At 49.5% G+C, this 69,330-nt stretch overlaps 4 protein-coding genes across 16 annotated transcripts in view; all 4 read right to left on the reverse strand.

Annotated features, from left to right (window-relative positions):
- Positions 1 to 12,943: 12,943 nt before the first annotated feature.
- MEX3D (mex-3 RNA binding family member D) lies at positions 12,944 to 18,714 on the reverse strand. The gene is made up of 2 exons (XM_083720105.1): positions 17,919 to 18,714; positions 12,944 to 14,273 (listed from the first exon to the last, which is right to left on the reverse strand). Exons 1-2 carry the CDS (start codon positions 18,610 to 18,612, stop codon positions 13,030 to 13,032), a joined length of 1,938 nt encoding a protein of 645 aa, XP_083576231.1. The 5' UTR covers positions 18,613 to 18,714; the 3' UTR covers positions 12,944 to 13,029.
- A 3,751-nt stretch (positions 18,715 to 22,465) lies between these two features.
- Positions 22,466 to 43,064, reverse strand: MBD3 (methyl-CpG binding domain protein 3). 3 transcript variants are annotated; one of them, XM_083720664.1, is made up of 8 exons: positions 42,917 to 43,064; positions 34,884 to 35,043; positions 32,830 to 32,967; positions 29,186 to 29,276; positions 27,136 to 27,313; positions 25,644 to 25,844; positions 23,699 to 24,838; positions 22,466 to 23,488 (listed from the first exon to the last, which is right to left on the reverse strand). In XM_083720664.1, exons 1-6 carry the CDS (start codon positions 42,991 to 42,993, stop codon positions 25,649 to 25,651), a joined length of 840 nt encoding a protein of 279 aa, XP_083576790.1. In that variant the 5' UTR covers positions 42,994 to 43,064; the 3' UTR covers positions 22,466 to 23,488; positions 23,699 to 24,838; positions 25,644 to 25,648. The 3 variants fall into 3 exon arrangements, with proteins under 3 accessions (XP_083576790.1, XP_083576791.1, XP_083576792.1); XM_083720665.1 differs by lacking the exon at positions 42,917 to 43,064 and adding an exon at positions 40,659 to 41,592; XM_083720666.1 differs by lacking the exon at positions 42,917 to 43,064 and adding an exon at positions 40,755 to 41,040.
- A 4,116-nt stretch (positions 43,065 to 47,180) lies between these two features.
- Positions 47,181 to 50,839, reverse strand: UQCR11 (ubiquinol-cytochrome c reductase, complex III subunit XI). The gene is made up of 3 exons (XM_083720852.1): positions 50,672 to 50,839; positions 49,299 to 49,448; positions 47,181 to 47,355 (listed from the first exon to the last, which is right to left on the reverse strand). Exons 1-2 carry the CDS (start codon positions 50,719 to 50,721, stop codon positions 49,328 to 49,330), a joined length of 171 nt encoding a protein of 56 aa, XP_083576978.1. The 5' UTR covers positions 50,722 to 50,839; the 3' UTR covers positions 47,181 to 47,355; positions 49,299 to 49,327.
- Positions 50,840 to 55,248: 4,409 nt separating this feature from the next.
- TCF3 (transcription factor 3) overlaps positions 55,249 to 69,330 on the reverse strand; it is an 89,725-nt gene continuing 75,643 nt past the window's right edge. For 8 of the 11 annotated variants that reach the window (XM_083720407.1, XM_083720402.1, XM_083720406.1 and 5 more), the window contains exons 19-20: positions 60,003 to 60,147; positions 55,249 to 59,192 (exon numbers count right to left, since the gene is read on the reverse strand). In XM_083720407.1, the coding sequence (XP_083576533.1) occupies positions 60,005 to 60,147 (143 nt within the window). In that variant the 3' untranslated portion in view covers positions 55,249 to 59,192; positions 60,003 to 60,004. Of the gene's footprint in view, positions 59,193 to 60,002; positions 60,148 to 60,852; positions 61,080 to 69,330 lie in introns of all 11 variants that reach the window. The other 3 variants (XM_083720398.1, XM_083720403.1, XM_083720399.1) reach the window with 2 other exon arrangements.

The following is a 69,330-nucleotide window of genomic DNA, read 5'->3' on the forward strand; positions in this document are numbered from 1 at the left end:
CAGTAAGAGCTGTTTGACAGTGGAATTTGCTGCCAAGGAGTGTGGTGGAGTCTCCTTCTTTGGAGGTCTTTAAGCAGAGGCTTGACAACCATATGTCAGGAGTGCTCTGATGGTGTTTCCTGCTTGGCAGGGGGTTGGACTCGGTGGCCCTTGGGGTCTCTTCCAACTCTAGGATTCTAGGATTCTAGGATTCCACCATTACATGCATGGACTGTACTCCAATGTGATGGCACGATCCCTTTCGAAAACGCACCTTGCCGTTCCCCCACCCACCCTTTCTCTGCCGCAACGGGGAGCCTTGTTAAAAATGTGTGGGGTGAAATAATTCATGCAAAAAGAAAAAGAAGGGGGGGAAAACCCCAGAATGCTTTTCATGCAATTTACACATTCCTTTCCTCTGATGACGCCATGAATATTTCAGCAAGTACCAGCCATTAAAGTTGCATGGTTACTCGCGGAAGAGCCTGTTTAATAGGACATCATCCAGAACTGGGACTCGAGGGCAGGCCACGCGTGAAAATCCTCAAAAGCTGAATGAGAGGTCCCTCTTTCCCCAAACTGAGAAGCTCTGAACTTATACACCAGCACGGTAAAGATAATTAAAAAACAAAATGGGCTGGAGCAGTGTCAGGATTAAAATGTATCTTGTGTTGTTAAACGAGACTTACTAAGCAGAGGCACTCGGGCCGACCTAGTTATTTGGCAATGTAGTCAGTTCATGTTTATTGGGGATTTCTGTTCCAAGATTATAATGACCAAAAAACCTTCAGCAGCCAGGAAAAACCTGCAGAGTCGGACGAATCACAGGCACCATGACAGACCCTCCAAGTGTCCCTGTTTTCCGGGGACAGTCCCAGATCAACAGAAGCCGTTTCCTTAAGAAGTCCTTATTTCCATCGGAGAAATGTTGGAGGGGATGGAATAGGACATCCCTATTTTCATGGGAGAAACGTTGGAGGGGATGGAATAGGACGTTAGTATTTTCAGGGGAGAAAAGTTGGAGGGGATGGAATAGGACGTCCCTATTTTCAGGGGAGAAACGTTGGAGGGGATAGAATAGGACGTCCCTATTTTCATGGGAGAAACGTTGGAGGGGATGGAATAGGACGTCTCTATTTTCAGGGGAGAAACATTGGAGGGGATGGAATAGGATGTCCCTATTTTCAGGGGAGAAACATTGGAGGGGATGGAAGAGGACGTCCCTATTTTCAGGGGAGAAACATTGGAGGGGATGGAAGAGGACGTCCCTATTTTCAGGGGAGAAACATTGGAGGGGATGGAATAGGATGTCCCTATTTTCAGGGGAGAAACATTGGAGGGGATGGAAGAGGACGTCCCTATTTTCAGGGGAGAAACGTTGGAGGGGATGGAATAGGACGTCCCTATTTTCAGGGGAGAAATGTTGGAGGGGATGGAATAGGACGTCCCTATTTTCAGGGGAGAAACGTTGGAGGGGATGGAATAGGACGTCCCTATTTTCAGGGGAGAAACGTTGGAGGGGATGGAATAGGACGTCCCTATTTTCAGGGGAGAAACGTTGGAGGGGATGGAATAGGACGTCCCTATTTTCAGGGGAGAAAAGTTGGAGGGGATGGAATAGGACGTCCCTATTTTCAGGGGAGAAACGTTGGAGGGGATGGAATAGGACGTCCCTCTTTTCAGGGGAGAAACGTTGGAGGGGATGGAATAGGACGCCCCTATTTTCAGGGGAGAAAAGTTGGAGGGGATGGAATAGGACGTCCCTATTTTCAGGGGAGAAACGTTGGAGGGGATGGAATAGGACGCCCCTATTTTCAGGGGAGAAAAGTTGGAGGGGATGGAATAGGACGTCCCTATTTTCAGGGGAGAAACGTTGGAGGGGATGGAATAGGACGTCCCTATTTTCAGGGGAGAAACGTTGGAGGGGATGGAATAGGACGTCCCTATTTTCAGGGGAGAAACGTTGGAGGGGATGGAATAGGACGTCCCTATTTTCAGGGGAGAAATGTTGGAGGGGATGGAATAGGACGTCCCTATTTTCAGGGGAGAAACGTTGGAGGGGATGGAATAGGACGTCCCTATTTTCATGGGAGAAACATTGGAGGGCATGGAATAGGACGTCTTTATTTTCAGGGGAGAAACGTTGGAGGGGATGGAATAGGACGTCCCTATTTTCAGGGGAGAAATGTTGGAGGGGATGGAATAGGACGTCCCTATTTTCAGGGGAGAAACGTTGGAGGGGATGGAATAGGACGTCCCTATTTTCAGGGGAGAAACGTTGGAGGGGATGGAATAGGACGTCCCTATTTTCATGGGAGAAACGTTGGAGGGGATGGAATGGGACGTCCCTATTTTCATGGGAGAAATCGTGGAGGTGATGGAATGGGACGTCCCTATTTTCAGGGGAGAAACGTTGGAGGGGATGGAATGGGACGTCCCTATTTTCAGGGGAGAAACATTGGAGGGGATGGAATAGGACGTCCCTATTTTCAGGGGAGAAATGTTGGAGGGGATGGAATAGGACGTCCCTATTTTCAGGGGAGAAACGTTGGAGGGGATGGAATAGGACGTCCCTATTTTCATGGGAGAAACGTTGGAGGGGATGGAATAGGACGTCCCTATTTTCAGGGGAGAAACGTTGGAGGTGATGGAATGGGACGTCCCTATTTTCAGGGGAGAAACGTTGGAGGGGATGGAATGGGACGTCCCTATTTTCAGGGGAGAAACGTTGGAGGGGATGGAATGGGATGTCCCTATTTTCATGGGAGAAATCGTGGAGGGGATGGAATAAGATGTCCCTATTTTCAGGGGAGAAACGTTGGAGGGGATGGAATAGGACGTCCCTCTTTTCACTGGAGAAATGTTGGAGGGGATGGAATAGGACGTCCCTCTTTTCAGGGGAGAAACGTTGGAGGGGATGGAATAGGACGTCCCTCTTTTCAGGGGAGAAACGTTGGAGGGGGTGGAATAGGACGTTCCTATTTTCAGGGGAGAAATGTTGGAGGGGATGGAATAGGACGTCCCTATTTTCAGGGGAGAAACGTTGGAGGGGATGGAATAGGACGTCCCTCTTTTCAGGGGAGAAACGTTGGAGGGGATGGAATAGGACGTCCCTATTTTCAGGGGAGAAACGTTGGAGGGGCTGGATCAAGTGCAAGGCAGATCTTTATGCTTTTGTTGCAACAGAGTTCCTAATCATCATCATAAATCAATAATAAATAATATTTTATTTATATCCCGCCCTCCCCAGCCGAAGCCGGGCTCGGAGCGGCTAATCATCACCATCATCATAGAGTGAAGCATAAGAGCGACAGTGGTAGCTTCCATGGCAAAATGGCGGGTGTTCCTTCGCCACAATTCGGGGTATGCCACGAGGACGTCCACCCGGGCCCTCGCCTTCACCCCGGGGAAGGTGGTGGGGATAGCATGGCGGGGGGGACTTGTCGGCTGACACCACACTCCTTGTCAAGATGCATTAGCCCCCCACGGCCTGGCAGAGCGACGGCGCCTCCCTTGCTCCTCCGCCAAGCCACGCCGGGCGCAAGCGAAGCGCCCCTCTTCCCGCAGCCATGGCATGTCGGAAGAGATCAGCTCACTGAGGGGGAAAGATGGCGGTGGGAGTCGGCGCTGATAGATCGGGCCTGACAGCCCCTCTCCAAAGTAGATTTTTAAAAGGGTGTGGGTCCGCTGCTTACCACATTTAGGGGGTTGGGGTTTTTTTTGTTGGGGGGCACACGCCACGTGGGGCGACCCCCCCAGACGGAGAAAAACCCCGGAAAGGCTGGAAAAATTGTGGCGGCAAAGCCACAGATGCGGAAAAACGCCGCGGGGAATTCGGGATCGAAGCGGGGGAAATGTCGCGGAGGCTGTCCTTCTGTGCCTCCCCCACCAAAAAAAAAACCTTGACGGTTCGTCGGAGGCTATTTTGGAAGGGGATTTGCCTCCTTTTGGGCCTTGGACGGCTGAGGAGAACGCATGACACAATGCCCACCAATGCCCTTTTTGAGATATCCAGCTGGGTAGTGATTCTGAGGTTCCTTCGCTCCCTGGGGACCACTTGTGAATGGCTGAGAGTCCCCGGCGGACTGCTGAAATATTTTTATGCAACTGTGACATGCTAGACGCTGTGGGGTTTTTAACTGCGTTTATGCAGAGACCACATGGACCACAACTGATGCAGAGCTCAGTTTGGGTACCACCACCTTGGCAGCCAAGCCTGATGAGGAGCGGTTGAAGGAGCTGGGTCCGTTGAGCCTGGAGACTGAGAAGAAACAGGAGAGCCCTCTTCAGTATGTGCCCATATTTCAAATGTCTCCTAAAAGTTGTGTACTTCTTTTTCTCCTTTACATCTGGTGGGAGGGCGTTCCACAGGGCAGGCACCACCACCGAGAAGGCCCTCTGCCTGGTTCCCTGTAACCTCGTTTCTCGGAGGGAGGGAACCGCCAGAAGGCCCTCAGAGCTGGACCCCGGTGTCCAGGCTAGACAATGGGGGTGGAGACGCTCCTTCAGGTCTACAGGGCCGTTTAGGGCTTTCAAGGTCAGCACCAACACTTTGAATTGTGCTCGGAAATGTCCTGGGAGCCAATGTAGGTCTTTCAGAACCTGTGTTATGTGGTGTCCACGGCCGCCCCCTGTCCCCAGTCTAGCTGCCGCATTCTGGATTAGTTGTAGTTTCCGGGTGACCTTCCAAGGTAGCCTCACGGAGAGCGCATGGCAGTAGTCCAAGCGGGAGATAACCAGAGCATGCACCACTCTGGCAAGACAGTCTGTGGGCAGGGAGGGTCTCATCCTGCGTCCCAGATGGAGCTGCCCTGGACACAGAATGGACCTGTGCCTCCATGGACAGCGGTGAGTCCAAAATGACCCCCAGGCTGCACACCTGGTCCTTCGGGGGCACAGTTAGGGTGTCAGAAGCCCCTAACTTACCAGCATCCGCTTCCAGATGGGAACCAAAGTGTCTCCAAAACCAGACGTCCACTGACATGAATCCTGGCACCTCCAGCAATGGGGTAACCACGACTAGAATCAGGTCCGCCCTTCCGCTGCTTGTCCTGAGTGCACAGGACGGATGGAGGTAGATTGCTCTTGGCCATGGAGGTTCTCCTATCTCCTGTTGTGGGGTGGCGAGTGGCCCAGAGCTTTCCTCTTCACCCCCTCCTCCTCGACACACATTTCAAACAAAAACCAATTCACTTCCCGGCTCACACACATACACAAAAACAACAACAACAACAACAAAGACCGACGGTGTCCTACAAACCCACAACATCCTTTTGTTTGTTCTGCCTGGCTGGACAATAAGCGACGCTCCTTTCTCTTCTCAAAAAGCACACACAAAACACACTCTTCGCACAATACCTTGAGGACGGCCCCCACCCCATAAGGCAATGGAGTTTTTGATTTTATTTTCTTCCTCGCGGACCCCCTGCCTGTGTCTGAGGCCTGGAAAAGAGGCCTGCCACCCATTCACAGTGTTTATTATTCGCCACCAAATGGCGCAACAAATATAGATAGATAGATTTTAGTTGTTACCGGGTGGAGAAAATAATAATAAAGCATTAAGCATCCTTTTCCTCGCTCCATTTTCGGTGGCGAATCTCTGGTCCCTATTCATCTATTGCCACGGCAACCGGGATCCATCAATGGCCATCAGTGACTCAGGACAATTAGAGAGATGAAGGAAGTGGGAAAGGATGGGAGCACGAGGCAGAGATTTGGACTAGAGGGCTCCTTTACACGGCGCCATGTTCCCACCCTCAAATTATCCTCATTATTGGCGTCACCGCCGACCCTGAGAGGCCTGGTCGCTGCCCCGATTCGCGTTGCGTAAATGTGGCTGTTTGCAGGAGAGCAGCGGCCTCATTCGGGTGACCTGGAAAGATTCAGTTAGGTGGGGAGCTGCCTATCTCTCTGCAAAAACTGGAATCAGGTCACTGGGGCTTGTGGAAATGTCACAGAGATGGGAAACAGCGCCAGCCATGCTCAGAGCATGGGGATTAGCTAGTCAGAGAATCAGAAGATCTTTGAGAGAGTCTTTGAACCTCTTTTGTTGACCACCAGCATTACGCTTTCCATTTTTAAGTTGGGAATGGAGTACAGTGGTACCTCGGGTTACATACACTTCAGGTTACAGACTCCGCTAACCCAGAAATAGTGCTTCAGGTTAAGAACTTTGCTTCAGAATGAGAACAGAAATCGTGCTCCGGTGGCGCAGCGGCAGCAGGAGGCCCCATTAGCTAAAGTGGTGCTTCAGGTTAAGAACAGTTTCAGGTTAAGAACGGACCTCCGGAACGAATTAAGTACTTAACCCGAGGTACCACTGTAGTTGCTTTGGAAGACGATCGTCAGGCATCCGCACAACATGACCAGTCCAACGCTGTTGATGTTGAAGAATCATCACTTCGACACTGGAGATCTTTGCATCTTCCAGTACACTGGCCTTAGTTCGCCTGTCTTCCCAAGTGATGTGTAAAAAAATTCAGAGATCCCATTGATGGAATCTTTCGAGGAGTTGGAGATGATGTTTAGAAGCACCCACGTTTCACAAGCATAATTATTATATCTGTGGCCCACCTTCCCTTCAAGCAGGGACGCGGGTGGTGCTGTGGGTTAAACCACAGAGCCTAGGACTAGCCGATCAGAAAGTTGGCGGTTCGAATCCCCGCGGCGGGGTGAGCTCCCGTTGCTCGGTCCCTGCTCCTGCCAACCTAGCAGTTCGAAAGCACCTCAAAGTGCAAGTAGATAAATAGGTACCGCTCCGGCGGGAAGGTAAACGGCGTTTCCATGCGCTGCACTGGTTTGCCAGAAGCGGCTTAGTCCTGCTGGACACGACCCGGAAGCTGTACGCCGGCTCCCTCGGCCAGTAAAGCGAGATGAGCGCCGCAACCCCAGAGTCGGTCACGACTGGACCTAATGGTCAGGGGTCCCTTTACCTTTACCTTTCCTTCAAGGATGTGTGTTTCCTTCTCCTCACCATCTCACCCTCCCAAACAACCAGGTGGGTGGTGTGGAAGTATTATTGTTATTATCAATGCTATTTTCCTGGGGGGGGGTGAGGGGGCAGAACTCTGCATGAACACCTCTTTTCTTTGCTAGAAAAATGGCATCTACGTGAAAGTTCTGGAGAGGTTCTGGAACTGAGTCCAGGTGAGTTTCCCCTGGTTGCTGTTGTTACGATTGTGCCCAGCAACAGACCAGTAGGCAATGGTGCTACTGCAAAAAGAGAGTCCTTATAACCAGTAGTGATGTATGGAAGTGAGAGCTGGACCATCAAGAAGGCTGATTGCTGAAGAATGGATGCTTTTGAATTCTGGTGCTGGAGGAGACTCTTGAGAGTCCCATGGACTGCAAGAAGATCAAATGTATCCATTCTTAAGGAAATCAGCCCTGAGTGCTCACTGGAAGGACAGATCCTGAAGCTGAGGCTCCAAGACTTTGGCCACCTCAGGAGAAGAGAAGACTCCCTGGAAAAGACCCTGATGTTGGGAAAGATGGAGGGCACAAGGAGAAGGGGACGACGGAGGATGAGATGGTGGGACAGTGTTCTCAAAGCGACCAGCATGAGTTTGACCAAACTGCGGGAGGCAGTGGAAGACAGGAGGGCCTGGTGTGCTCTGGTCCAGGGGGTCACGAAGAGGCGGACACGACTAAACGACTAAACAACAACAACAATAACCAGTCGACAGCCTGGCTGCAGAAATATAGATCATACAAGGCGTGGTCGGAAAGTTCAGCGAACGGTCACAGAAACCGGACAGCGAGACATATTCGAACATGCAATTGGCATTGGAAACCGACAAAACGCTTGCCATTGTGTATAGAGATGAAGGTGTAACTTCATTGCATAGTGTTCGGCTAGAAGACCACACAGGGGTCCCAATTCTACGACTCTATAATTTATTTGAGCGCCGGGTTCCCTCACAACTCTACGGCTCTGTAATTTATTATGCCAGGGGAAGTGATTTTGGAAACATCTGTGCAAAAATTGGATACCAACCTCAGGATATGCGGAGAACTTCCTTGAGGGAGAAAGGAAAGGAAAGGAAAAGGAAAAGGAGTGTGGAGGACTGAATTTGAAACCGGTAAAATTAGAAGCTGGTCGAAGCCAAAAATCACGTCTTCCACTATCCCTGTTCTCATTCTTATTTCATTTTGTACAATCTGTGCACCACTCGCTTGTAAAAAAAAGCAACAACACCTTGAGGCAGTTTAAAAGAATAAAAATAATTAGATGGCAGGTTAAAACGATCCCTGGAGAAGGTATTTGGGTACGTCTTACCTGGAATAGGGGACAGCAAATGCAGAGTCCTTCTGTATGACTTTGTTGGCAAAATTTAGGAGCCAAGGTCGAGTTATCAAGTTCAGGTTCAAGTTCAGGTCTGGCTGATAAATTCAGATTTATTCGAAAGCCACGTTTTTTATTCTCCACTGCCGCCATCTGCTGGTCGCTTCGAGAACACTGTCCCACCATCTCGTCCTCTGTCGTCCCCTTCTCCTTGTGCCCTCCATCTTTCCCAACATCAGGGTCTTTTCCAGGGAGTCTTCTCTTCTCATGAGGTGGCCAAAGTCTTGGAGCTTCAGCTTCAGGATCTGTCCTTCCAGTGAGCACTCAGGGCTGATTTCCTTCCGAATGGAGAGGTTTGATCTTCTTGCAGTCCATGGGACTCTCAAGAGTCTCCTCCAACACCATAATTCAAAGCATCCATTCTTCGGCCATCAGCCTTCTTGATGGTCCAGCTCTCACTTCCATACATCACTACTGGGAAAACCATAGCTTGAACTATACGGACCTTTGTTGGCAAGGTGATGTCTCTGCTTTTTAAGATGCTGTCTAGGTTTGTCATTGCTTTTCTCCCAAGAAGCAGGCGTCTTTTAATTTCATGACTGCTGTCACCATCTGCAGTGATCATGGAACCCAACGATCCCATTGATCCATGAAGGAGATATAATGTTTTAGGTAACGATATAACCAGGACAGGAAATGAAGCGAAATGCAAAGATGCAAAGTTTACCGTAATTTTGCAAACCCGTCGGACAGGAGGGAGGGAAGTCAATAGGTTCAGTCAAGCCAGAGAGACAAAATAAGAGGGTACGAAGTGATTATAAACTGATTAAAATCATTTCTAAGACTCTCAGGCTACCCAGCGTAACCTTTGGAACTCCCTGCTGGTATTGGGAATCTCTTAGATTTTCGGCATCTATTTAAGATAGGGGAACAAACCCACCTCCTTTGGCCGCTGTCGGTGCTTTGTTTATCGGCGATGGATATCGAGGAATCGCAGAGTCGGGTGGGACCCCCTGAGATCATCCAGCTGAACCCCCTGCGAGGCAGGAATCTCAGACAAAACACCCGTTATCGACAGCCACCCATCGACAACCTCCAAGAAACGAGAGTACGAAATATCCCGACGGTTTTAAAGTAGAATTGTCGTTTTTTCCCTTGTTTTTATCTTTTCGTCAAACTGCTCCGAGGTCTTTTGTGTGTCTGTTTTGCATCCAAGCGGAAATGAAAAACGAATTTGTTCCACTTCTTCAGATTTGGTGCATGAACACGAAAGCTTATACCAATAACAAACTTAGTTGGTCTCTAAGGTGCTACTGGGCATTTTTATTTTTTAATATGTTTTGACTGCGTCAGACCAACACGACTACCTACCTGAATCTAGAATTTGTTTCACGTTATTTCATTCTAAGGTTCATCGCCTCCCTTCACTCCAAGGAGTTCAGTTATCTGATTCTATCCCAAGTGAATTTTTATTGTTTTCCTTACATATTCTTTTCCAACAAATTGTCATAGCACCATACATTCCCTTAGACTCTGCCGAGTCGCGACCCCCCTCCCTCCCCACAACTGGTATATTTATCCTCTTTCCATCAGGCACATCATTCTCATATTAGTACTATTATACATTGGAGGTATTATGTCAATCCTGCTAGTGTCTTGACCTCTTTACAATTCTTCTTTAAATATTCAATAAATTTACTCCAGTTATTTTGGTATCTTTCATCTCCCTGGTCCCGGATCCTCCCTGACAGTTTGGCAAGTTCTGCATATTCTGTCAACTTCGCCTGCCACTCCTGAATAGTTGGTATATCTTGTACTTTCCATCTTTAGGCCAGAAGGGTCCTCGCGGCAGCTGTAGCATACATGAACAAATTTTGATCTTCTATTTTAATTTCTGTTCCTTTTAAGCCTAATAGACACCAGTTACCTGATTCTAAGGTTCATTCAAGGAGTTCAAGGTTGTGTGAATGTTTCTCTTTCCGACGACCCTGTGAGCTCTGCCTAGTCGCCTGGGTCACTGCCAGCGATTTATGAGTTATGTGCTTTGATTCATGGGGACAGAAAGTTTCTTAAAACTGGGATGCCGAGACTCACTGCCCATTGGAAAGTCAGTGAGGGGGCGATTAGAATTTAAGGCTCGAAACAAGTTTTAAAAGTACAATGGGACCTTGGTTCTCAAATGCCACAAACCCAGAAGTGAGTGTTCCGGTTTTCAAACGTTTTTTGGAAGCCGGACGTCCGACGCGGCTGTCAGTTATCGTTTCCGGGGCGCCTGCGCCAATCAGAAGCCGCTCCTCGGTTTCCGAACATTTCAGAAGTCAAACGGACTTCCGGAATGGAATAAGTTTGGCGCTTTTGTTTTCGCTCTTTATTTTGCATTTTTGTTTTTGTGGCTTTTTCGGTTCATTTGTTTTTGTGACTGTGGGGAACCCAGTTCAGCTACTGATGGATTGACTGTGCGCATGTGGAAAGGGATAAAAGACTATCATGAGTGCAGTAAGAAAAAGATATATTTTAATTTTTATCATCTACAATACTGTCCTATTTATTTTATAGTACAGCGCATTGATTATTGCTTTCATTTTATGGATCGATGGTCTGTCTCGTTAGCAAAATTCACATTAAATGGCTGTTTTAGGGGTTGTTCTTAAAAGTCTGGAACGGGTTAATCCGTTTGAATTACTTTTTATTGGAAAGCATGCCTTGCTTATGGAACGGACTTCGAGAATGGATTAAGTTTGAGAACCAAGGTACCACTGTATCATATATGAATATCTCATAAGCGTAAATGTCTCTAACGGACGTTAGCTTGTGAGGTTGCCAAATGCACACATTGGCCGCAGCGCCTCTGCTTATTCGGGTTGCCAACTTACCAAGGGACCCAGGTGCATTTTTAAATTTTCTGGCAATGTGGCTTGACAAGAGTTCCCAGGGCCAGACATTTGGCCCCCTCAATGCTAGGATGTTCCCCCCAGAATCTGTTGCAAGGCACGATACATGCTTAAACTTTGAAAGTTGACCCACAATAACGCCCAGACCCGACCCCGCCGGCTGCACGACGCAAGTGCCTCATCGGTAGCAAAAAAAGTCTTTATTCTTCTTATTGTTTTATTCTTATTATTAAGAAGGCTCTGAAAGTTCAAAAAAATAAATCTCTGTATACAATTCTCATAATCGGCAAGTGAGATCACCAAATATATATATGAGAAGAACTTTAGCCGCGGTCGGGTTAAAGCTCCGGCCCCTGTCCCAGCTCCCCCCCTCCTCCCCCCTTCTTTAAAAAATAAAATATATTTTAGTTCTTAAAATTTATTCAATAAAGTAAATTATTCTCCCCTAGAAATTCCCTACATATACACAGAAGTAAAAAATAAAAGTTTTCTTTTTTAAAAAAACAAAACAAAACCCAGGCCGAGAAAAAGAAAAACGAGAGATAATGGGGTGTAACCAAGCCCCTACTCTTGAGTAGGCCCATTGAAATTAATGGACTCATTCGTTTAAATGGGTCTAACCCCGGATACAGGCAATTTTTCCTTTCTGTGTGTGCGTATTCATGACTTAAATTAGCATAAGGGGCAATTCGCCCCCATAGATTCACCCATCTTTTCCGATCGTGGTGAAACCCCCAAATCACCTCCCCACTTCTCTTCTCGTGGATTTTTTTGGAGGGAGGACAGCGGGTTTTTCTTTGTCTTACCAACAAAAATTATATATGTATGTCCACCTAAATATGTCTGAGCTCTAATGTTAGCTATAACTGGAGAAGACTCATTGCAAAAAAAACAAGAGTTTGATGCAATTTAAACCCACTGAAGGGGTTTACTCTGCGTACGGCTAAGGAAGATAGACACATCGGGCTGGATCGGGCATTTACACAGAGTAGACCCATTGCGATCCATGGGCATGGCCAACGTCAGCCCGGGGACATGAATAACGGCTGCATTTGTGGCACCACAAAGTCCTGGGAAGCGTAGTTTGTTCAGGGCCCGGCCCCCTTTGGAAAAAACTACAATTCCCAGAGTTCACTGGGAAGAGGGGCTGGTTGCCAAACTACTTTGGGAACTGTAGCGCCGAGAGGGTCTCCTAGCAACTCTCACCGCTGTAAAACTATATTTCCCGGAATCCTCAGGACTGTTAAAAGGGGCGCCGTTCTGCTTTAAATGCATGGTTGTGGATTTGGCCCGTTGACAGAGGTTCTGCAGAACTGAGCCGAATGCAATCCACAAACCCAGAACCGCAGACCACCCCCCCAAAAAATAAATATGTATATGCAAAAATATTAATAGACTGTGTTCTCGATTAAAGAATATCATCCGTGGCCCCTTTCATAGTGCATGCGGACCTCGGTTTTCGCTCGGTGCGTTAGTGTTCGTAAAAAAAGAGAGAACGAAAATACTGCTATTTGGAGGAAATGTTTGCGCCCGGATTGAGTTAAAGCTATCCTGTAAACAATATTGTTTTAAAATATATTTCCGTCGGCCCAACTCTTGAGATCGGCGCGGCGCTTCCATCCCCGCCCTCCCGCTCCCCCAAATCCATTTCATTCCCCTCCCGCCCGCCTCCAAATCTCGTTTATTACGCAGCGAAGGCGTAACTTACGGTTGCATTTGGGGCGCCCCTCTCCCTCCCTGTGTTTGTGTGTGCTTTTTTTATATATATAAAAAACGTTGATAGAAACAGTTTGGAAGTTCGCAAAAAGCCGGCCGTGTTTTCGTAAAAGGGGGTGGGGAAAGGGGGCCGCAGGACCCCCCGGGAACCCGCCGCGCCTATGAGAAAATGTGGATGGCTTGCGTGGCGGGTGTGTGGCAGGCCGGGCACTCGGGGTCGGAGCGGCCGCAGATCCGCATGGCGCACTCCATGCAGAAGAGGTTGTGGCCGCAGGGCACCAAGGCGGCAATCACCTCGCTCTCAAAACAGATCATGCACTCGCGGGAAGCTTTGCGCGGGCCCTCGGAGCCGGTGGAGTCGGTGGGGGAGCCTGACGCGGCCGAGAGGCTCCCGGGCAGCGACGACGACGACGACGAGTAGCCCGTGCTGTTAGAGAAGGATGAGAGGGAGCCCTGCGGCGGCAGCCAGGGGGCGGCGCTGACCGGATCGCTCGGGATCCGGCGAGCCAGCGGGTGCTCCAGGGCTGCCGCGGCCTCTGGGAAGGTGGGCGAGTGCCGTGGCGTGCTTTTGCGCCGCTGTGAAGCGCCACTGTGAGAGGAGGAGGAAGACCGGCTGAAGGCCTGGAGCGGGTCGGCAGGGGGCTCGAACGGAGACCAGATGTGGGCCGGCGCCGCCAGCTCCAAGGGGAGGAAGTCGAAGGCAAAATCGCCGTCATCTGAGCCCAGAGCGTCGCTGAAGGGGAAGCTGCCGGAGCCGCCGCCGAACGGGCTGCTGGGGGCTCCGTCGGGAACGGGGCCGCCGAAATAGGTCTCCGCCGGGGAAGCGTTGCTGCGGAGGCCGGGTAGGGCACGGCGGGCCGGATTGGGAGCTTTGGACCACAGGCTGGAGGGTCCGCCGGACAGGAGGTCCAAGCAGACGTCGGTGCCGTTGGAGTGGAAGTCGTTGTCGGCGTTGACGTCGACGAAGGAGCCGGTGCGCATGGTGATGTGGGCCTCGATTTCCTCCCGCGCCCGGTCGACGTTCTCGGGCATGCCGGTCACCTCGAAGACGGGCTCCTTGTCTCGGCTGGGGGTCACGATGTACGTGTGGGTCTGCTGCTGGATGCGTTTGATGGTGGAGCCTTTGGGGCCCACAACCAGGCCCACCACTCGGTACGGGACACGGACCTGGATGGTCGTCTGTCCCGGGAGGTTCGGAGGGCCGAGGATCGAGCCCCCCGTGCCGCTGGCTTTGTTCCGCGTGGCTCGGATCATGGAGAAATGTTCGGCGGCCGAAAGGATCTCGCGCTTGGCCATTTCTACATCCTCTTTCCTCCCCGTCACGATGAAGACCGGCTCCTCGCCTCGAACCGGGGTCTTGATGTAGGTGTTGGTTTTTGCCCGCAAGGCTTTGATCTTGCACCCTGGAGCCGGGCGGAAGAGAAACGGTCGAAATGTTAGCTCTCGGTCGAAATATACGTTCAAAAGTACCGTATTTTTCACTCTACAAGACACTATAGGACGCACCAGACCACAAGACGCACCTCATTTTTGGAAGAGGAAAACAAGAAAAAAAAATATTCTGAATCTCGGAAGCCAGAACAGCAAGAGGGATCGCTGCGCAGCGAAAGCAGCAATCCCTCTTGCTGTTCTGGCTTCTGGGATAGCTGCACAGCCTGCATTCGCTCCATAAGACGCACACACATTTCCCCTTACTTTTTAGGAGGGAAAAAGTGAGTCTTATAGAGCAAAAAATACGGTACTTTCCCAAGAAAACCAGCATCCTTAAAGATGTTAGATTGTTTTTCTGTGCCACAACTGCAGCTAGAATTTGGTTAGCTAAGAATTGGAAAACACAAGAAGTCCCAACAGTGGAGGAATGGCAGATGAAGATGATGGACTTTTCGGAGCTAGCTGACCTGACCGGAAGAGTCCGCGACCAGGAGGAGGAGGAGGACCAGAAGGAATGGATGAAATTCAAAGACTATTTAGTTAAATATGCTAAGATAACTTAACTGGGAACACTTGCAAATATCAGATAGGCTTAGGATTTAAACAGGTGATGTTAGAGAATAAAATGTTTAAAGTCAAAATGAAAAGAAAGAATGATGCTAACCGATTAAGTTAAATTTTATGAGAAATTTAGTTTTGGAAAACTGTTACACTCAAATTCAGCCAGGGGGATTAGAGGAAGTCACCTAACAATGTTATGAAGATTGGATTAAGTATAGATAAGATTTATGCTTGTTTGTTTGTTTTAAAATTTTTGGAAAATCAATAAAAAAAATTGAAAGAAAGAAAGAAAGAAAGAAAACCAGCGTCCTTTTTGATTGGGGATAATTCAGACCGAATTACCCAGGTGTCAAAAATGGTTATCTATGTATGTCACTACTGCGGCTAGGGCCGGATTTAGGTTTGATGAGGCCCTCAGCTACTGAAGGGAATGGGGCGCTTTCTATGTCCAGCTGTCCTTTGTCAACGACAAATTGCCGCTGTTTTGTGTGTGTTGAAAATATGCTATATGGTCATTTATGGAGCTAATAGGTATCTCAAGCCATTTGCACATGACAAAATATGTATTTTATCAAAGTAATGGTTTTTGCTGAAATACAATTAAGAAGAAGTATATTAATAGTGAAATGCAATTAAGAAGAAGCATATTAATAGTGAAATGCAATTAAGAAGAAGCATATTAACAGTGAAATAATTATTACGCTCTAACTTAAAATGATTTTTTTTATGCACGACAAACTTAATGATGCAAACACATTGGCATTTGGCAATAACAAAAGTTCCTTTAGAAACACAGTTTACAAAGACTCATCATCTAGTCTCTGGAAACTTGCTATAACATGAAATAATAATAATACTGACATCGCAGGAGCCTACGCAACACAAAACACTGTTGCTGTATGGAGGTTTTATTTCATTTGCTTTTTATCTTAGATTTTGGAAATGTACATCCAGGTGTTTTTTTCCCCTTCAATTTTTGGGGGACCCCCAAGAGAGTGGGGCTCTAAGCTAGAGCTTGTTTAGCTTCTACGTAAATCTGGTACTGAACCCAATGCATCTCCCCACCCTCCTCTTCCGTGTAAAAAAAAATTGAAGCTGGACATAGACTAAATTTAAGATGGGCGTGGCCTAGGGGGTGGGGAAAGGGGTAGGTGTGCTCCCGGAGCGGTCCAATCAGAAGCAGGGAGCGTGATGTCACTGCTTTCGAGACAGCGTGGACCTCTCACAAAGGGAACAAAGCGAAGATTAAACAAAGGGGAGGGGGCGTGTTGAGAGATGCACCCCCCCCAAAAAAAACATGTTAGGGGGAAAATAAGAAAATATAAAAACAGCCAAGCAAAACCCCAAAGCGAGAAGTTGGGAATTCAGGAAGATTGCACAGGAGCTGAAGGAACAAGGCAAGGAAAGGTTGCAGCATAAGGGAAGCCCAGCCTTAGATATATAGAGATTTGGGGAAATGCTGGGGGTGTGTGTGTGGAATTGCACGTCACAACCGGTTCCACGCTTAAAGCAGGAAGGGTGTTCCATTTTGGGTTATTTTTTTGCAAACCCTAAACATATGCTTTAAAACTAGGTTTGCTTTCATCCGTATTTTATTTTTGCAAAAAGCAAAGGGGCGGTGGTTTAATATTCAGCCTACTCCCCTTTCTAGGCCATTTAAAAAAAAAAATCTATCTTCCTTTTGCAAGCAGGGAATCAAACACACATCAGGGTTTGTTTTTTAAAAAAGAGAGGGGTTTTGTTTTGAAAAGGTGAAGTTTGGAAGTCAAAACACAAGACAAAGACGTAAAATGGCAACACCAAGGTCCATCAAGAATTTTGGGAGGGTTTCTTTGGGAGGTGGGGAAATGACCGATGGCAAAGTTAGTCCTACTCAGAGTAAGCCCACTGAAATCCAGGCCCGTTCGTTCTAGGCCCATCGACCCTGAGCAGAGCTCAATCGGATGCCACCCTTTTTTATTTTAATTTTAATTTCAGTGGAAGGTTCAAAAGGTTCAACAGTTTTACCTGGGTCGTATTGGGAGCCAAACCTTGCACACAGGCTGGCATGGGTCTCCCAGAGAGGAGGGAATCCAGCCCCCCCCTTCCAATATCAAAAATCTCTTGCCCAAATCTCTCTTTCTGTGTCTCTCCTTTTTATAAAAGCGAGGGCAGGTCTGAACAGATATAAAAAGAGACACTGATTTATTTCGCTTTGGGATGGGGAAAAAGTCAAGCGCTCCCCAAACTCCCTTCCCTTCCCTTCTCGCTGTTCCTAGGATACAGAAGAACAAAAGGATTTGGGGTTTGTGTGGGGTTTCCCCCCCCCCAGTCACCCCAAAGCAGAAATGGGATAGGCCTAGAGTTTAAAGCAGTTCCTGGCTTGGGGGAATCTTTAGAGGCCTTAAAATCTGAGAGAAAAAGCTCTACAGGGCTGCGTTTATAAACTCAGGTGATAAGTAATTTGGTGGGGGTATTTTTTTGGGGGGGGGGAGGAAGTCACAGAGAGGTAAACTCCCTCCCTCAATTTCTATCCTACGTTGAAAAACGGTAACCATATATTTATGTTAGACCATTTTTTGTAGGAGGAGTGTCCTCTAGCTTAGCTCCCAATATCCCCCCCCCCCCCGGAAGCATGCCTGTCCTCTAATTCCACCCTCCCTCCACGAAAATCCCATTTCCAAGAGAGAGAGAAATGGCTCTGGCCTTGGGATTTTTCTTCCTAAGGCGCTGCCTAGAAGATGCCCATTTTATTTCTTGGTTAAAAGAAAGTTAAGGGGAGAGAGAGGGGGGGCAGGCCGCACTGAAAACACAGGCCACCCCCATGCAAAAAATAATAATAATGACCACTCCCCCCCCCAAAGGAAACTCACAAGTGAGTTGTACCAAGTGGGTGTCTTGGCAATGCAAGTGGGGTATAAATAGTAAAATTATTATTTGTGCATTTCGGAAAGGGTCTCCATGTCATGGCTCCTCACCTGCTGGGCTCCTGTTCCAAGGTGGGCAAAGCAAACCAGCGCCCCCCCCCCAACACCCACCCCAGGGGTTCCCCATTAATTGCAGCTTTTATGGTTTACCTTGCCTGCCCACAATTTCGGCCACATGTTCTGAGCTGGGCACGGAGACGCACTCGGTCATGTTGACGCTCCTCTTGCGGCTTCCGATGCTGCCCAGGTGCTGCCCGGCCAGCAGGGGGGGCTGCGGGGCGTGGGGGGGCCCCAAGTGGGCCGGGAAGGCCCCAAAGATCTCGGGGGCCGGCGGGGCGCTGCCGACTTCGGGGCCCAGGAGGTGCAGAGCCGCCGCTCCTCCTGCTCCTCCGGCATAGGCAAAGCGGTCCAGCCCCTCTGCCTCTTCCAGAATCGGTCCATGCTCTCCATCCTTCTCAGGATGCTGATGTTGCTGCTGCGCCGCCGCATCCTCCTCCTCCTCTTCTCCTCCTCTACCCTCCTCCTCAGCCTTTCCTCTAGCCGCTTCCTCCTCCTCCTTAGCCAAGCCCAAGATGGAGAGCTGGTCCAGGGCGAAGCGGAGAGCGGCCGAGGGGTCCTCCTCTTCTTCCTCTTCTTCTCCATCATCTGCATCCTCATCCCTCTGGTGGTCCTCCGTCGCAGGAGGAGAAGGATGCTCTGAGAGGTCTCCCTTGGGCAGGAGGATGCTGTTGGGGTCGAAGCAAGCGGGGGGCAGGATCTGGGGGTTCAGCAGCAGGCTGCCCAAGCCGGGAGGGGGGCAGCAGGTGCCGGGCCCCCCCTCCAGCTGGTAGAGGGCGCTGGGCATGGCAGGCCCCCGACCCCCTCCTCCCTCTCCCTCCTCCTCCTCCTCTTCCTCCTGCTGGCCCCCCAGCCTGGGACCCCCGGCTTTTGGGGGGCTGCGCACCGCCCCCAGCCGCCGCCCGCCTTTGCGCGCGCCCCAGCCCCTTCGCCCAGCCCCCCTCTTTTGTTTGCAAGCCCATCCAAGGAAGGAGGAGGAGAGAGAGAGAGAGAGAGAGGGAGGGAAGGAAGGAAGGAAGGAGGAGGAGAAGGAGGAGGGGAGCCCAGCCAGCTGCCCCGCACCCACCAGGCGCCCGAGCCTCGCCCCGCGACGCCCGCGCGTCACCCGGTGCCCAACAATGAGAGCCGGCGCCGGGAGGAGCGGCCGGGAGCGCGCATGCGCCCAAGGGGGGGGGGGAGAAGCAGGGGGAGGGCAAATCACAGCCACGCCCTCCTCGCCTCCCCCCTCCGCCGCCCTGGACTCTTGGGGGGCAACTGGCAGGGGTTGGGGGGCGATTGCTGCTGCTGCTGCGGGTCGTCTGTCTGTCTGTCTTTTTCTTTCTTTCTTTTTCTCCCCCTCCCTCCCTCTGTCCCTGCTTCATTCCTTCCCTCCCTTTCCTTCCCTCCCTCTCTTTACTTCCAACCTTCCTCCCTATCCTTCCTTCCTTCCCTTTTTCCTTTAGCCCCTTCCGTCCCTTTCCTTCCTTCCTTCTCTCCCTCCCTTTCCTTTCATCCTTCCTTCCTTCCCTTTCCTTTCATCCTTCCTTCCCTTTTTCCTTTAGCCCCTTCCGTCCCTTCCTTCTCTCCCTTTCCTTTCATCCTTCCTTCCTATCTCTATCTTTCCTTCCCTTCTTTCTCCCTTTCCTTTCATCCTTCCTTCCTTCCCTTTAGCCTTTAGCCCCTTCCACCCCTTTTTCATCCTTCCTTCTCTCCCTCCCTTTCCTTCCATCCTTCTCTTTCTCCTTCAGCCCCTTCCTCCCCACTTCCCTTCCATCCCTCCCTTTTTCCTTCCTCCCCTTTCCTTCCTTCTCTCCCTCCCTCCCTCTTTGCTTTCATCCCTCCTCCCTTCCCTTTCTCCTTCAGCCCCTTCCCACTTTCCTTCCTTCCCTTTTCTCCCTCCCTCCTCTTTTTTAAAGGATGCTGATGCCATCTAAAAGGAAGCTGGGCATTTTAGAGTGGTGTCTGTCCGTTTCCCTCCAATTACTTACAGAAGGATTCCAGATCTAGCAGGGTATACACACACACACACACACACACTTTTTGTGTGTGCTTTGGGCTACATAAGGAAGCTGCCTCATGCAGAAGCCCACAGGGTCCACGTGCAGAAATATTTCCCACCTTGGCTATTAGCGATTCTCTTTCCGTGGCAAAAGGACAGTCCCACCCCTATTTAGATGCCAAGACTGGACCTCTCCCTGGGACCAAGCTTTGTACCTACTACTTTCGTGTGTTCTGTGCACTGTGCCGTTATTTTAACTGATCACAGTTTAGGAATTCTTTATTGTAACTGACAAGTGCAAGCTGTTCTAATTATTATTTGTGGATATTTAATTTTGCCGCTCACCATTCTATTCTAATGGATTGTCAAATGCTGCTTTATTTGATAGTTGTTTATTTTAAAGTTACTGTGATGACTTTTGGTATTGGATCAGATTGTTACATTGTTCTGCCTGGACACGGAGGTCCAGCTCCGAGGGCCTCCTGGCGGTTCCCTCCCTGCGAGAAGTGAGGTTGCAGGGAACCAGGCAGAGGGCCTTCTCGGTGGTGGCACCCTCCCTTCAGATGCCAAGGAGATAAACAACTACCGTATTTTTCCTTCTATAACACGCAGATTTTTTCTCCTAAAAAGGAAGGGGAAATGTCTGTGCGTGTTATGGAGCGAATATGTGGTCCCTGGAGCCAAATGGTGCAAGGGGAGGCAAAAAAAAAGCAGGCAAAAATCGCGTGTCTCCTAGAAGGAAAAGCTGAAAAGAGGAAGTGGCTGCTTTCCTGCATTCTGCCTCAGGGTCTTACTGCCCACCCATCTGTTTCCTTGCTGTGTTTGCTCAAACGGAACAAAGAGCAGGGAAAGCCCCTCCCCTCCAGGCAAGCAGAAGGGAAAGCTCCGTGCAGGAGGGAGAGAGCGCGCGTGCGAGCTGGCTGGCTTGGGTGGGTAGGTGAGGGAAAACTTTTGCCTTCCTTTCCTCCCTCCCGTTATACCCGTCCTGCATTCTTAGCCAGCTGCTTCTCTGCACACCCCTCTCGTGCTCCTTGTCCGTTCTGTGTTTTTCCTTCCCTCCCCACTTAAAATGTGGTTAAAAAGCATGGATCCACATGGATCCTCAGGATCTTTGCATTGGGTCACCCCAAATTCACCATCAGATCACATAGCATGTCCATGGCTACAGCCTGCCCCCAAAAATCACGCACCCACTGTTGCCTGAGGCTGCAATGGTGCAAAAACGTGGTTAAAAAGCATGGATCCACATGGATCCTCAGGATCTTTGCATTAGGTCAGCCCAAATTCACCATCAGATCACATAGCATGTCCATGGCTACAGCCTGCCCCCCCAAAATCACGCACCTACTGTTGCCTGGGGCTGCAATGGTGCAAAAACGTGGTTAAAAGGCATGGATCTACATGGATCCTCAGGATCTTTGCATTAGGTCAGCCCAAATTCACCATCAGAGCACATAGCATGTCCATGGCTACAGCCTGCCCCCCAAAAATCACGCACCCACTGTTGCCTGAGGCTGCAATGGTGCAAAAACGTGGTTACAAAGCATGGATCTACAGGGATTCTCAGGATTTTTGCATTGGGTCACCCCAAATTCATCATCAGAGCACATAGCATGTCCATGGCTACAGCCTGCCCCCCAAAAATCACGCACCCACTGTTGCCTGGGGCTGCAATGGTGCAAAAACGTGGTTACAAAGCATGGATCCACAGGGATTCTCAGGATTTTTGCATTGGGTCACCCCAAATTCACCATCAGATCACATGTCTGTGGCCACAGCATGAAGCACAAAAATGATACATTCACTGTTTCATTCAGAATGTTTTTTCCCTTGTTTTCCTCCTCTAAAAACGATGTGCGTGTTATGGTCAGGTGCGTGTTATAGAGCGAAAAATACGGTACCTGACTTTTAGAAGACATCTGAAGGCAGCCCTATTTAGGGAAGCTTTAAATATTTGACGCATTATTGTATTTTAGTATTTTGCTGGAAGCCACCCAGAGTGGCTGGGGAAACCCAGCCAGATGGGCGGGGTATAAATAATAATAATAATAATTACTACAACACGCACGATCTTTGCCGTCTATTTTGTTTGCAGCTTGCAAACCGCCTGAAGGCGGAATACAAATTAAAAGTGAAATGAAATTGATAAACCCCTCGTGGAGGGTGCCAAACTTTTGGGAGTTTCCCTGCTACTTCACCGGATCGGACCCACCCACCGAAGGAAAAGCAAAGAGTGAGCTTTGTAAGTGATCTGGGCGAAATGCAGATCTGGTAGAATTAACCTGATCCTTGAAAAAAGCACATAGATCTGAAACAGGAAGTGGTAAAGTGTGGCTCTCTCCCCAACTTCCTCCTTCGACACTATTATTATTATTGTTGTTGTTATTTCCAAATGGGGAAAAGTGCTGAACTCTGCGACCACCTCATTGAGCAAAAGCCCAGCGGGCTCAGAGATTTCCTGAGTGCCAGGAGGAGATCACAAGAGCAATCGCAGCAAATTTTTAAAAAGGCAAAATGCTTGGTTCTTTTCTCAGCAATGTTCCTCCACCTCCTGATCCTTTTCCAACTCCACAGCCTCTGGGTTGCCCGACAACTTGCATTCAAGCTCGACGTTTTCTCCCCAAGCGTTGAAACACACCGGAAGAACATACGCAAAACATCGTTTTCTTTTTTCCTTTTTAATTACAAAACTAATAGTCCCCCCCCCAAAAAAAATTACAAATATGATCACGGCTGAAAGGTTAGTGCTAAGGAGGCGAGGCGGGGAGAAGGGGCTCCCAGATCGCTGCGAAATATCTAAAAGCTGCAAAACCGTGCTATACCCCACCCTGCAAAAGCAGTCGATACAAAAGTCGCTTCGAGGAATAAAAGAAACTCGCTTTGGACGGGGACCGCCGGGTTGTGACGAGGCGCTGCAAAAATAAGTTGTCTGTGCGGCAGGAACGAGGTTTCTGCCATGGCAACATTGCAGGGAAAGAGAGAAGCTTGCTGGCGCTGTTTTTACTGCCGGCGAAAGCTTAAGAGGAAAAGGGTTTGCGTGGAGCTACCTGAAAAGGTGAAAAGGCAGGTGGAGGAAAAAAAGGAGGGAGGAAAGACAGACAGGCATCTGTGTGTGTGTAAAAAACTGGCAAATCCCTGCATTGCAAGAATTCGCTTCTCCTAACATTCCCTACCCAAAAGGGAGTCTCAAAAACTGCTTCGGAACGGAGTGAAAATCCGTGCTTCTGGGATTAAGACACACACACACAAATCCAAAATGGACAAAATTCAGTAGCAGGGATGGCCAGTGAACCGGGTGAAGGGGGTTCCCTCTCCAATGGGGAAAAGCGGCGTCTCAGAAGATGCAGCCGAGCCCCATTTCCCCCCCCCCCACCCCAAAGAAACAATCCCATTTGTTGGTTTGGAAGCACCAATGTGGAGCTAGCAGGTGGGGTGGCACTGGAGATGGGATTCGGGGGGCAGGTGCCGCTGCGCTGACCCAAAACCGAAAACTGCATGGGTCCCGGGCGGCGAAAAAAGCCAGGATTTTCCGTCACAGGTTCCCGTCATTGTGTGTGGCTCCGGAAAGAAATGGTTTAAATAGGTTCAGAACAAGCCCGGGTAAAAGTAAAAGCCACAGGTTTCTGAATGGCAACGGTGCAATTAAAACCTGCAGATTTTTGCGTGGCATCAGTGCAATTAAAACCTAGATTTCTGCATGGCAGTGGTGCAATTTAAATCAACAGATTTTTGCACGGCAACGGTGGAATTAAAACCCAGATTTCTGCGCGGCAGCGGTGCAATTAAAACCTGCAGATTTCTGTGCGGCAACGGTGCAATTAAAACCTGCAGATTTCTGTGCGGCAACGGTGGAATTAAAACCCAGATTTCTGCACTGCAGTGGTGCAATTAAAACCCAGATTTCTGCATGGCAACGGTGCAATTAAAACTCGCAGGTCTTTGCACGGCGACGTGCCGGCTCCTCAGGCAAGGGTTGCGCTAATTCCAAGCAAGTCTGATTTGGGGACAGCTTTGTGTTGTCTAATAAGCCAGACTCTGCAATCGTTGCAAAACCAGATCAGTTCAGCTCGCCTCTTCTGAGGACACACGCCGCTTTCGATCTATCACTTTCAATTGCGTGAGACGAGCAAAAGGCACATCTGCCACCCAAAAGCAAATGATTTGAATCTACTAAAACGGATTTGGAAAGGTCAGTATACACCCTTCTCCTCCTTGCAGTGCACGGTCGTGAAAAACGCACAAATGATACAGCACCTTTAAGCTCACGAAAGTTTTCTCCGAAAGGGTTCCCTCCCTCCCACGACATTGCCACTGGATAAATGGACTTTTGTGTGCGTAACCCCGAACCTCTGCACTTTCGAGAGATCCACACAAACGGCTGGCAGCTTTTGAGGTCCCCGAGACGGTCACCGTTCCCCTCATATGGGAAGGAAACACCCCCCGTTAACACCTCTGGGAAGACCGGACAGTCTGGAAAAGTTAAATGAAAACACACAAACGCACACACAAATCCCATGGTGAGATTTCACAGAAGGACGGATTATCTACAACTGGAGCAACCAAACCAAGTACGGGACAGGTGGTCCCCATTTAAAAACGGCGCCTCTACCTTAAGCCTAAAGAGGACGTTAAGTTTGGGTACGTGTGTGCTACCTAATAATAATAAAAAACCGACAACCAGGGAAGCAAATTGCTCAAATTGCTTCGCTGCGCCCTGGAAATGAAAGACGGAGCAGTTAACGTTTGCAGTTTCTCTGCGTTCCTTCCCTGTCAACACTTGAGGAAATGATAATTGGAGGGTGGTGGGTTGAGAGAGGAGAGAGAGAAAGAGGACGGGTTTGAGTAAAGTCCATCTTCAAGCTACCCAGGATCTACTGAGCCACTGGATTCTCGAGTGTCCGGCAAATAAAGGCTGAAGACGACCGGAGGCTGAAGGCATCTCCAGGCGGCTGCGGAGACGACATGCGACGCTGTCCGACGGCAAGCTCGCCTCTTCGCGGGGCGAGGAAAGGCTAGGATTCTGAAGAGGGACTCCCTGAAAGAAGAGAGGAAGAGAGAGAGACTTGATCCATCACAGACGAGTAGGTTAAGGGTAAAGGGACCCCTGACCATTAGGTCCAGTCGTGGCCAACTCTGGGGTTGCGATGCTCATCTCTCTTTACTGGCCGAGGGAGCCGGCGTACAGCTTCCAGGTCATGTGGCCAGCGGGACTAAGCCGCTTCTGGCGAACCAGAGCAGCGCACGGAAACGCCGTTTACCTTCCCGCCGGAGTGGTACCTATTTATCTACTTGCACTTTGAGGTGCTTTCGAACTGCTAGGTTGGCAGGAGCAGGGACCGAGCGACGGGAGCTCACCCTGTCATTGCGGGGATTGGAACTGCCAACCTTCTGATCGGCAAGTACTAGGCTCTGTGGTTTAGCGGGATAAGCTTGCCGTTAAATGCGAACTGAATCAGCTGTCTCCTCAATGGCTGATCATCGACGGGACTCTATATCCGGGGCAGCCGACAGTCCAATCTTTCCACCGACCGAGATGAGAAAGGAACAAGGTGGAAAGGGGAGAGGAGGCCGAGGGAACGCTCCACAAGGGAGGGGGTTCGGAAAAAGGGTGAGGGGCTGCCAGCTCTGAGGGAAGAGGGCTCCTGAGCCCCACAGGGACGCCGCAAAAAGAATGCAGTTGGTCAAGGGAACCGCGGAGCCAAAAATGGTTGCAAACCTCTGGCTTGCACTGACTGGCAGCAGTCCTCTAGGGATTCAGACATGAAAATAGCCTTTCCTGCTTGCATGTTTTGCCACGGAGCGACAAGAGTTTCCCTCGGGGCAACTGAGGATGTTGTTACCTGGACTATACGCTGTCCACCTCCGGTCCGCGATCCACGTCCTCTTCCTCCTCCTCCTCTTCCTCCCCGTCTTCGTCCCCCAGGGCCTTCTCCTCAGGCGCCTCGCCGTCCCGCGCGATCTCCTCCACGTGAGCGAGCATGTCCGCCATCAGAGCTTCTTCCAGCCTCTTTCGCACTTGCTGTACAAGTTCTTCCTGTTTCCTGTCCGGGGAAGGGAAGCTGGATGAGGCTGGGGGAGGGCGGCATAGCCCCCTCCCCAAAGAACCGCCTGTCTTGGCAGCTGCTCTGCGTTTTCTGCCGCACGCCTGGAAGACCAGTGCGGAGACCCCTTTGCGGTCAAGAGGGTGGAACCCTCAAGGTGCAAGAATAATATAATAATAATTATTTATATCCCGCCCTCCCCAGCCCAAGCCGGGCTCAGGGCGGCTAATAACAATAAAATAGTACATTCTAAAATCATTTCATTCTAAAATTAATTCAAATCAAACTGATGGCAACCATTAGGCTAAAGTTCTGTGAAGATTGCCAAAGGAGGGAGTCAGGCTGTGCCCTGGCCAAAGGCCTGGTGGAACAGCTCTGTCTTGCAGGCCCTGCGGAAAGATGTCAAGTCCCGCAGGGCCCTAGTCTCTTGGGACAGAGCGTTCCACCAGATCGGGGCCACAGCCGATAAAGCCCTGGCTCTGGTTGAGGCCAGAACAGAAGAACAGAAATAATGGCCATGAGAGGAAGAAAATGTTGGTGTTTGGAATACTGGGCACAGTTAAGGCCGGCTCAGCTCAATAAGGATATTGTAGAGATTAATAATAACAATGATGATGATGATGATGATGCAGTGGTACCTCGGGTTAAGTACTTAATTCGTTCTGGAGGCCCGTTCTTAACCTGAAACTGTTCTTAACCTGAAGCACCACTTTAGCTAATGGGGCCTCCTGCTGCTGCCGTACCGCCAGAGCACGATTTCTGTTCTCATCCTGAAGCAAAGTTCTTAACCTGAGGTACCACTATTTCTGGGTTAGCGGAGTCTGTAACCTGAAGCGTATGTAACCCGAGGTACCACTGTAATAATAATAGTAGTAGTAGTAGTAGTGAAAGAGAGAGGATGAGAGAGAGAGATAAAGAAAGAGAAAGACAGAGAGAAAGAAAGAAAGGGGGAGAGAAGGAAAGATAAAGAAAGAGGGAGAAAGAGATAAAGAAAGAAAAAGATAAAGACAGAAAGAGACAAAGAGAGAAAGAAAGAGGGAGAGAAAGAAAGAAAGAAAGAAAGAAAGAAAGAAAGAGAAACAGAAAGAGGGGAGAGAGAGGGAGAGATAAAGAGAGAGAAAGAAAGAAAGAAAGAAAGAAAGAAAGAAAGAAAGAAAGAGACAGAGATAAAGAGGGGGAGAGAGAAGGAAGGAAGGAAGGAAGGAAGGAAGGAAGGAAGGAAGGAAGGGAGACAGGGAGAGAGGCAGAAAGAGAGAGAGAACTTCTCCCTGCTCCAGGGACCATCACTGACCTGATGTCCTCGTCGGTCACCATGAAGGCTTTGCAGAGGGGCTGGGAGGTGTTGAGCCAGACCCCGGGGTTCTTCTCCACGGCGGCAGAGAGCTGCCCGGTGATGGGCATCGTGCTGGTGTGGAGGGCGCTGGCGATGGCCGAGAGGAGGGTCTCGTCGGTGCAGCCGGGCCCCACGCCTGCAGGAGAAGGGGTGCCAGAGGAGACATGGGGCACGCTGTCACTGCACGGCTGCTGACGTTCATTCCGCCGCCCAAAAAAATACAGTCCAACCCCCCACAAGGTCTGAGGGACAGTGGACCCTGCTGAAAAAGTCAGCTGGCCCCTGGGTTCAGGCCTTATAAACCTGGCACCCTCCAGATATTTTGGACCACAGCTGGAGGGCGCCAGGTTGACGAACGCTGTTGTAGGTGTCTACATATAGGGTGGTCGGTCCCAGAGCAGGCAAGGGGGGCACAGGACACGTAAATGAGCAGGCGGCATTGAAAAGATCTGGTACCACCAGATCCAAGTCCGTTGGTGTTTGTTGACTTAATTAAACTACACTGGTACCTCGGGTTAAGAACTTAATTTGTTCCGGAGGTCCGTTCTTAACCTGAAACTGTTCTTAACCTGAAGCACCACTTTAGCTAATGGGGCCTCCTGCTGCCACCATGCCGCCGGAGCACGATTTCTGTTCTCATCCTGAAGCAAAGTTCTTAACCCGAGGTACTATTTCTGGGTTAGCGGAGTCTGTAACCTGAAGCGTCTGTAACATGAAGCGTCTGTAACCCGAGGTACCACTGTACGACGTAACTGGATCTTAAATAAATGGGTTACCGTTTTAAATTTTGCCGCACTGTTGTACAGTGGTACCTCGGTTTACAGAGGCTTCAGGTTACAGACTCCGCTAACCCAGAAATAGTACCTCAGGTTAAGAACTTTGCTTCAGGATGGGAACAGAAATCATGCGGCAGCAGCAGGAGGCCCCATTAGCTAAAGTGGTGCTTCAGGTTAAGAACAGTTTCAGGTTAAGAATGGAGACCTCCGGATGAATTAAGTACTTAACCCGAAGTACCACTGTATTTCATAGTGGGTTCCGCAAACCGTGGTTCTGAATAATTATTCCTCACAGAGCTTCTTGCAAACCTGCAAATGTCGTCTGGTCAAATAATCCGTCTTTTCAAATAATCCGTAAATTTACTCCAGTCCTCGGTAAACTTCTGGTCCTGCCAGTTTCAGATCTTTCCCGTTAGTTTATCAAGTTCTGCATAGTCCATTAGTTTCATCCTCCATTCTTTCTGCTTTTTTATATATTAGGGTAAGGGGCACACCGGTGGCGAGATTACGCTGGCCCAATAAGGTTCTGCAACTGCTGTTTTTGGAATGCTTTATTACGTTTTCATATATATTGGAAGCTGCCCTGAGTGGCTGGGGCAGCAGTCAGATGGGAGGGGTGCAAATAATAATGCGAGAAGTGAGATTACAGGGAACCAGGCAGAGGGCCTTCTCAGTGGTGGCTCCCGCCCTGTGGAACGCCCATCAGACATCAAGGAAATAAACAACTTACTTTTAAAAGATATCTGAAGGCAGCCCTGTTTAGGGAAGTTTTTAATGCTTAATGCTGTATTGTGTTTTTAATATTGTATTCGGTTGGGAGCCACTCAAGAGTGGCTGGGGAAACCCAGCCAGGTGGGTAGGGTATAAATACCGTAGTTTTTGCTCTATAAGACTTTTCCCCTCCTAAAAAGTAAGGGGAAATGTGTGTGCGTCTTATGGAGCAAATGCAGGCTGCGCAGCTATCCCAGAAGCCAGAACAGCAAGAGGGATTGCTGCTTTCGCTGCGCAGCGATCCCTCTTGCTGTTCTGGCTTCATAATAATTTTTTTCTTGTTTTCCGCCTCCAAAAACTAGGTGCGTCTTGTGGTCTGGTGCGTCTTATAGAGCGAAAAATACGGTAATAAGTTATTATTGTTATATTCCCTCTGATGGTATCTAGTTGACTCCCAGAGGCAGGATGCTGGATGAGGCGACTTATCGTTTATCTGCAGCGATCAAAAAGGGGCACAGTACCTTGCAAACCTTTCGGGAGGTCCATGGTTTTCACCAGCTCCTCTGCGATATCGAAGGCGTTCAGGCCGCTGAGCTTCTTCTCCCAGAAGAGCTGGGAAAAGGAGAGAAAATAATAAATAATAATAATAATAATAATAATAATAATAATAATAATAATGATGATGATGATGATGATGATTTTTATTTATACCCCGCCCTCCCCAGCCAAGGCCGGGCTCAGAGCGGCTTACAAGCAATAATAGATAGATAGATTCTTTATTGTCATTACACAAGTGCAACATTGCACAAGTGCAACGAAATTGGATGCCATCCCTTAAAAACAACAAAAGCAAAACAACAACAACAACCAAACAAACCACATTCCAGCCACACCCACACCCACACCCATCAAACTCCCAGGTCACACTATCGAGTTACTGCATTTAAGAAGGCCACAGCTCTTGGATAGAAACTATTTTTCAGTCTATTTGTCCTTGACTTGATGTTTCTGTATCTCCTGCCAGAAGGCAGTAGTACAAACAGACTGTGTCCCGGGTGAGATGCATCCTGCAGGATATTGTTTGCTTTCCTAAGACAACGGGAACCGTACAGTTCTTCCAAAGATGGGAGGGGATGACCAATAATCCTTTGGGCTGTGGTTATGACCTTCTGGAGCACCTTCCTCTTCCTAGCTGTACAGCTGGAGAACCAGGCACAAATACAGTATGTGAGAATGCTCTCTATGGAGCCTCGGTAGAAGGACACCAGCAGTCTCTCACTCAGATTGTTCTTCTTTAAAAGTCTGAGGAAATAAATTCTCTGCTGGGCCTTCTTCACCAGCGCAGTGGTATTTGCGCTCCAAGTCATGCCCTGATCGATAGTCACTCCCAAAAACCTGAATTCCGCCACCCTCTCCACCCGTTCCCCGTTGATATACAAGGGCTGAATGTCCGCCTTTTTTTCCCTGTAATCCACCACCAATTCCTTGGTCTTAGTCGTATTAAGAGCCAGATTGTTCTCTCCACACCAAGCACAAAGCCGCTCCACCTCGTCCCGATAGGCGGACTCATCCCCTCCTGAAATGAGCCCCACCACCGTCGTGTCATCAGCAAACTTGATGATTTTGTTGCTGGAATAAATGGCTGTACAATCATACGTATAGAGAGTATAGAGCAGGGGACTCAACACACAACCCTGTGGTGAGCCGGTGTTAAGGCTAAGGGCTGTGGACATATGTGACCCTACTCTAACCCTCTGAGAACGTTCTGACAAAAAGTCCAAAACCCAGAGACAGGTGGAGTTGGAGAGTCCAATCGCCTCTAGCTTGGACACCAGTCTATGGGGGAGGATAGTGTTAAAAGCAGAGCTAAAATCCACAAACAGCAGCCTCACATAACTCCCCGGCTGCTCCAGATGGAACAGAGCAGCATGGAGAGTGGTAGTGATAGCGTCTTCAGAGCGGCTTACAAGCAATAATAAAAACAAGTTGAATGATTACAACTTAAAAACAAAATTAAAACACAACATTAAAATATTAAAATGTAGCCTCAACGCAGGAGGAGAAGGAAAGGAAAAAAGAAAGAGAGGGAGGGAATCAAATTGGCTCCAAGCCAAAGGCCAGGCGGAACAACTCTGACATACAGGCCCTGCGGAAAGAAATCAGATCCTGCAGGGCCCTGGTCTCATGAGGCAGAGCGTTCCACCAGGCTGGAGCCAGAGCTGAAAAGGCCCTGGCTCTGGTTGAAGCCAATCTAACTTCCTTAGGGCCCGGGACCACTAGGGTGTTGCTATTTATGGACCTTGAGGCTCTCCGTGGGGCATACCAGGAGAGGCGGTCCCGGAGGTACGAGGGTCCTAGGCCGTGAAGGGCTTTAAAGGTCAAAAGCAGCACCTTAAATCTGACCCTGTACTCCACCGGGAGCCAGTGCAGCTGGAAAAGCACTGGGTGAATATGCTCCCATGGCAGAGGAGCATGAGGAGGAGCCTCGCTGCAGCATTCTGCATCCGCTGGAGTTTCTGGGACAGCTTCAAGGGCAGCCCCGCATAGAGCGAATTACAGAAAAGAGGGAAAGAGAGAAAGAACGACCCGTTAAGCACATTTCTCTGAACATCACGAGCGGCACAAAAACACCAGCTGCCCACACATTTAAAAGCACATGGTGCGAATCCTTGGGAAAGGGTTGTTTGCTAAGGGCGCTGGGAACTGTAGCTGTGCAAGTTGAAAACTATATTTCACACGGTTCTTTTAGTTTTTTGTGTGCAGGTGGGGAGAAGCCATGTGCTTTTAAGTCTACACGCGCACACAGTCCAGTCCTGGCTCTCAGCCAGAGAGAATCCTTTCTAAGTTTCATTTATTTAAAATTATTAACTCCGACTTGAATGCCAGTTGGATTTTATGGGTAAAGCAAGGGGAAGGGGGAAATATTTAATGGTTTGGAAGAACAATAGCTTCCCCCTCCCCACAAAAACCCCCAGAAGATAACCACTAATGATGTTTTTCGTCAACAGCTTTGAGGTTTCATTGCAACCGAGAGGAAGGCAAATCACGTGAAATAAAACACACTGCCGACCCTTTTCTGATTCCGTAACATCTGTAGTCAATGTTTACCTTTAGACCGACAGCTGTCAGCAGCAAGAATTACTAGATGCTATTCTGCATCCGTAAAGGGATGTTATCCCTACCACTAAAGTACTTCCAAAAGCAATTTAAAAGGATTGGAAGGGAAGAAAATATTAATTTGCACGCTGTTGTTCTAGACAGATGTTTCTGAAGCTACTCACGGCACAGAGGAAATATAATATGAGAACAGGGTGTCAGTTAAAGCATATTTTCATACTGATCGATTGAGGACAACTTATTCCCAAAATACCGTATTTTTTGCTCTATAAGACTCCCTTTTTCCCTCCTAAAAATTAAGGGGAAATGTGTGTGCGTCTTATGGAGTGAATGCAGGCTGCGCAGCTATCCCAGAACCCAGAAGAGCAAGAGGGATTGCTGCTTTCACTGCACTTCTGAGGTTCAGAATATTTTTTTTCTTGTTTTCCTCCTCCAAAAGCCAGGTGTGTCTTGTGGTCTGGTGCGTCTTACAGAGCGAAAAATACGGTAGATAAAGGTAAAGGGACCCCTGGCCCTTAGGTCCAGTCGTGGCCGACTCTGGGGTTGCGGCGCTCATCTCGCTTTACTGGCCGAGGGAGCCGGCGTACAGCTTCCAGGTCATGTGGCCAGCAGGACTAAGCCGCTTCTGGCGAACCAGAGCAGCGCACAGAAACGCCGTTTACCTTCCTGCCGGAGCGGTATCTATTTATCTACTTGCACTTTGACGTGCTTTTGAGCTGCTAGGTTGGCAGGAGCAGGGACCGAGCAACGGGAGCTCACCCCGTCATTGCGGGGAATCGAACCGCCGACCTTCTGATCGGCAAGCCCTAGGCTCTGTGGTTTATCCCACAGCGCCACCCGCGTCCCCTATTCCCAAAATACAGGTATCCAAAAACTTCATTTGAACGAGGACAGGAAGAAATGCTACAGACACACAGGAAATCCTGAAAATGTCCTGGGACTGGACGTCATGAGGAGCTCAGAATCCTTAATCCAGACTCCAGCTCAGGCAAACACAGACTCACTAAATACATATCACACAGGTGTGCGCCCACCAGGACCCGCTTACCTGGCGGGGTTGGTCGACTGCCTTTTGGGGGTCCGTTTTGACTTTATTGTTTGGGTGGTTTGTAATTTTGGTGACGGGTTGCTTGAAAATCGACGCCGTCTGCCGGACAGGGAGCGCAGTGTTCAGGTCAGGTTTGCCCTGGAAACAGAATGACGGAGAGGCAGGTGACCCCAACAGATCGAAAACGGCGCACCTTGATGCTTCACCTTGCCCCTTCTCCCACTTCCTGAACTCGTGCAGCTGTCGATAAACTTGCGAGCAAGCCCTTCCTAGCCTGCGAACCTTCCACCACCCCATTGTAAATCGATAACCATCATGCCACCTCTGAACTTTTCACCCAGTGGTTTTTCTGAAATCTCCTTAAACAACCTTTGCCAAAAAATAATAATTGTACAGTGGTACCTTGGGTTAAGTACTTAATTCGTTCTGGAGGTCCGTTCTTAACCTGAAGCACCACTTTAGCTAATGGGGCCTCCCTGCTGCTGCCGTGCCGCCAGAGCACAATTTCTGTTCTCATCCTGAAGCAAAGTTCTTAACCCGAGGTACTATTTCTGGGTTAGCGGAGTCTGTAACCTGAAGCGTATGTAACCCGAGGTACCACTGTATATATTTACACGCCCACCACATGTGAACGTAAGTCCCTGTTTCCTGGCATCCAAATTATCACACAAATATTCCTTGTTTCTTGGATTTGATCTGACTGCTGTTAAATACCATCTCCAAACTAAACTTACAGCTGTTTTGTTTTAGAGCGGAACCTCGGTTCTCGGACGTCTCAGTTGACGAACAATTCAGAACCTGAACACCAACAACCCGGAAGTGAGTGCTTCCGTTTTCGAACGCGCCTTGGAAGTCAAACGGCTTCTGAGGTGTGCGTCTCTATTTTTTCAATGGATTTCGTCGACCGCCCTTTGATTTTCGGACGTTATTCATTCATTCATTCAATTTATACACCACCCTATATCTGGAAGTCTCAGGGCAGTTCACAAACAAGACCACAACATATAAAATCAAACCAAAAACTATAACCCAATAACCCCCCCCCCCAAAAAAACCACTTTCCAAAAGGCTGCTAGATGTCAATAAGATCAACCAAAGGCCTGGTTAAAAAGGAACATTTTTTGCCTGGCACCTAAAGGTGTATAATGAAGGCGCCAGGCAAACTTCCTTTGGGAGGGCATCCCACAGGCGGGGAGCCACTGCAGAGAAGGCCCTGTTCTTCCGGAACGGATTATGTTCGAAAACCGAGGTTCCACTGTATCCTTAGGGACAACTTTTTCAAAGCCCGTTTCTTGGAAGAAAGGGAAGATTTGTGCTTCTGCAATGAAACTCCAGCCCCATACCCTCCCCAAATCTCCTCCTCCTTGGGAGGAGTGGAGTGAATATTTATGGAGACTGCAGAGGTTAAGCACCCTTGCCTTAACGGAGTGTGGCGATCACACACAGGGCCCCGGGACGTTTGACGGTCTATTGACCCTGTGCTGCCACTGCGATTGCTTTTTCCGCTGCCACCACCCCGTATCTCACGGGGACACACGGAGTCCGGTCAGTTGTTAACATGAACAAATAATCAAGTTTATTTTTAAATGCAGGGACAAGCTTATGGTTTCAGTTAATTTTTCTTGTCAGTTTCTTAAATCTTAGTTCCTGGCAACTTTAAACTGATTATTCCAACTATCTATCTGACTCCACCTAGCAATTCCTCTCACTCTCTCACAATACAACTCTACCAACCCACACCTAAACCTCCCTCTTCTTTCTTCAACTCCCAAACCTCAACTCTGAACTCAACTCAACTCAACTCACTTTCAAAACCTCCCACTCCAACTTTTATTCCCCCCTTGCATTCTCACTGGCCAATCACATCTATTTTAACCCTTTCCTTATGACCCACCCAAAGAGGCAAATGCCACATGGAGCAAGTTGTGTGTGTTTTTTTGTGTTGCCTGCAGTGTAGTAGGGCTGTCTTTCGCACAAAAGGCCTAGGGAGGCTGGCATGGCGAGGGTCAAGCGCTATGGGGCTCCGGAAAGGGGGGAGAGAGACCGGGACTCACCTTGGCCTGGCTGGAGCAGTCATAGCGCATCCTCTGCCTGTTCTTGTTCACTTTGCTCATGAGCATCTTTCCCGTCCGGAAGTCGAAGGTGCTCAGGTCCATGGAGTTGCCGAGGTAACGGGCCAGCTGCGGCTTGCTCCGGAATTTCTTCCCGCTCGGGCTGGGGGGAAAGGGGAAAAAAAAGAGGGACGGGGAGGGAGAGAAATTATGGCTTCTGGGGGCGTCAGCACGAGGGCGAACCAGGTGCAGCGAAACAAAATCCGTTTGGGGCAGAGCTGCCCTAGGAAAACAACACAGCCGCAAAGCAAAGAAAAAGCAGAAAACTTCTTCCGTCTCCTCCCATCGCAGGGAACTTTTTGAGGGCCACATGGCTCTAGAGAGCAGGGCCGTATGCAAATTCGTTGCAGCAACGGGTGAGGCTCTTACCGTTTTTTTGTTTTGCAATGGGAGGCGCTGTGGGTTAAACCACAGAACGAGGTTTCTGGACGCCAAACCCTTGTCCTTTAATCCGGGCGAGCGAGAGGAATGATCGCCGTTAAGGTGCGCATTCCAGCCAGCCAAAAGCACAGGAGCAGGCCCAGTGAGGGCCAAGGGCCAGGGAAAAAGGCTTGGAGGGCTGCATCTAATCCCTATGTACCTCTGGCAGGTGTACCCAAAGCCCACAAGCGCGAAAGAGAAGTGCTTTACTGCTAAAACAACTGAAGGAGGGAGATGGCGGAGAGAGTCACTGTTTGGAATTAGCCAGGGGCCAGACGCATTTTGCACCCGGCTATTGGCTGCTTGCGTGGGACACGGGTGGTGCTGTGGGTTAAACCACAGAGCCTAGGACTTGCTGATCAGAAGGTCGGCGGTTCGAATCCCCGCGGCGGGGTGAGCTCCCGTTGCTCGGTCCCTGCTCCTGCCAACCTAGCAATTCGAAAGCATGTCAAAGTGCAAGTAGATAAATAGGTACTGCTCCGGCAGGAAGGGAAACGGCGCTTCCGTGCGCTGCTCTGGTTTGCCAGAAGCAGCTTAGTCCTGCTGGCCACATGACCCGGAAGCTGTACGCCGGCTCCCTCGGCCAGTAAAGAGAGATGAGTGCCACAGCCCCAGAGTCGGCCACCACTGGACCTAAGGTGAGGGGTCCCTTTCCCTTTATTGGCCGCTAGCAACCAAGCGAAGACGCCAGGGCGCCAGGATTGTCGCCATCTGCAGGTGCATGCCTGGGGATCCCCGGATCTGGACCGTTTTGACGCACTTTGACCCCCGTCCTGTGGAACTCACGTTATGAATGGCCCACGTCACTTTTAAGAAGAAGCAGGGCAAGTCGATATATAACGTTTGCAATCAAAACGATTCCCAATTCGCTGCGCAAAAGCATCTTTGCTCCCGAAATTCATTCCGCTTGTGCAGATATAAAACAGAAAGGCAGAATTCTACAGGGTGGGGTCTTGAGAAAAGTCAGGATTCTCAAGAAAGTCAGGATTCTAGGATCTCCAGGGATGCAGCCCCAAGATGGCGGAGACACCCAGGAATCTTCACTTGATGGCCATTGCCTTCTCCCTTCTCCATAAATCTGCAGGAACAAGTTTGCTGTTCAAATACGTACACAAGCATCTCCTTACTGACCTCCTAGGACCGACTCAACTTTCCCAACAGGCTGAATTTTCAGCGCTTGTTTCCGGAGCTCTCAATTCACAACCCCCTAGACACACACACACAAACACCCCACAAAAAGCCGAGCAAACGCAGAATTTCAGCGCGTCCGGAAAAAATAAAAGTGCGTAAAAAGCCTCCGAAACTCGATACCCGCGCAACTCTGAACTTCGGCAGGAGAGAGAAGGCTCCCATTGTGGGGCCTGGAAACAAGGGAATATGTCTCCCTTTTGTGAACAGCGAGCGCAAAGCGACTTTTGCCTGTGCGACTCCTCCCCCCCCCCCCCGAGCCTGAAACCACTATTTTTCATTGTAAAGAAAAAGGAGAAAGCAGCTGAGAAACGATTCTGCACGCTCCCCTCCCGCTCCTCGAAGTACGCTCGCTTTGTGAGGTTTTCAATGGCTTGCCCCAGCCGCCGAGGAACAAAATATAAAAAGCGGGTTAAACCTCCCCCCCCCCTTTGCGATTCTTTCGCTCTTTTATTTAAAGTGCTCAACTTGCAAATTCAGACTTTTGGGAGCACGGGGCGGGAGATTAAGATGAATGCAGCCCCTATTCAAGGTGCCCAAACAATCTTTCCATATGTCCCAACTCTGCACGGGCAAGCAGAAATCTCTTTGTTCCTCTCTTTAGCGAGGAAGGGAAGGGGGAAAAAAGGTTTTGCAAATGGATCCCGGCTCCTATTAATAAAAGCCAGCTTGGTTGCACCTCCCCTTTCTGGCTCCAGACACCAGACATTTTTCAGACCCTGGAAAAGAAAGAAAAAACCACGCAAGGGGCTTGCTTTTTTTGAAGACTGCAAAAAAGACCCCTGAGAATTAAACAATGGGTTAGGCAGAGGGGCCGTTTCCAAACTTTCTTTCTGTAAGGAAAGCCCTTCTGTGTTGCAGAGGATTCTGGGAAAGTATGAATACGGCCCCCGCGCTTCCCGTTCTGGCCCTTGGAAGTGTCTTCCATGCGCAGGTGTAAATGTGCTTGCCAGGGAGAACTGGGTGCGTGTGTGTGTCCCTTGTGTGAAAATTGTACTGGGCAAAGGCAAAACCGGCAAGCCTTTGCCCCGCCCACTCCCACCACGGCCCCGCCCACCACGGCATGTGGCCCTCGGAAGGCTGCCAGGAAGAAAAAGTGGCCCCTAGGCTGCAAAGAGCTCCCACAGCCCCTGTTCTACGTCCAAGAACACAAGACCAGAGTCGACGGCATGCAGAGTTCGCCCGTGGCCTCATATCCCATCAGGTTGCATAGTCCGGGCTCCCAAATCTCATCCAAATAATCTCGAACCCAGGGCTTCAAGTTACAAGAGATTCCGACTCGACACCAGTCCCTCCATGGTGGTTGTGGACTCTCCATCCTTGAAGGTTTCCAAGCACAGAGGTCGGGCGGCCATCGGTCATAGATGCTTCAGCGCAGATTCCTGCTTTGCAGCGGGTTGGGATGGATGACCTCTGGGGTTCCCTCGCAACTCTATGATTCAAGCGCCTATTACGCCGGGGCTGGAGGATAGAGAGAGGTTCGCAAGCACTTTGCAAAAGGCAAAATTCGCATTGGTTCGCTGCAACGCTGGCTCCGGGAAGGCTGCGCCAAAGAGACTGCAACCTCTGGGCTGGAGAACATTCCCGACCGCGGTACAAACGGCATGATTGTTGCACGAACGTCGCGGTTCTTCGGAACAAACTTTGCTGCAAACCGGCAAAGGCACACCAAGACAGCCCTCGCCATCCACCGATGCCACCCGTACATGCCACCCCACGGAAACAACAGGAAACTATGCGATTTGCAGATGTTCAATTTCAATGTTTACTATTATATGCCTAATGGATGAGTGAATATTGCTTTGTTTTAAACTTACTGTGACTTTTTTGGGATTGGATCAGATGGTCATTATTAACGTTTGATGTTTTATTATGTTTTTGTGTTGCCCAGAGTGGGGCATTAACAATAATAAATTAATAATAATAAATTTTATTTATATCCCGCCCTCCCCAGCCGAAGCCAGGCTCAGGGCTAACATTAAAATAGTACAACATTCTAAAATCATTTCATTCTAAAATTAATTCAAATCAAACTGATGGCAACCATTAGGCTAAAGTTCTGTGAAGATTGCCAAAGGAGGGAGTCAGGCTGTGCCCTGGCCAAAGGCCTGGCGGAACAGCTCTGTCTTGCAGGCCCTGCGGAAAGATGTCAAATCCGGCAGGGCCCTAGTCTCTTGGGACAGAGCGTTCCACCACCACCAACAAGAGACACAACAACAACAACAGGAAACAACAACAACAACAACAACAACAACAACAACAACAACAACAACAACAACAACAGGAGACTTTAAAGCTCTTCACAAACCCAGCCTGATTGGCAGGGTATAAATAATAAAACAAAAACGGAACTTAGTAAGATTTTGGAGCGCAGAAATAAATAAAACAATCAAATCTAGCACATGGGGGCCCACTTTATCCAAATTATATCATTTGGTATTTGAACGACTGGTATTAATAATTGTATCGTAAACTGGCATTGTTATAATGAGGCCATTAGTGGACTGTAATTGAAAACTAATAAAAATCATTATATTTAAAAAATAAATTAAAAAAAACATTGTTATTCACAGTGGGGTATCCCTGAATAACTTCAGCCATAGAAAGATGCTCTTTAACGGACCTCTCTCAATGCAACAGGCTCACACACACACACACACACACACACACCGTCCCCAAATAACAAAACAGGCTGAAATTGCTTCTACTGCCTGCTGGCTATTATGAGACAGGAACCCCCCCCCCCAAATGCCCCACAGCGCACCTATAGCCCGCACACCACCGCATATCTAACCTGCGACAGCTGCAGTCCCCCCCCCAAAAACCCCTGGATGAAATAGCATTTTGAGAGACCCCGGTGAAACAACCCACCCCAGGTTGGCTGTAGAAATGGGACCCCTATGAACAGTTCAGCCCCCTCCCCAGTCTGTCCAGGGGGGGGGGCACTAGTGGGGGATCCACCTGCAAAGATCAGCCCCCTCCTCAAAGAACCTCACATATGCAAGGGGGGGGGTTGGATTCCAGCAGCTGGCAAGGGAGCCAATAACCGGAAGACAATCTGCAGCGACAGCTTCCCAATTTTTTATTTTATTATCTAAGGGCTGCATTCCTCCTTTCTAATACCAAGAACTTGGCTGCAACGGGGGTTCTGTTCCTGCCCCCCCCGGTAATAAACCTTGGTGCAAGCAGCACCGGGGGGGGGGGAGGGGGTTATTATTTCCTGCATTCATCTGTCAATCCGTTGCTATGTGAACGACTCCCGAACTGTCACAGTGTCCCCATGCAGCACAGCCACAATTTTCTAGGCGGAAAAGCTCCGCGTTTACGTTGCCCCCACCTGGGAGGGGGGTCGTGCATCAGAGACACCCCTCGGCCAACGCAGACACCCCATAACCTCAATGCAAAAAGACAGAGAAATTATCTTTTCGCTGCAGGAATATTCCCACTCCCCCTTCCAACACCAGTACAACGGGGTTGCAACCCTCTAAAGCGCACGCAGGCAATAATTCCATGTATTCTCTCTCTCCCCCCCCAATAAAAAATTCAATAGGGTGCCCATTCAATCTGAAACTCACCCCGCAACCCGCCTGCTTCCCCCCCAAATCTTTTGCAAAATCAAAACTAGCACTGAGTGGCGGCGATTTGCAAGGGGACTATCACGAATTCTCTTTCTCCCCTTCCTTCTCTCTCTCTCCTTCCGTCCTTCCTTCTCTACCTCTCAGTCTCTCTTTTTTCTTTTTCTCTCCCCCCCCCCCAGGAAGCCGTAATCCGCCTGCAACGCCTCCCGCAGAACAGCCCCGATTCGTGCCACTGCAACTGGGGGTCGCCCCCCAGCCACCCCTCTCAGCACCCCCTTCTTGCATAAGCAAGCGGGAAGAAGCAGATCTCGCTGGACCCCCGTCACCATCTGCAAGGCCCCCCCCCCCCGCCATGCAAGGGTTGCAGCGAAAGGGCATGTCCACAGTTGTCTTTCACGACGTCTTGACAGCGTCTTTTGCAGCAGCGATGGAAGACAGGCAGGAAGGAAGAAAGGCCGGCTGCAGGCAGCGTAAACACCCCCCTCCAAAAACCCCCCCCCCCTCCTTCCTCCCGCCCCCCCCCCACATTCACCTATAATAATAGACATCACTCTTGCCAGCGGAGAGCCCCGATTTCCTGGTCACTTCTTCCCTTTTCCATCCCTGCGGGAGAGCTGAGCACTCCCACCTCTTCCGATCCATCGCTTCCATGAGGCCCGGCGGGTCGGATTCGGCCTCGGCCCAGCCACCTCCTCCTCCTCTGGCTCCTGCCTGCCTGGCAGATCCGTGGTCTCGCCCTGCCAGGGTTGCAGCGGTGCTTGGCTCGGCTCGGTTCTGCTTGCTTGCTGCAGCTGCTGCTGGCGACTGCGAGGTCCGCTCGGGCTTGCAAGGCCAGCCTGGCTGCTGCTGCTGCTGCTTTGCAAAAGCGCCTCCGCCGGCTGCAAACGGGAATGGAACGTTCCCCGGGAAAAAGCGAGCTGTCAATCACGACCTGCGCTGCGCCACCTGCTCGCTAGGGGGCGCTGCGGCGACGTACGCGCCCGACGTACGGAATGTGCGTGCGTACGTAGGCCCCCATTGGCTCGTCTCGCCCCGCCCACCACGGCGGCTCCATTCATCATCCCGCGCGCGACCCTCAAGCGTTCCATCCTCTCGCGTGAACTCGGCCTCCGCCGCGGGCGCGCGCACGAAAAGCCGTTGGCGGACGGTTTTTTTTATATACGCAAAGCGTCCGCCTTGTTTTCCCGCCAATTCGCTCGAGGCGCTTTTTTCGAAGGAGGTATCCCTCCGCTCCAGGCAGGGAAATATAGTCCCAGGTTGTTTTCCCCTCATGGAAGGGAAAACACGTGTCTAGCCGAAGACACGTGAACGCGCGACGAAACACACCAACACTCTTTCCCCCCAACACACACCGGGAATAAAAAACGAGACAGCTGCCTCACAACAAAACGCCCCGACGCGTGTGAACGAAGCCTCCTGCCATTAAGGCACAAAGTCCGACACGAGTGTAACGTCGGAACGCGACCAACAACGGCCCAAGACGAGTTTCGCCTTTCCTCTCCCTATACAAAGGCGGGACACGCGTGTATACGCGAAGACGAGTCCCCACCCCACATAAAAAGGCTCGACACGTGTTCAACGTCGCGAGTCTCGCTTTTCCCCTCACAAGTCTCTCCCCTCTCGATTAGAAAGCCGGACACGTGTACAACGTCACGACACGCAAGTCTCGCTCTTCCCCCCTCACGAGTTCCGCCTCGCAATATTCTTCCGCTCGACGCGAGATGCCCGAACGTGTGAATGCGGCCGCCAGCTCCCTGACACTCGTACTAAAAAAAATCCCCTCGCCCCAAAGCGAGCCCCTTCTTCTCCCCACATCCAAATTCTAATAATAATAATAATAGCTTCCTTCACCCCCAGTTTTGCCAGTATACCCCCGCTATAGGGCTGGTCCACCCCACACCTCCACCATCTCCACGCCCCCTATGGCTCCTCCCCACATCCCCACAACTCGCCCCATGGCCACCTAGCCCCATAGAACCCACAACTACCCCCCCTTAATGTTAAACACCCCCCTATGAACCCTCCGACCCACATCTCCCCTCTGACGCCCCATAACTGCCCGATTGGCTTAAATGGAGCCCCTCCCTCCGCCCCCTAACCTCCCCCTTCCCTCCTCTGCCCCACAGATCCCATGCCCGCTTGCTCCCATCGCCCGCCCCCCAACACTTGCCAGACCCCCACAAAACACTTCACCCCACACCAGCTTCCCCACCCACCTGTTCCCTCTCCCCATAGCAGCCCCCAACCCTCCTGCCCCCTTGCTTCCACCCTGCAGCCCCCCATCTCCTTCCCCTATAGCCCCCCACCCCCTTAGCAGCAGCCCCACATCCCAAACAAGCCTCCTAGATCTGACCCCCATATCCCTTGCCCTGGACCCCTTGCAACTCCCCTACCTTCCAGTAACTCCCACCTGCCCCATAATATCACGCTCCCCACGACCCACCCCCTGCCCCCCACTTTTGTAAGACCCCCTTCCCCTTGCGTGCACAGTGACCCACCCCCTAGATCTGACCCCCATATCCCTTCCCCTGGACCCCTTGCAACTCCCTAACTCCCACCTGCCCCATATCACACTCCCCCGACCCACCCCTGCCCCCCAAAGCTCCCTCCCGACCGACCCCCTGCCCCCCACTTTTGCAAGACCCCCTTCCCCTTTGCATGCACGGTGACCCACACTGACCCCATTGTTTGCAGCGGGACCTTCGCCCCCTTTGCATGCATGCAATGCGTGACCCCCCAGCTTGCAAAAGTGCAACCCCCCGCGCGCCCCCCAAGTTATTGCAAGCTCACCCCAAAGGAGGGCATCGGGGGCCCCCTCCTCCTCCGCCTCCTCTCGGCCCCCCAGCTCCCCCCGGCGCCTTGGCCATCTTCCTCGCCCCCCCAACCCCCGGCAGTCGCCGCCACGTGGTCCCAAAGCACGCGACCCCCGCCCCTCTCCGCCCCACAAGCCCCGCCCCACGGCAACCAGCTAGCCAGCCAGCCAGCCAGCCCCGAGGGGGTTGGGGGGCAGAAGAAGCAAGAGGGTGGGATGGGATTTGGGGGGGAGAGAAGCACCCCATTCTTTAACACCCCCCCCCTAAGAATGGGGGGCTGGGAGCTGACACCTGCAGGGACCCACTGAATTCAGTAGCCATTTCAGTAGGGCTTAATGCAATGGGGACCCCCCCCCAAAAAAAGTGGGAAAGAAGCCCCCCAAGTTTCTGTTCTGTGCCCCCCAACAAAAAAAAAAATACTTTCCACCTCATATGCAACATTTTGGTCTCTTTTTTTAGGGCAGGAAGGAATTCAACAGGTGATGCATCAGTTCAACAGGTGAGGTTTCCTTCTCTCCAAGGGCAAACCATCTCGGTGCTAAGGGGGTAGACCCACTGAATTAATTTGAGAGCCAATCATTTCGGTGGGGCTCGTTAGGAGTGTGATTTAATTAAACGGAAACCCCCAAAAGTGAACGAGGAGCCCCAAATTTCTATTCTGCACCCCCCCTTTTAAAAAATTAAAGCGTTTTCACCCAATATGCAATATCTCCCCCCCTTTTTTTAGGGCTCCTGTGCTGTCAGAGCAGGAAGAAATTCAACAGGTGAGGTTTTCCCTCCAAGCAGTGCTTAACCGGTGAATTTCTGCCTTTCCCATACTAGGTGCAAATTCTCCTTCTGCTTACCTTGACCAGCTCAATATTAGTTACATCCAGAATTTCCCCCGATTCTGCCGTCGGAAACTGTTTTTGGCAATTTTCCTTTAAAAAAACTTCTTAAAATAAAAATAAAAAAGTGGTTTTTTTCCGCTCAAAAGCTGTTGAGCCAGAAAATAATAATTAAAAAAGCCTTTGTGTCTGGATTTTCACGTTTTGAAATATGGAAGAAAACCCTAAATATTGGCAAAACCCGCAGTTTCCATTAGGTGTTTTATGCCTCCTGTTAATTAACAACACCATTTAATACTTGTTATTATTATTATTACCCCTAAATGTTGCAATAGATGCACAAATGCAATTCAGAATGTGAAAGAAAAGGGGGGGGGGGGAAATGGCTTTCTAGGACTCTTTTTACAGTGCTACTCAAAAGTAATGCTCAAAAAAATACCTCTCTTTCTTACCCCAGAGTGTCAGCCCTGTGGAACTTACTTCCGAGTAGACGCGCTTATCCTGAGTGCTCTGCCAGTGCATAAATTGTACGTGTTGCAATTTAGCAATTATTTGGCCTTAGCATGATGGAATCACTCTAAATTATGTATGCAAATGCTCCAAAACCGGAAAATTGTCTTTTAAAATTAAATTAATTAAAAAGCTTTCGTGATGGGACAGTGGTGTACCCCCCACATCTCACCCAGCGACCCCCAAACTTGGCAGAGAAAAACGTAAGAAATTCCATTTAAAGGACGTCCCGGCAAAAGAATAATGGGAACTGTAATTTTTTTGTGTGTGTGTGTGTTTCCTTTTTGGTCGATGCTTTATTGATAATCTTAAATAACAAATATGGTGCACGTCTTCTTGAAGAAGCAAAAATATAAACCGTAGGAACAAAAACCATATGCAAGTAATGTTCTATATCCTTACAGAAATTAATTTATATTTTTTACGATCCCTTATTTTTCTTATCTGTTTACTAGCATAAATTAAAAGAATGTTTTAATTTCAATGGTTTTATACCTGGTGCTAGCTAGCCACCCTGAGCCCGGTCTTGGCTGGGGAGGGCGGGGTATAAATAAAAATCATCATCATTATTATTATTATTATTAGTGGTTGAGGCTCCTAGGAACGCAATAAGCAGAGATTTTTGGCACACCTGTCTGTGCAAAGCAGGTGAGAAATGCACCTAAAGGGCCGATGGCTTGAGAACCCCATTTTGGACACCTTGCTACCCTAAATCTGCCTCTGGGTGGAAAAATGTCTCCCCAAACATTGCCGGCTTAGAACTTCCTGGCTGCGGGCCATGCTGGGTGCAGGGGCTGATGGGAATTGTAGTCTTCCGCTGCTTGTGAGGCCCCCAAGAGATTTCTCATCAATTCTGGATTAACCAATTTATACGCGTCCGTTTTGATTAACCAAATTTACGCTCTTGGGTTCTTCTTAAAAAGGTGATTTGAAGGAAGAAAAAATGGCCACTTGCCGTCGTCCTGCTGTACAGATCGAATGCCGCACTAGGATTGATTCTCCCGGTGCAAATAATAATAATAATAATAATAATAATAATAATAATAATAATAATAATAATAAAAAATTATTTATACCCTGCCCATCTGGCTGAGTGTCCCCAGCCACTCGCCAGGGTTCAAATTCAGCCCAAACCCCAAAATTTCAGGGTTCGAAATCCGCCCGGCGCATTTCGCACCCAGCTCTCAGCCCCCGTTGCAACCCGCCACCCGCAAGTGGCCTGCCTGGTGGATCCTCGGATCCGGGCCGTTTTCACGCACCTGCAATACGCACCCTGTAGGATTCTACCTGCGATATTTTTACCGGGACAAATTCCAGGAAGCAAAAAGTTGTGTTGGGGAGTAAGTCTTTGGAGCAAGGGTCAGGAGACTTTTTCAGCAGGGGGCCGGTCCACTGTCCCTCGGACTTTGTGGGGGGCCGGACTGTATTTTGTAAAAAAATATGAATGGATTCCTATGCCCCACAAATAACCCAGAGATGCATTTTAAATAAAAGCGCACATTCTACTCATGTAAAAACACACTGATTCCTGGACTGTCCAGGGGCCGGATTGAGAAGGCGATTGGTCCGGATCCGGCCCCCAGGACTAAGTTTGCCTACTCATTATTTACACCTATTATTATTTCATGTTAGAGCAAGTTTCTAGAGACTAGATTATGAGTCTTTGTAAATTGTGTTTCTAAAGGACCTTTTGCTATCGCCAAATACCAATGTGTTTGCATGATTCAGTTTGTTCTGAATAAAAAATCATTTTAAGTTGGAGCTTAATAATTATTTCACTATGAATATACTTCTTAATTGTATTTCACAGTTAATGTACTTCTTCTTAATTGTATTTCAGTTCAACAATGACTTGGATAAAATACATATTTTGTGGTATGCAAATGGCTTGAGATACCTGTTAGGTCCATAAATGACCATATAGCATCTATTCAACCCCAAAAAAACAGTGACAATTTGTTGTGGACAAAGGACAGCTGGACATATAAAGGGCCCCATTACCTTCAGGAGCTGAGGGCCGCATCAAACCTAAATCCGGCCCTGGCCCTTCTGCATGGAGGCGGAAGGATCGACACCCGCACACTTTCACGAAAAAAAATGCGTTTTAAATAAAAGCAGACGTTCTACTCATGTAAAAACACCAGGCAGGCCCCACAAATAAGCCAGAGGTGCATTTTAAATAAAGGGATTACTCATGTAAAAACAGGCTGATTCCCGGACCGTCTGCGGGCCGGATTGAGAAGGCGATTGGGCCGGATCCAGCCCCTGGGCCTTAGTTCGCCCCTCCATGCTTTAGAGCAGCCGTCTTGCCCCGAAATGGCAACTAGACCTTGTGTTTTGGCCACCGCAACCCTGGTTTAAAGAGTCATTTGGCGCCTGGCTTTTATATCTTGAGTTTCTAACGCCGTGAATCCAGAATTGTGACGCTTCACGGGTATCGTGGAAGTAGCAACGGCGGAAGGTGCCCTCTGCATTTAAGGCAGCATCATAAACAGACATGGCTTCCTGCAAAAAGAATACTGGGAACTGCAGTTGTTAGAAGACGTTTATTCCCCCCCACAGAACTATGATTTCTGGAATATAACTCCTCTGGAAACTCCAGCTCTGCGAGGGGAATGGGGGTCTCCTAACAGCCCTTTGCAAACTACAGTTCCCAGGATTTTGGGGGACAAAAGCCTCAATGATTCCGCTTCAAATGTAAAGGGCAGATGGGACCTAAATTGCTGAAATTCCGATGGCATCCCAGTCGGCAACGTGAAACAGGCCACCGCAAAGTGGCGTTTTCGAACCCGAGACCTGTGCGCAGAAACGGCTCCCACATCGGCCAACGTGTGAGATTTTTGCGCCGTGATCTGTGCGACATTTGACTCTGCAGGGAAGCAAAACGTCTACAAGAACAGCACATTTCCCCGTGCGCTAAAAGAGGCTTTATTCGTGGTGACATTATCAGCGCATCATCTGCCCATTTGGTGAGACGAAAAAGGAAGGTTTCGGTGCCGCCGGGCAGTTTGAAGGATTCACAGTTTCGAAGTGCCAGCAGGCAGAAAAAGGAAGCTTCTCTGAGACCAAACAGGTGGCTCTGCAAAGGGAGGGAAAAGGAGAACGATTAAAGGACGTTGCAAAAACATCTGCTGCTTTGCAGGAATCACTCAGACAATAAGGACAGCCAAAGCAGATTCGGCGTAACCGGTGTTCAAAATTAGCATTTTGCACCTGGCTATCGGGTGGCGCTGTGGGTTAAACCACTGAGCCTCTTGGGCTTGCCGATCAGAAGCTCGGCGGTTCGAATCCCCACAATGACGGGGTGAGCTCCCCTTGCTCGGTCCCTGCTCCTGCCCACCTAGCAGTCCGAAAGCACATCAAAGTGCAAGTAGATAAATAGCTACCACTCCGGCGGGAATGTCAACGGCGTTTCCGTGCATTTTCAACAAAAGGACACATTCTACTCATGTAAAAAGACACCGATTCCCGGACCGTCTGCAGGCCGGATTTAGAAGGCGACTGGGCTGGATCCGGCCCCTGGGCTTTAGTTTGCCTACCCATGTTCTAGTGGCAGGTGGTTCCCCAGACTTGCTTGCCTCAACTGAAGCTGAAGACAGATAAGTTCTAGTCCAGGGGTCAGCAAACTTTTTCAGCCGTGGGCCGGTCCACTGTCCTTCAGACCTTGTGGGGGGCTGGACTATATTTTGAAAAAAATAATGAACTAATTCCTATGCCCCAAAAAGAACCAAGAGATGCATTTTAAATAAAAGGACACATTAATGTAAAAACACGCTGATTCCCAGACCGTCCGCAGGCCGGATTTAGAAAGCAATTGGGTCGGATCTGGCCCCCGGGCCTTAGTTTGCCTTCCCATGTTCTAGTAGCAGGTGGTTCCCCAGACGATGCAGCTGCCCCAAACGGGGATCAAATCTGCAACCTTGACATTATCAGCACCCTCGCTCCAACCGATGGAGCGATCCGTTTTCCCCATGCGCTCATTTGTTTCTCAAGAGAAACACAAGCCACAGACTCCCCTCGCTCTCTGCCTCACAGCTTGCAAACGGGCCTCGCTTGGGCTCCATGCCTAATAATAACTGTATTTTTTGCTCTATAAGACGCACCAGACCAAAAGACGCACCTAGTTTTTGGCAGAGGAAAACAAGAAAAAATATATTCTGAATCTCAGAAGCCAGAACAGCAAGAGGGATCGCTGTGCAGTGAAAGTTCTGGCTTCTGGGATAGCTGCGCAGCCTGCATTCGCTCCATAAGACGCACACACATTTCCCCTTACTTTTTAGGAGGGAAAAAGTGAGTCTTATAGAGCAAAAAATACGGTAATAATAAAAAATTTAATTTATATAAGATATATAAGACCGGGCTCAGGGCGGCTAACACCAAATATAAAAACAAATGATTGAAATACAGCTTTAAAAACAAGACTAAAATATAACATATTTATCGGCCTAGATGTGGGATCTCCAGGATGACAACAGGCATTGATGGACATTGGGGAACGCAACCGGGAAAGGGGGGAGGGAAATTTAGAATCCAAAGGGTGTTAAATTATACTTTATTCATTTTTCTATTTTATTTTAATCTGTTCTGCATATTAAAGAGGGGAACTCGTGGAAGGGAGCGGGGTCGATTTTAGGGGATGGAAAAACATTTTTAACATTGGGTTAATTATAATAAGTTTAAAATTTGGGGTAAGAACTTGCTGAATCTATTTGAAGGAATTGGAATACAAGAGGGGGTGGGGTGGGGAAGTCCTGGAAAGATGCTAATGAAAATAAGGTTATAAAATGGATGTTTTATTTCTTTCCTTTTTTCTGTTATATTTGAAAATGTTCAATAGATATTATTAAAAATAAAATAAAATATAACATTAAAACACAGAAGGGGAGTCGTTCCTGGCGCTGCAGCACCCCATTTGTGGGGACGTATCCCGGTCCCAAGGATCACTGCCTCCCCATAACCGATTCCAAAGCACGTGAGTCGCAGCCGCAACAGGCCCAGATTTATTATCCAAAGAGGACCCACCTCCTTGCGGAGAAGGGCTTCTTTTCCGCTCAGTCGTCCTTCTTAAACTTGCCGTTGATCCAAGGCACGTAGTCGAGGATCAGCCTCCAGTCCGTGGCCCACACCAGCCCCACGGCACCCACGGCGCCCCATGTGCTCAGCGTAGGCACCCTGCGGGAAGGAGAGAGAACAGAAGCGGCGCTTGCGTACCTCTGGGCATGTTTGAGGCGGAAGCATGCACGGTTTGCGTTGAGCTTTCGGAACCGTAGGGGTGTTGGGAGGGACCCCCAAAGGTCATCCAGTCCAACCCCCGCCCCAGCAATCTCGGCCAAAGCATCCGTGACCTCTGCTTAACAAGCCTCCAAAGAAGGAGAGTAGCAGCAGTAGTAGTAGTAATAATAATAATAATAATAATAATTTATTATTTGTACATCTGGCTGGGTTTCCCCAGACACTCTGGGCGGCTTCCAACAGAAGATTAAAAATACATTAAAATCTGCTATGCAAGCAGAGGATCTTGGGTTCAAATTCCGGCACCGCCATGATCATTTATTATCAACAAAAGATTAAAAATACATTAAAACATCAGTCATTGAAAACTTCCCTAAAGAGGGCTGCCTTCAGATGTCTTCTAAAAGTCAGGTAGTTGTTTGTTTCCTTGACATCTGACGGGAGGGCGTTCCACAGGGCAGGGGCCACCACCGAGAAGGCCCTCTGCCTGGTTCTCTGTAACCTCACTTCTCGCAGGGAGGGAACCGCCAGAAGACCCTCGGGAGAGGGACCCCGGTGTCCGGGCAGAACGATGGGGGTGGAGACACTCCTTCAGGTCTACTGGGCCACCAGTAGTGCAAGTAGATAAATAGGTACCACTCTGGCGGGAAGGTAAACTGTGTTTCCGTGCGCTGCTCTGGTTGGCCAGAAGCGGCTTTGTCCTGCTGGCCACATGACCCGGAAGCTGTACACTGGCTCCCTTGGCCAGTAAAGCGAGATGAGCGCCGCAACCCCAGAGTCGGCCACGACTGGACCTAATGGTCAGGGGTCCCTTTACCTTTATCCTATCCATTACTACCTGCCCTGCCCCACCACCCTGCTTTGGGGAACAGGCAGGGGAATTCTAAGGAACCCCCTTCCAAAGCTGACCACGGTTGCTTCCTGGGGCAGGGAGTTCCGCAGGTTAACTGGCTGGGGGGGGGAATGTCATTCCTGGCCCTGAATTTCCCAGGAAGCCACTCCACGTGTGTCCAACTTCCTCCAATTTTAGGGGGGGGGGTTAATTTTGGGGTTGGGTGGGTGACCCCCCCACCCTTTTGGAGCAGGGCTGGGAGGGGCCAAAGCGAGGCCCCGCGCCTCCTCCGACCTTTAACCCCCCCTGCCCCCCTCACCCCCCCCCTCACCAGTTGCGCAGGAGCTGCCCGTAACGGGGTCCCATGAACTTGCTCAGCATCCTTCCTCGCCCTCCGGCTCTGGCGCCTTTCCGCCTGGAAGGTCACCTCTCCCTCGCGCCTGCGCACTACCTCCTCTCCCCCCCCCCTAACGTGCGTGCGCTTCCTTCCTTCCTTCCGGCCGGCGTGCGTGCGTGCGTGCGTGCCTTCCTTCCGCCCCGCCGTTACGTCCGCGCGTGCGCAACGTCCCGACGTCGTCAATTCCGCTCCTCGTACATGTAGACTTGAAGAAGAGTCGCCAACGCGCCGCCGGATTGCGAGCTTGCTTTCCGCGCGCCATAGAACGGAATCCAGCGCCATCTAGCGGCCAAAGCCGCGTAATTAATGGCAAGGACGTTGAGCTGGACGACAGCCCTGCAGCGTAGTCTATTATTATTACTACTATTACTACTACTATTATTATCATCATTATCATTATTATTATTATCCTATGATAACATGCAGCTTTATTATATTTATTTATTTCTGCATTTATTTGTTGTTATTGTTATTAGCAGCGTATGATAGAACATCTCAAATACAGCTATAATAATAATAATAATAATAATAATTGGTATGAGCTTTCCTGTGCATGCACAAGAAAGCTCATACCAGTAACTAACTTAGTTGGTCTCTAAGGTGCTACTGAAAGGATTTATTTTATTTTATTTTGACTACGGCAGACCAACACGGCTACCTAAAAAGGTAAAGGTAAAGGAACCCCTAACCGTTAGGTCCAGTCGTGACCGACTCTGGGGTTGCGGCGCTCATCTCACTTTCCTGGCCGAGGGAGCCGGTGTACAGCTTCCGGGTCGTGTGGCCAGCAGGACTAAGCCGCTTCTGGCGAACCAGAGCAGCGCACGGAAAAGCCGTTTACCTTCCCGCTGGAGTGGTACCTATTTATCTACTTGCACTTGGACATGCTTTCGAACTGCTAGGTGGGCAGGAGCAGGGACCGAGCAACGGGAGCTCACCCCATCATTGCAGGGATTCGAACCGCCGACCTTCTGATTGGCAAGTCCTAGGCTCTGTGGTTTAACCCACAGCACCACCCGCATCCCACACAGTTACCTACCTGTAACTAATAATAAATAATAATATCATCATCATCATCATCTGCCTCTGGCCCAAAGGATGTAGTGCATTGCCAGCATTTACCCATGTTGCCTTTGATTTTTTCATTTGCGATAACATGATTTTATTGTTTAGTCGTTTAGTCGTGTCCGACTCTTCGTGACCCCCTGGACCAGAGCACGCCAGGCCCTCCTGTCTTCCACTGCCTCCCGCAGTTTGGTCAGACTCATGTTTGTAGCTTCGAGAACACTGTCCCACCATCTCGTCCTCTGTCATCCCCTTCTCCTTGCGCCCTCCATCTTTCCCAACATCAGGGTCTTTTCCAGGGAGTCTTCTCTTCTCCTGAGGTGGCCAAAGTCTTGGAGCCTCAGCTTCAGGATCTGTCCTTCCAGTGAGCACTCAGGGCTGATTTCCTTCAGAGTGGAGAGGTCGGATCTTCTTGCAGTCCATGGGACTCTCCAGAGTCTCCTCCAGCACCAGAATTCAAAAGCATCCGTTCTTCGGCGATCAGCCTTCTTTATGGTCCAGCTCTCACTTCCATACATCACTACTGGGGATAACATGATAGAACATCACAAATACAGCAGCAGCAGCAGCAGCAGCAGCATCAAATAATGTAATAAACCGAAATCAAATCAAATCAAATCAAATCAAAGCATGCTAGGAATATATTAGCATTCTTGCAGTGCCGTACCTGAGCCATGGACTTTCAGACTCTGCCTGCAATAATAACAATAATAATAATAAGAAGAAGAAGAAGAAGAAGAAGAAGATTTATTATTGAAGAAGAAGAAGAAGAAGATTTATTATTAAAGAAGAAGAAGAAGAAGAAGAAGATTTATTATTATTATACTGCCCTATTCCCCAAGGTCTCAGGGTGGTTCACAAGATAAAACCACAATGGAGATTCATTGACATTGTCTGGCGATTGTTGATGAATCCCAGGCAAAAATCTCCAAAAACCACTCAGTTTGGCAGCAAATGCCCCAAATCTGGCATTCCTTTGATCTGAATGTTAGACGCTTTTAATTATTTCTAAAATGCAAAAATATACGTTTGCCGCCTGCTTTTTATTGAATGGGAGAGAGAGACCATACGCAAAAAATATATATACTGTATCTATATAGATATATTTTAAAATCAACCTCGCAAGAAGACTGTAGGCGCGCGGCTCTACATTAAAAAAAGATCTATGGTCAAGCATTGGCCGCTTTGCTTTAACGCGCCTGCGCGGCGCCGGCTTTCTGCCTCATTCCATCGTCCTCCTCGTCGAAGGACCCCCGCCAAGTTGTTTTGTTTTCAAGGCGAGCGGGGATTGAGCTGTCTACTGCAGTGCCTGATTAATATCAGGGAAAGGCTTGAGATATAATGTTGAATTTCAGCTACCTGTCAGAGGAACTGTGGCCACAACCTCAAACTCTTTAATGCAGTATTAAGGGCAGCAACACTTAACAAAATGCCTGCAAAAGTAATGCACCAGGCATAATTTCCAAATATCCTTTTGAGGTTTCAAAACAATGAGAGCAGCCAGGATCCCACCAGCCATTTCAAAAACTCCACATTTGGAAATCGCACCAAATGAACTTGTGCAAAGTGAACCAGTTGCACTTAACCTTGTGCAGCTGGGCCACTATTTAATTTAAATAGATATTGGTGCAACACACACACACACACACACACACACACACACACACACACACCTTATGCAGCTGGGCCACTATTTAATTTAATTTAAATATTTAATTAACAAAAGAGAACCCAAACTTTTATTAGCTGCTGTGGTGCTGTGGGTTCAACCACAGAGCCTCTTGGGCTTGCCGATCGGAAGGTCGGCTGTTCGAATCCCTGCAATGATGGGCTGAGCTCCCGTTGCTCGGTCCCTGCTCCTGCCAACCTAGCAGTTCGAAAGCACACCAGCGCAAGTAGATAACTAGGTAGATGAATGGTCAGGGGGACCTTTACCTTTAATCCCCATGTTAGGTAAAGGTAAAGGGACCCCTGACCATTAGGTCCAGTTGTGGCTGACTCTGGGGTTGTGGTGCAGGACTAAGCCACTTCTGGCGAACCAGAGCAGCACACGGAAACGCCGTTTACCTTCCCGCTGGAGCAGTACCTATTGATCTACTTGCACTTTGACGTGCTTTCGAACTGCTAGGTTGGCAGGAGCTGGGACCGAGCAACGGGAGCTCACCACAGCACCACCCACGTCCCTTCCAATCCCCATATTACACCCCCCCAAACATACATCATGAAAGGGGAGGTCTGGTGGCCATAATCTGAGCATCCTGGACCCTGCCCCATGGTTCCCCTTGCCCTCCACCAAACACCCATCAAGTGGAACAAAAGAGATATTTACATTTCCCTGTTTCCCAGCCAAGTTCATCACACCCTTTTGTCTTCATCTGGGTTTGTTATTTCTGGAATGGCTACCTGTCTGGCACTCAGGTATCAGGATGCCAGGGATTGTCACTCAGGCAGAGGGGCTGCTGAGGAGCTGAGCTCACAGGTCTAGATGAATTTCTGAAGTTTTCCCAGTGAGCCAGTACACAGATACATTGATCAGTGAATTCTTACATTTGGTATCGTGCAGCAAAGGCCCTTGGAATAGGAAGAAACTGGGATGAAGTGTTTTGTGGGGACAAATCGCAAAAGTCACAAAAGCGATGGTGCTGGTTTTGGTTGTGGGTTGCATGTGCATGGTATCTGCTGGAGGGGCAAACCCCCCCAACCTATACATAAATTCCTGCAACAGTGGGAAATTCCCTTATTCCAAATAGGATCCCTTGCAAGAAAAGGGAAAAGTTGACAGCTATGGGTGGGAACCGTTTATCCTAGAGCAAACTGCCGGTTTCAAATGGGATTGTAGCAGCCGGGAACCCCAATCTCAATATTGTCTACACTGACCAGAAGCTCTCCAAGCATTCAGGAAAGGAGTGTCTAGGAGTTGATCGCGGGAACCTCTGTATTTAATAGGTCTTGCTCCCAGGTAAATGGGAGTAAGGGCTGCAGCCCTCAAAAGTCTCTTAAAATACAGATTCTTTCACGGACAAAAGGAAATCCTTCTTCTTGAATTGCCAGATAATGTCCTGGATTAAAGCGGCAAAAATAATGTTCGGGTGATTTTCGGGAAATAAGCAAAACGAACTTTTTCATTTGTAAGGAAACGCAGAGTTGTTCGAGTTTGCTAAACTCAGCTTTGCTGGACAAAAGTGATTGCAAACAACTTCGAAATCCGGGACATTTTGCCGATTTAACAGGCTGCTTTCGCCGGTTAAATCCCAGACGCATGGCAACCTTAGATAAAAACTCCCCCAAACATTATCTACTCAGGAGTAATTCCTATTGAGTTCAATAAGTGGAATCTAGGATGGCAGCCTTTTATTCCCACCTAAAAAATAAAAGGAAGAACTCAACGTTCCTGTCAAGGTTAGGAATGAGAGGGGTGGTGGAGTGAGAGAACCAGGAAAAAAATGCGATTTTAGTACAAGGTAGAACCTTTATTACAACTTTTTCATTGATAGGTATACAACATCTGAGAGACAGATACGGGGAGGGGGGGAAAGGTAATATTGTTATAAAATGTCAAATTTATTGCTACATTACTGTTATATACAGGACAGTTCTCAAAATTCTACTTTTAAAAAAGTTAAGGATTATTTAAAAATTCCAAATAATCCAGCCAGCTGTGTTTTTTTTTCTTGACACTTGTATAAAATTATTATTATTATTTTTTTAAAAAATGAACACAATCCATATCTTGAGGCACTCGGAAACACAATTTAAAACCCCCGTGCTACCCCAACCCCAAGATCCCAGAAATTTGTGATTTCAGTCCAAAAATGTGGGTCCAACCCCTCTATTCTGTGTTGCCCTCCCCACCCACCAAATACTCTTTTTCTTTCCATTTTCCTCCTCCTCCTTTTTTTTTTTAAACGGGGGTTAGGCATATATATATATTTATACCATATATATATCTTTCAAAACTATAATGTGTATCTGATTTAATAACAAGGATTCTCAGCCACTTACGTACAGCTGGATTTTACAATGTAGGCAGCAAAAGGAGGGGGATAAAACAACACCCCATAGCGGGCCCCCGCTCCCCAAATCCAAATTTCAGCTAGGCATGACTTAAAACCGCCCCCCCCCTTGTCCATTGAAAGCAAAAAAAGAGAGTTTCGTCGAGTCCATTCATTTCCCATTAAGACTTAAGTCATGGCTAACTGTACCTGGATCGGGGCCACTCACCCCTCCCGCCCCCCCATGAAAAAGCAAGGATCAATTTTTATCTGTTTTTTTTTAATATATATATAAAAATCCCCGATAGCAACAAAGAGAGAGAAAGAGCCCAAAAAAACAATCTAAACAGGCTGAAAAGGATACGCAGCCTTGCCCATCCCACCTAAAAAAATATAGCTTAACGGGAACCAGGGTACAATTTGTTCTCTGCAGTGCGCAAACCTCTTTTTTTAAACAAAAAGTTAAGATTCCCCCCCCCACGGTGCTGTTTCTCCTAAAACGCTCCCCACCCGGCACGAAAAAATTAAAAAATATGGAGTTCCTTTCCCCCCCTCTTGTTTTGTTTTGTTTCGCTGGTTGTCCCTTTCTTAAATTTCCTAACCCCCGCAACAAAAATAAATATCCCAAGATCATTTGGGACATATCTATATTACAAACTTTAAGAAAGAAAGGAAGAAAAAGGAAGAAAAAAAAAACAGTTTCAAACCCGTTTTTAAGCTATTGTAGCGACCCAAATGCAGAGGGCGCTTGGGGGGTTGCAAGGAGTGGGGAGGGGGGGTGCGATGAGAGGAAAGGGGCTGCTTCTCCGGCCAAAGGATCTCTAAGCGCACCTCACGGAAACGGCAGGGTTCCTTTTTTAGATAGTTAAAACCGGTCTGAAACTGGTTTAAGAGTTTGTAGTGTAGACACGCCCCGGCCGAAAAGGCGAGCTTCTCTCCCCCCACCCCGCCTTTTCCCGAACGGAACAAAAACACAATAAAAACAGAACCAAATTGTTCAAACAAAATACAACTTTGAAAAGGAAGGGAGGAGGAGAACGTGTTTGGATCTGGTGGACTGGAAGCTTTTTTTCCCTGGGGGGCGTTTGAACTGGAAAAGGAAGTTGTGGTGACTCTCTTTTAGAGAGAGATTTAGTCAGGGTGGGGTGGCAACGAGGAGACGCCAAAAGTTATCTTGTCCTTGGCTCCTGCAAAGTTGCTTTGACCCGGGCCGACCCCAGAGAAAACACCCCCCTCCCCAAAAAACTCCCAGTTTGGTGCAGAACCGGCAAGCGGTTCTGCCAGAAATCAGATTTGCAATGGGAGACGAACCAAGCCGGGCGATGAGTGGAAAAGGGGGGGGGACTGTGGCTGAGTGGCGGGTGGCACGGGGCCACCCGCACCGCAAAAACGGGTGCCCTGTCCCCACCCTAGCAAGGACCTTTTCCCACCCCCCTGCATGGCTCTAGCAAGGACTTTCCCCCGTCTCTGCTGGTAAAGCGCCGCACCCCCAGATGCCACGCTCTCTGCCGTCGGAGTTGTGTGAGTGTGTGTGTTTCTAGCGAGATTTGCCCAAAGTCAACTTGCCGGGATATTTGAAACCTCCGAGGTTGCAGCACCCATGGGAGAGTCTCCAAAGGCTTGCCACAGCCCCCCCGGAGGGCAAATTTGGGAGGACGAGATACCAGGACAAGTCGACGCGCTCTCACAAAATCTGAGGCTGTGGCGGCCATCTCCTCTCGCCGGAAACAGCGCCCTTCTCCAGAGGGGCGCAAAGTTGCTTTCCGTCCGCAAACTGGCGGGGGACTGGAAGTATTCACCCCACTGGCCGGCAGCTCGCAAAATGCAAAGCAGGTCCGTCTTCGGTTTGAAGTCCTGAAATTGGCCTTGGGGGGCTTGAGTGTCTCTGGCTTGGAAACCCTAGTGTCTCTCGCGCGCACGCACTCCGCACCCCACTGCAAAACCTCACCGTCTCGCCTTTTCCTCGTTGCGGCTAGTTTGTTCTTCGTTCTGCCTCCGGCAGTTCTTTTTAACATTTTAAAAAAATCACGCCCAACCTCCCTCCTTTTCCGTTTGTTCCGTGCCGGTTTTGCTCAGGTGCTTCTTTCGAAAAATGGAAAAGGAATCAGTGGGAACGTGAGCCGGTCCTCCCGTCGCCATCCTGCTTTTCACAGACAGCGCTTTCTTCCAATGTTCTCCGCGTCCCGCTGTCTTGAGATCCACGTCTTCCATAAAGAGGACTTCTCGTTCCTTGTAGTGTCTTTGCTTTCCATTAAAGGGGGACCATAGATGGCGTTTTTTTGGGGGGGTGAGGTTTAAGATGGAAGCCAAGGGCACAATATAAGACTTTTTGAGAATCGTGCGGGATGGAGGAAACTCTTCCAAATCGCTTTGCCGTCTCTTCCCCCATCCCCTTTCAAAATTTGACAGAGACGGTTATCAATACACTCTTCGCCGTGGAAGCTCCTAGACAGACAAACCTGCCTATTTCAATTCACGTTTGTGACATTTTCGCAACACTTGCATCGTCCGTGTCTCCCCCCCCCCCAATTCCGTCCTCGAATTTAGTTTCCGTTTTTGTGTTTCGTTTTCAAACATCCAGTCCTCTTAATACAAACTTTTAATATTTCTGGTTGATCTTAATTTTTTAAAAAATAATATGCAACATTAACTATAGAAACAGCAGCAGAGAAAAGAGATAGAGGGAGGGGGCGGAAATAAAAAGCGGTTCGATGGGGGGGGGGGAGAAACAAATCTCTTCGTCTTTTTTTTTACACGTCTTTTTCCCTCCCCGTCGTTGCTTACAAAACATATACGCAAAAGAAGCTAAAAAAACAACCCAAAAACGAAACAACAAACCCCCCAGCTCCACAAAAGGCATTACTATGTTTGTTCTACGTTTAAAAAAAATTATTGTAACTAATGTTCTCTTTTTTAAAAAAAGAAAGAAAGAAAGAAAATAAAAATAAAATGCGTAGGCACAATTTCTTTTTTTCTTTTTGCTGGCCTTATGTGAACACAAGCCATTTGTAATGTTACACATCCCCGCAAACAACAACCCCCCCCCCGAAATTCGGTAACTGAAGGATATGCACTGAAAGTTCGAGAATATAGACTTAAGGCAATCTTTGCTGTTGATTTTTTTTTGTTTCGATAAAACTTGTTGCTTTTCCTTTCCTTTAGAGAGAGAGAGAGAGAGAGAAAGAAAGAGAAAAGTTCCTTCTAGCACGCTGAACTTTTCTCTGCCCGTATCCCCCCCTCCCCAAAAAAAGGACCGCACGTCGGTATTTGAAACAGGACTACAGTTTCTGGTGCGGACAGGCGGTGGTTGTCGGGGAATGGAGGAGAGGGGGATGTGTGAGAGATCCAGCTTTCTCTTCTTCCTACAGACATCTGCTTGCAGGGCGAAGAAAAGAAATCACCTGCGGAGGGAGAGAGAGAAAGAAAGGGTGAGAAGAGAATCGGTGCAAAAGCCCGGAGGTTCGTCGCACAAAAACACAAGTCTCATAAGCAACGTCCGCAAACTCCACCATCCTAGGCTGCGTCCGACCCAGCCTTGAATCACTTAACCCAGGGGTCAGCAAACTTTTACAGCAGAGGGCCGGTCCACTGTCCTTCAGACCTTGTGGGGGGGGGGCCCGGACTGTAACCCCAGAAGTAAGTGTTCCAGTTTGCGAACTTTTTTTGGAAGCCAAACCTGCTCCGTTTTGAGTGCCACACTTCCGTTTTGAGCGTTACGCTTACGTTTTTGCTATATATTTTGCCTTTTTGTTTTTGCGGCTCTTTTTCGTTTTGCTTTTGTGACTGTGTGGAACCCAGTTCAGCTACTGATTGTGTGACTGCAGTACATTGTTTATTGTTTTCATTTTACGGATCCATGGTCTCATTAGATAGTAAAATCCATGTTCAATTGCTGTGTTAGGGGTTGTTTTTAAAAGTCTGGAATGGATTAATCCATTTTGCATGACTTTCTATGGGAAAGCACACCTTGGTTTTGGAACACTTTGGTTTGGGAACGCAGTTTCCGGAACAGATTAAGTTTGAGAAGCAAGGGACTGCTGTATTTGCTTTGCACAGGAAACTACCACAGAGATGTCAAAAATTTTCAAATTTTGGGGAAAAAATAGGAGGTCCACAGTAATTCTTTTACATGATATGGTACCAGGTTTGACCAAAGCCCACTATTGAAGGACCAACCATCTCCAGAAGAAACAAAGAGAGAGAGATACTACCTTTACATGTGCCCCACGGGGTTGTGCCCATCTCCTAGACCCGGATGAGATGCCGAGAGCGCCATCTGAGGGTCCCCGACGACGCCAGACACTTTCTCCTCTTCGCGGCGCTTTAGGCAGGCTGCTTTTGGGTTCAGGTTACGTTCTGAGACGAGAGGAGAGAGAGAAGAGGAGGGGAGGAGGAGGAAATCTGGAGGTTCGGGTCCGGCAAGAGCCACCTGCAACCCCAACCCAACCCAATCTAACTCAACCCAACCCAACCTAACTCAACCCAACCCAACCCAACCCAACTCAACCCAACCCAACCCAACCATCCCAACTCAACTCAACCCAACCCAACCTAACTCAACCCAGCAAAACCCAACCCAACCCAACTAACCTAACCTGATCCAACTCAACCCAACCCAACTCAACCCAACTCAACTCAACCCAACCATCCCAACTCAACCCAACCCAACCCAACCCAACCCAACCCAACCCAACCAGCATCCAAGGGATAGAGGCAAGACGGAGAAAAGGATAAGGATTGCACAAAGTGCGAGAGGGTTGGCATCCGAGCGCTCGGCCCCCTCCCCAAGCCCCCTCCCCACCTTGCCGCTCAAAAGCTGTAAGCCCCACCGCTGCACCCCTCTTTTATGGGGGATCATCTCTGCACAGACCGCGAACCAGAGAGTGAGGGGAGGAGAAAAGAAGCGACGCAAAACCTGGAGCCCCAAGCAAAGGGTGGAAGGGAGAGAGGCAGAGACACTTGCGAATGAGCGAGCGAAAGAGCACAGACGGGAGATGTGCACAAAGCGGGGGCGGACGAGACCTCGGGGTGTGTGGGGGGGTGAGCCCCCCGGCGCCGTACCTCGTACTTGCTGCTCCAAACCTAATATGACTTGCACCGCTTGTTGGAGGATGATGAGCTTGGTCTGAGCTTTGTCTGTTTTTAAGTGAATTTGGCACATGCGTCCCAGCTCTTTAAAGGCCTCGTTAATGTCCCGGACGCGCACCCTCTCCCTGGCATTATTGGCCATGCGCCTCTCCCGGTCCCTCAGGTCCTTGTCTTCCAGTGAGAGCGCCTCATCTGTACTGCTGGGTTCACACAGCACCACGGGGAGGGTTAGTCTGGGGAGCGACGGAGGGACTCCGTGGGGCGGGTGGGTTCGGGGGGACGGTGCCAAGGTGGGCAGCGGGGAGGAAACGTCCACGTCAACGGCTAGCCATGGCGGCACGGCACAACTGACGGACGATGAGGAAGAGGAGAGCCCTTTCGTTCCACCGCAGAGACAAGGAGCTGCCGAACGCTGCCCGTGCCGTGCGCGCCCGTTTCACAGCACGGGCAAAACCAAACTCGAAAACCTTGTTGTCCCCCTATCCTCTGGGACGATACTGTTTTGGCACTTTGGAATCGTAGAGGCGGAAGACAGCCCCCCCCAGCGGTCATCCAGTCCAACCCCCTAGCAACGCAAAGATCTCGGCTCAAGCACCCGGGACATTTGGGCACCCAGCTTCCGCTCGCAAAACTCCAAGGGAGACCGTTCCTCTTGGAGTAGCCTATTGCAGAAGCAACACAAAAAAATCAGGGACGGGTGTTTTTAGACTCCGGTTCCCATCAGCCCCAACCAGCCAGCATGGCCAATGGTCACGATGGGAGCCAGAGTCCCGCAAGATCTGAGTAAGTCACTTAGCAGTTTCTCTAAGCCAGGAGTAGGCAAGCTAAGGCCTGGGTAGAATGTATCTTTTTATTTCAAATGCATCTCTGGGTTATTTGCTGGCCCTGCCTGGTGTTTTTACACAAGTAGAATGTGTGCTTTGGACTGGGGAACTACCTGCTACTAGAACATGGGTAGGCAAGCTAAGGCCCGGGGACGCATCTGGCCCCATCGCCTTCTCAATCCAGCCCGCGGATTGTCTGGGAATCAGTGTGTTTTCACATGAGTAAAATATGCCCTTTTATTTTAAATGCATCTCTGGGTTATTTGCTGGGGCATAGGAATTCATTCATTTGTTTATTTTTCAAAATATAGTCCGGCCCCCCACAAGGTCTGAGGGACAGGGGACCGGCCCCCTGCTGAAAAGGTTTGCTGACCCCTGGACTAGAACCTTTCTGTCTTATCCATATTGAACTTCAGTTCAAGCAAGCAAGCCTGGGGAACCACCTGCTACTAGAACATGGGAAGGCAAACTAAGGCCCGGGGGCCGGATCCGGCCCAATTGCCTTCTCAATCCGGCCCGCCAACGGTCCGGGAACCAGTGTGTTTTTACATGAGTAGAATGTGTCCTTTTGTTTCAAATGCATCTCTGAGTTATTTGTGGGGCCTGCCTGGTGTTTTTACACGGGTAGAATGTGTCCTTTTATTTAAAACGCATCTCTGGGTAATTTGTGGGGCATAGGAATTGGTTCATTTCCCCCCCTCAAAATACAGTCTGGCCCTTGTCCCCAGAGTCCCTATTTGGTGATGTCAATTTTGGATGTTTCAGTAACAGCCTAACCGAACCGCGCCAGCCTTTGGAAACCTGAACCTTGCCGTTTGGAAGGAAGCAGATTGTCCTGCCTCCAGGGAGATTCGGGAGTGAATATCCCGGGAGGGGGTCTCTGTTCAGAGCTGGAAAGTGGGGGGGGCGGTGAGATGTGTCAAGACTGGGCAACGGTGCACATCCGCCCCCCAACTGACAGGTCTACTGCGACTGGAGGAGAAGCTCAGCTAAGACCACAACCCTGGTTGTGGTGGCACCCTCCAAGGTTGTGGTCCCTCCCTAAATATTCGCCACATAAGCATTGTGCTGTTTACTCGTAGAATTGTGGAGTTTGAAGGGACCCCCCAGCGCTCATCTAGTCTGACCCCACGACAGATGGCCAACCCAACCTCCACTTAGAAACCTCCAATGGGAGGGAGAGCTCGCCAAATCCCAAGGGAATCTGTTCCACTGTTTAATGGCTCTTAAAAGATAATAATAATAATTATTTATATTATTTACACCCTGCCCATCTGTCTGGGTTTCCCAGAAGGTTGTTATGAGTATTCGTGTTATTAATGATGATCAGGGCTGTTTTTCTAGAAAAGAGTCCATGAGTTTACCTTGTTCTCTTAGAAAAAGTATTATTATTATTATTATTATTATTATTATTATTATTAGTTGCAATTGAAATCATCCAACCCCCCCCCCCACTGCAAACCACGTTTATTCTCAACATCTGCAAACTTCCAGCTGTTTGCAAGCAGCGGAATCCCACAAAAGCCACGGAAATCGCTCCGCACAACGTATGCTCTCAGCAGTTTCCCCCAAATTCGGCTGAAAATGCAACTTAAAGAGAAGTTGCCTTTCCAGCGGAATTTCACCTGATTTGCAAGCGGGGGGGGCAGTTTTGGAACAATTCTGATTGCGCCTATAGGTGTTGCCTAGAATTAATCTCTCCCGCCTCTTGGCATTTGATATCCGGACCAAGGCAGAAAAAACGACCTACGGCTACGCTCAAAAGGTGTAAAGAGCATCAGAATTTCGATGCTGGATGCGGCCCACAAGCGGACAAGACTCCCCTCATCTGCAATGTGCAAAAAAGGGGTACCCAAGGGCATCTCCTGCATCCGACAAGAGGATGCAGACTGGTCCCATGTGGTTTAGGTAAAGGTAAAGGGACCCCTGACCATTAGGTCCAGTTGTGGCTGACTCTGGGGTTGCGGCACTCATCTCGCTTTACTGGCCGAGGGAGCCGGCATACAGCTTCCGGGTCATGTGGCCAGCAGGACTGAGCCGCTTCTGGCGAACCAGAGCAGCGCACGGAAACGCCGTTTCCCTTCCCACCGGAGTGGTACCTATTTATCTACTTGCACTTTTATGTGCTTTGGAACTGCTAGGTTGGCAGGAGCAGGGACCGAGCAACGGGAGCTCACCCCGTCATTGCGGGGATTCGAACCGCCGACCTTCTGATCGGTAAGTCCTAGGCTCTGTGGTTTAACCCGCAGCGCCACTCACGTCCCTCACTATTAATATAAAAAGGTAAAGGGACCCCTGACCATTAGGTCCAGTCGTGGCCGACTCTGGGGTTGCGGCGCTCATCTCGCTTTACTGGCCAAGGGAGCCGGCGTACAGCTTCCGGGTCATGTGGCCAGCAGGACTAAGCCGCTTCTGGCGAACCAGAGCAGCGCACGGAAACGCCGTTTCCCTTCCCACCGGAGTGGTACCTATTTATCTACTTGCACTTTGACGTTCTTTCGAACTGCTAGGTGGGCAGGAGCAGGGACTGAGCTACAGGACCTCACCCCGTCATTGTGGGGATTCGAACCGCCGACCTTCTGATCGGCAAGCCCAAGAGGCTCAGTGGTTTAACCCCCAGCGCCACCCACGTCCTGTCCATGCGGTTTGCATGCTTGCAAATTTTCGCTCAAAGCCGCCTTCTGCGTTGGCCTGGGACAGGCATGCCCAACAGGTGGATCGTGATCTACTGAAAAATCGCGGGGTGTTCCTGGTAAACCCTTGACCCCCTCAGAGATCTCCCCCCCAAAAAAGGGGGGAGGAAGCTGAACAACTGTGGCTTAAAGCTCAACAACAACTTTGCCTTTCCCCAGAAATGCGCAACAACTTTGGCCCATCCAACGACAATGGGTAGATCGCTGCTAGATTTTTTTATACTGCGAGTAGATCACAGTCTATTGGGAGCTGGACTAGGAAGTTCATATTGCATTGGGGGGCAGCTGGGACTTGATGGGGGGGGCGGGACCTGAATTTGGACACGGCACAAAGTTCTGACCCGTGCCGACATCGGACTCAGAACCAGCGCTGTTTCGGAGTCCCCCTGGTTTATTTGGTGGGAGGGACTGTTGGGGGGGGGGAAAAACAACCCAAAACCTGAAGCAGGAATTGAGACAGAAGCAGTGGAGGGGAAATATTAGAGGGGTATATTAGACGAGAGTTTGATATATACAGTGATGCCTCAGTTTCCAATAGTCTCCGTTGATGAACGTTTTGGAACCCGAATGCTGTAAACCCGGAAGCAAACAATTTCGTTTTCGAACATGCATAGGAAGTCAAACTTCCGTTGAGTTTTCCGTTTTGCGGCTTCCCGTGTCGAGTTTTGGAACCCAAACGGTCTTCCAGAACAGATGACTTTCGGAAGCCGAGGTACCGCTGTATATAAGGCACCGGAAAAGGGTTCGAACGAAAACACTGGGGAGGTTGGGGGCAGGAAGCAAGTCCACGAAACCAGTTAATTTGAAGTCGACTTGGAAGTAGGATAAACATTGTATTATTAAAGAGAACGCGGTGGTTTTGAAACACTTGGAATCTTAACGTTTCCCTTTATTTCCAGGGGAAAGGTGAGCGATGCATGCTTTTTAAAAAATAAAAAAAAGGCTGCGATTCATTTTTAAAGTTACGCAGCAGGTGGAGAAAATGATTAAGTCTTTCTGTGGCTACCAAAGTGACAGGGGTCATCCGGCGAACCTTAGAAAACTACCTTCCACCATCGGCAAATCGAGACCAGTATCGTCTGCACAGACTGGCAGCAATCGTTCAGGGTTTCAGAGAGGAAGTATGTGCCAGCCCCCAGCAGGGAATCGAACCTGCGAGCTTCTGCAAGCAAGAACGGACCTTCTGCGTCTGTTCCCCAGAAAGCTGGATGCTGGGAGATTCGGAGAAAAGGAAGCAATTCTCCACGTAGCGACATAGCTAACTAGTCTTTGGGATGAGCTACCCCAGACAAGTTTTTTTAATTATTATTATTAGAAAACCTGTGGACCTGAGATTACGAGCCCCGTGCTTTGCCGACTGAGCTATCCCAGCAGATGGACGGGTCTTGGGTCTGACACTGCTTACAGATCGCTCCTGATCTTCTTATAAAAAGGTAAAGGACCCCTGGACGGTTAAGTCCAGCCCAAGGCGACTCTGGGGTTGTGGCGCTCATCTCCGAGGGAGCCGGCGTTTGTCCGCCGACAGCTTTCTGGGTCGTGTGGCCAGCGGGACTAAACCGCTTCTGGCGCATGACGGAAACCAGAGCGCACAAAAATGCCGTTTACCTAACCCGCTGGAGTGGTACCTATTTATCTACTAGCGCTGGTGTGCTTTTGAACTGCTAGGTTGGCAGGAGCAGGGACCGAGCAACGGGAGTCGGGATTCAAACCCAAGCCCAAGAGGCTCTGTGGTTTAGACCACAACACCACCCGCGTCCTTGGTGTTCTTATAAGGCTATTGATAACTAGGAGTTACGCCGGCTGTCTATTTCTTCCAGTATCGGAGGCAGTTTTGCCAGTTGTGGAGAGCAGATGGAGAGATTTGTTGTCAAACTCAGGGGGCTGTTCACTTTGGGGCACCTGCAAGAACAGGACTGGCAACCCAGTCCTTCCTACACTCTGCACATGCTCAGGAGACACACCCACCCAACACAGTGCAATGTGATTTTCTAAACATGTACGTGGCCTTCTAAAGAGAGACATTCCCTTCATCCCCTTCTTTTGTGTTCATAGGGAAAGCTGCTCCTTCGACCGGGGCTGCCTGCCTGTGTCTGGACTTCAAAAGCCCGCCTCTATCTTGAGGGCATGACATTTGGGACAACCGCGTTGCGGGGGATTGGACTGGATGATCCTTAGGGACCCCCCTCCCACATCTACGATTCCACAGGCGACCCGTCTGCACCAAAAGGCTACAGCCAGACAGTGGGCCAAATCAGAGAGCTCTTCAGCTGGCCGGGTTTCGGCTTGGGGGATGCCAGCGGCCGACCCGTCCCAAACGCGTCGCCTTCGGGAACGTGGCGAAATAATAACTTTAAAAAGGAGGTGCGCCAGAGACTTTAAGATTCGGGGAGGGTGCGCCTGCCTTTCTGCTAGTAGGCTATTCCTTCCCCCACCCCGCTGCTGCCCGCCTGGGTTTTCCTGTCTCTCTAAGGACGCAGCAAGTACAAGGTACAGGGTTGGAACCACCGAGGGGGTCACGGCTGGGGTCTGTCTGTAGGAAAGCAGAGAGGGGGTGGCAGAGAGGGTGGCGGCAGCAAACGAAGCGTATACATGAGAGAAAGAGACCAGGGGAAACAAAATAAAAGAGTTATACATGTCGCAGCAGACGAAAAGGGGAAATTAAAGGAAGCTCCAGAATGGAAGGGGGAGAAGGAACAGAACAGAAGAACGGGCCACAGGTTCTGTACGGATGAAAACCAGGCACTGCCCCCCCTGCCCGCCCACCTCTGTCAAAGAGGAAACTGCATTGAACTCAAGATGCACCCATTTCGCAGATTGCGAGGAAGGAAAAGTTAAGTGCTTTCATGCACGGCCAAGCAGGGGGAAAAGACATTTGCAGAGAGGAAGGGAAAGCAGCCCGACTCTCTTCCGCGGGTGCCCGCCTGGCAGAGAAGTGGGCACGCGTTTTTGCCTCTGGCCAAGCTACCCTGCCCGGCTCCCCAACTATCTCTGCGCAGATGATTTCATCTCTAACTTGGCAGCTGGGAGACGGAGGGACAAAGGTTGCAGAGAGAGAGAGGGGTGGTTTTCAAAATACAGCCGTACCTTGGACTCCGAACGCCTCGGCAGTCGGGACGTTTTGGCTCCCGAACGCCGCAAAGCCGGAAGTGAGTGTTTGCAAACGTTCTTTGGGATCCGAACGTCCGGCGTGGCTTCCAATTGGCTGCAGGAAGCTGCCACAGCCAATCAGAAGCTGCGCCCTGGTTTCCGGACATAAAACGGAGTTCCGGAACACATGTTCAAGAACCAAGGTACGGCTGTAATAATAAAAGACCAGGCTCATCTCTCCAGAGCATCTTTCGTTGGTGTAAGATGTGGCAGCGCCCGCTATGACTTGTTTTAATGTTTGAAGTATTCCTGTATTTTAATATTTGGTTGGAAGCCACCCAGAGTGGCTGGGGAAGCGGAGCCAGATGGGTGGGGTATGAATAATAAATTATTATTATTATTTTTAAAAGCAAAAACCCAGCAAAGCTCAGAGCGAGCGGCTTTCCCGCAACACAGGGGATCCCACGTGTGAATAGGTCTCCTCTCACGCAATGGATCTTTCCCTCTCGCACACACACCCAAATTTTTTGCAGGGGGTTCCCCTAACTCTGCAGGGTACAGAGGGAGGACGGGGAAGTTTCACCCCACAAGAGGAAATCCTCGTGCGGACGGGAGAACTTGTTTGGATTAGCATGGTCGTTGATCAAATTTGTATTTACAGTGGTGCCCCGCAAGACGAACGCCTCGCAAGACGGAAAACCCGCTAGACGAAAGGGTTTTCCGTTTTGGAGGCGCTTCGCAAAACGAATTTCCCTATGGGCTTGCTTCGCAAGACGAAAACCCATAGGGAAATCTCCGGGACAGCGGGGAAGCGCAGCGCATTTTCCCCACTGTCCTCGGACCTCCTCCGAAGGCTGGCGGTGGGGCGGAGAGCCCTTCTCCCCCCGCCAGCCTTCGAAAAGCTGCTCTGAAGGCTGGCGGTGGGGCCGAGAGCCCTTCTCCCCGCGCCAGGCTTCGGAAGGCTGTCCTGAAGACTTGCGGTGGGAGGAGGGTTTTCCTTCCCACCGCCAACATTCAGAATGCTGTTCTGAATGTTGGCGGTGGGGAGGAAAAACCCTCCTCCCACCGCAAGCCCCGGGAATAGAGGAGAAGCGCTGCGCGCCTTCCCCTCTGTTCCCGTACCTGTCCTGAAGGCTTGCGGTGGGGAGAATAGCCCTTCTCCGCACCGCCAGCCTGGCAAGCGGTCTCCATAGGAACGCATTAATTGATTTTCAATGCATTCCTATGGGAAACCGTGCTTCGCAAGACGAAAAACTCGCAAGAAGAAAAAACTTGCGGAACGAATTAATTTCGTCTTGCGAGGCACCACTGTATTAAATTTGTGGCGTGCTTCCTGCAGCCCCCCTGAAGCTCAGCAAATCTCCAAAGTTCAGTGAAGGGCACTCTAGTAAGGGGGCAGCCCTACTCCATCCTCTGAGTCTGAAAGTCACAAGGGATGGAAATAATTTTATTATTTATTCCTATCCCCAGTATCATAAGGAACAGCAGGCTATGCAAAGGAGCTGGTCTTGAAACTCACTGCCACAAGGCAAGAAACACAATTAAGTACCGTATTTTTTGCTCTATAAGACTCACTTTTCCCCTCCTCAAAAGTAAGGGGAAATGTGTGTGCGTCTTATGGAGCGAATGCAGGCTGCGCAGCTATCCCAGAAGCCAGAACAGCAAGAGGGATTGCTGCTTTCGCTGCGCAGCGATCCCTCTTGCTGTTCTGGCTGCTGAGATTCAGAATATGTTTTTTCTTGTTTTCCTCCTCCAAAAACTAGGTGTGTCTTGTGGTCTGGTGCGTCTTGTAGAGCGAAAAATACGGCATTTCTTTAAAAGCAAGCCCCCGCCCCGTGCAAAAATTG

Source organism: Podarcis gaigeae (assembly GCF_964106915.1).
Source record: "Podarcis gaigeae genome assembly, chromosome: 18".
NCBI lineage: Eukaryota > Metazoa > Chordata > Lepidosauria > Squamata > Lacertidae > Podarcis > Podarcis gaigeae.

Excerpts from the sequence above, each read along its gene's own strand:
- MBD3 (XM_083720665.1), bottom strand. The coding sequence starts at position 40,777 with ATGGAAGCGATGGATCGGAAGAGGTGGGAGTGCTCAGCTCTCCCGCAG. Across the intron at positions 32,968-34,883 it reads ACTGCTCCAGCCAGGCCAAG|GGCAAACCTGACCTGAACAC; the intron begins GTGAGTCCCGGT and ends TTCTGTTTCCAG. Across the intron at positions 25,845-27,135 it reads GTGACCGACGAGGACATCAG|GAAACAGGAAGAACTTGTAC; the intron begins GTCAGTGATGGT and ends TTCCCCGGACAG.
- UQCR11 (XM_083720852.1), bottom strand. The coding sequence starts at position 50,721 with ATGCTGAGCAAGTTCATGGGACCCCGTTACGGGCAGCTCCTGCGCAAC. Across the intron at positions 49,449-50,671 it reads GGGCAGCTCCTGCGCAACTG|GGTGCCTACGCTGAGCACAT; the intron begins GTGAGGGGGGGG and ends TCCTTCCCGCAG.
- MEX3D (XM_083720105.1), bottom strand. The coding sequence starts at position 18,612 with ATGCCCAGCGCCCTCTACCAGCTGGAGGGGGGGCCCGGCACCTGCTGC. Across the intron at positions 14,274-17,918 it reads CGAAATTGTGGGCAGGCAAG|GGTGCAAGATCAAAGCCTTG; the intron begins GTAAACCATAAA and ends GCCCGGCTCCAG.